Here is a 72,089-nt window from a genome sequence, read left to right as displayed (position 1 = left end):
TACCACTATATAAGAACGTATACTAGCTCAAACCATTCCATGATACATGCCCATTGACATCTACTAGAGATAGATCACATAATACCTTAATGATATTAAATTTTCTTAAATGCCAGTGAGGCAGGTAACACAGCTGCTGGAAAACACTGGATTGTAGAAGGGACTGATGAAATAGATAATCACATGTACTTGAAGGATGTGTTAAACCCAGAATTGATAGAATCCAACCTCACAGAATATCGTGGTTGATAGTTATAAAGAATTGACATGAAGGCAATAAAGTGTACCAAAAATATGCACCAAGGCCTTTGGGTAAGCAAAAGTTTTAGTAGGTGAGGACGAATGAAGTGTTTGCATAAAAGTTTTACAATATGTGAGGGAGATTTATAAAATGGGCCTTAGGAAGGCTAGACACTACTGATTAAAAAGATAATAATGATTTTTGGTGTTATCTAGACTCTGAACGATATAATTGCTTCCCCCGTGAATTCATCTTTGGTTCTTCTGTGCCCCACTGTATTAGAACATGGGCCTGCATCATTAGGCCACATCTCATAGCCTGAATCTCTGTAGCGTTCTTTGGGACAGAGAGTTAAAAGGAGAGAGTTAAAAAGCTGGCTATGCCATGACTTGAAAGTTGTCAATTTCTGGTATGTGGATCCTTCACGTTCCTTGTTACATATACTATGCCTAACCAAATCAGATAGTGTGAAACTTCCTTCCACTTATAGAATGTTTAGGAAAGTCACAGTTTCTTTGTTCTAGAATTCTACTCAGACTCCTCTAGGGGACTGTTTGGGAGAGTGCCCTGAAGGCTGCCTTCTGAGGGGGCCCCTTTGTCCATCTCTAGCTACCCTATAACAGAGGCTCTGCCTCTTCCTCCATTCCTACACATTCTTTTCCTTTTATTTTTAGAGCTTGAAGGAGCTCCTCTCCAAGCTTAAGGGATTGCCTCTTCTTCCCTTTATACTCAATCATGTTCAGATCTCCACATATTTCATTGTTTTTGTCCATTGCTCTCCCTTGCACCTTGAAGTCCAACCATGGCTCTGAGGTCCTTTTTGGTGGTTTGAATGATGGTCCACATAGGCTCATATATTTGAATGTTTAGTTATCTTGATATCTTGTGGCACTATTTGTAAATATTAGAGATGGAGTATGTGGCCTGGTTGGAGGAACTGTGTCACTGTGAGTGAACTGTAAGATATCAAAAGCCTATGCCAAGCCCAGAATCTCCCTCTCTCAGCCTACAGATCAGGATGTAACTCTTACCTATGGCTCTAGCACCATACATGCTTATCATGAAGTAATGGACTCATCCTCTGAAACCATAAACAAGTCCCCAATTATGGTTTCATTTATAAGGGTTTTCTTGTTCATTACATCTCTTCATAGTGATGGAACAGTGACTAAAACACCCTTTCATTTTTATAAACTTCATAACTGAGGGGATTTATAAATTATGTTTTAGCTTCCATTCTAAAATAACCACTGTTGTTATCAATCATCTTTTATCATACTTAACATACTGTTAAAAACAGGACATAGAAATTGGTCAAGTAGGACAGGAACCACCCAAAACAGCCATTTTGAGAATGACCTTACTGGAAAGGAGGAATGCTGGGAGAAAATTCTTGTTCCTGTTTCTTTATCTCCTAAATATGATTCTCTGTTTATGTGCCTATGTGACTAAAACTGAGAGGATTCACTTAGATACCTTGTTAGACCAATTGGACAGATCAACTTATCCCTTTCCATATATTTCACCCTAGTTTCTGCACAAGTCCTTTAAAAAGTTTCCAGAGTATCAGTTCAGTTGTAACCTTTTTATCTGGAACCTCTCACACCCCTGCAATACATGAGTTCTGTTCTCTTTCTCCTCCCATCTTAAGTGCCCACCTATGATTCAACAGCAAACTTCTCTCTAAAATTTACCTTCCATGGCTCTTGTGAATCTCATTTTTTAAACTCATGAGACAAAAACCTGGATATCATTAGGCTGGAAAGTCTTTGATGGGTTTTAAATTTCTGAAACACTAACCCCTCAAGAAATCTTTTTTTTTATTCTTAAAGACTCCCTACTATTCCTTCATTGTCATCTTTGAGTACCTATTTGTTGTATTATTTTTTTAACTAGGCAGATGTGAACAAATGTCACATTACCCAGATAGACAATGATGTTAGACCAAAGTATGATGTCACCAAAGTTCAACTTAGTTGAACCAGAGATTTTTGGGGTACCTGCTTATAGAGCAGGCATGAGAAGTTACTTACAGGAACATGGGTGACTGACACCTAAACAACTGTATCACCACAAACCCCAAATCATTATATATCACAACCTCATGGAAACTAATGGGATCCCAATTTGAAACAACATTCCCCTTCCTGGCATTTTTTTCATTAAGAAACCAGGATGGGAGAACCAGGTATGAGTTTTCTGGCTCATCTTCAAGCTTTATCCATTTCAAAGGAAAAGACAGTAACTCTGTTACTCTTACAATAGATGTGGCTAATGTATTGTCCTCTAAGGATAGCTGGGGCAAATCCACAAATGAGATCATATTACACCTGGAGAATAAAAAATAAGCTGCCAAAGAAACAGCTTTAATTAAAGCTATGTGGAGAGATACTACATTTTTTAAAAGTTTAAGCCCATTGATGATAGGTTTTTGCATTATCGTGTATTGGCCAATCCATACTGAGAATAAGTATCTAAATAAGAAAACACTTTACCTTATACAACAGGAATGGTTTAGAGTAACTATTCTGCGATCAAGTGTCTAGCTAATCACTCTGTGGTTTGTGGTGTGATCTCTGTAGTTTGCAGATGGGAACTTATCAACGGCCATCATCAGATCAGCCTATGTGAATAGAAGTTCTTCTTGGTGATGATGCCATGTATAACCTATATCCTTGTCCATGTCCACTTTACTTATGATGCCCTTTGAATGATGATATGAGAGCTATGGTGGTTTGAATGAGAATGGCCCCCAAAGTCTCACAGATTTGAATACTTAGTCAACTTGGGGGTGGCACTATTTGAAAGGTTTAGAAGGTATGACGTTGTTGGAAGATGTATGTCACTGGAGATAGGCTTTGAGGCTTTGTGCCATTCCCAATGAGCTCCCTACTTTCTGTTTGTGAATCAAGATGTGAACCCTCAGCTGTTGCTCCAGTGCAGTGCCTGCCTGCTTGCAGTCATATTCCTCACTATGGTGGTAGTGATTCTTAACCCTCTAAAACCCTCAAAATAAACGCTTATTTTTATAATTTGGTTTGCTAACATTATATCGTCACAGCAAAAGAAAAGTAAGTAAGGCAGAAATTGGTGCCAGGAAGTGGGCTATTTCTGTGGCAGACCTGACCATGTGATCTTTTAAAGTGGGATGAGAGACTATCAGACTTTGAATTAGGAAAGTAATTGAATGTTGTAAACAGAGATTAATGGACCATTATACTAGGATCTTGGAGTAACGAGAGTAGCAACAAGAGTTCTATGTACTGTGTGGGCTGAGCTCAACATTTTTCAAAGAAGAACACTATTAGCATCAAGTCTATAGACCATTCTTATAATATTTTGACAAAGTATGTGTCTGTTTTCTGTTCTTGTCAGAAGAACAGAAGCTAAATTGTCAGAAGCTTCTCATTAGAAGCTAAGTTGAAAAGTAGTGGACCCATTTCTTTAGTGGAGAAGATTTCAAAATAGCCTAATACTGACACAGGTTCACCTCATGTTGGTAGTCAGACTTGGTAGTGTCATCCATGCAGTACAAGGTTAAGAGTCATGATGTGTATGCTAGTTAAGGGGTCATGGAATCTTCCTTTACATTTTTGGGAGTCCACTGAGGCCAGATATATTGGAGGGAGTTCCACATGGAGGCCCTGAGAGGCCATTGTGAGAAACTGTGAATGGGAAGCTTGGCTTGAATTAGAGACCCTAACATGTTGGAGATTCCAAAGCCATGAGACATGTGTCAAAGAGAGCTGCATACATGGAGTAGAACGAGCCTAAGAAAGAAGAATGTCACAGGCAGTAAAGCCTGAAAGAACAGAACCATGTAAGCCTTCTGGTGTCAGTCATGAAGCTAAAGAATTTGATATTTTGCCCTGCTGGGATTTTGTCTTGCTCTAACCCAGTATTTGCTCACTTGGCCATCATTCCTCCCTTTGGAATTGTAATGTATATTCTGTGCCACTGTATGTTAAAAATATCTAGCTTTCCTTTGATTTTACATGGTGTTAGAGTTAGAGTTATGTATATTTAGCAGTGCTGAGATTGAAAGACTATGAGAACTTTGGAAATTGAACAAAGAGAATGTTGCACTGTGATATGGCCATGAGTCTATGGAGGCCAGGGAGGAGAATGTGGGGTTATGAATGAAAATGTCCCCATCTGCTCATATTTGAATACTTGATCCCCAATTGGTGAAACATTTTGGGAAGGATTAGTAGGTGAAGCCTTGTTGGATGAGATGGATCACTGGAGGAGGGCTTTGAGCCCCTGTCAATTCCTATGTGCACTCTGTTTCCTTTTGGTGAATGGAGGTGTGTGCTCTCAATTGCAACTCGAGTGCCATGCCTACCGGCCAGCTGTCATCCTCCACACTGTGATGATGATGAACTCTTAACCTGCTGAAAATACAAGCCCAAGATAAACTCTTCTATAAGTTGCCTTCATCATGGTGTCATAGCACAACAAAAGAAAAGTAACCAGATGTTACCAAATTTTGTCTTTTCTTTTGTCTTTCTTTCTCTTCCTTTTAAAAACTAATTTTTTGAGGGTGGGGAGGGGAACACCCATAAAGAAGGGGAGGGGGAGGGATTAGGGGAATGTTTGCCCGGAAACCGGGAAAGGGAATAACATTCGAAATGTAAATAAGAAATACTCAAGTTAATAAAAAAAAACCTAATTTTTTAGTCACACTACTTTCAAGTTCTTAACTATCCAGTCAAGTGATTGTGCATGGTTCAGGAATATGGATATATTTATACATCCAGCCATTTCTTATGCGAAGTATAGTTAAAAACCAGGTGTGTTACTCAATGTTTTGCCTTCTGGAAATAATTCCTTTCACAGATGTCCTAGAGTGGGCCTGCCATTCTTCAACTGTCCACTTTTGGATGGTGCCTATACACAGTGCAGAAACATTTATAGATCATACCCAAATCTTTGGGTTTCTTTTTAGTTCATTACAGGAAACTTTACATAAGATCACCTGTGTAAGGAGGGGAAAGTCAGGTTGTCAAGAGTAGGGACAAAGAACATTTTGAATAGTTCTGCATATATCTGACTGATACTGGTAAGGTTCTCTTGGATTATGATAGAGTATTGTCATGTCATTCATACCAAAACTTTTAGCCTATTAAGTCAAATGGCATTCACTTCATGTCGGACAACTGATGTCTCATGGTAAGTTAGTGGCACATGTCTAGATGTTTATTCTCTGTAAAGATCCAATAGTAGGTTAAAAGCTAGTTTTCAAAAGTAGACTAGATCCTTTTGGAGGACATCAGGACCTTACTCCAAAATGGAAAATACCTGTACTGTGAGTCAATTGTAAGTGTCTATCAAAGACTAAACGTGTCTGTATTGGCCACTGTCAGGCAACTTTGGATATTCTGGATCATACAGCCTAAGTGACAGGGCAATTTTGCAGCTTTCTGGATCAGTTATTGAACCATCTCTTGGTCTATGCCTTTAAGGATAGTTCATAAATGTAATTTAGTTGCACACCCAGAGGGCATTGTCCCTTTTTCATGGTTTTAAGAGGGACCAGTTGTAATACCTTTGACTTTTAATTTTAGAAAAGTTAGCTTGAAATGATCCAAACTTTTGAGCTCCTAAAAATGTCTTTAGACTAATAGACCTTTGAAGTTTTATTGTATTTATTTTCTACACTTTAACATCAATGTAATGAACAAGTGCAATCTTGTGTTGATTAGACTATAACATATGACTGGCAAGCATAGTTATTTCTGGGGTCAGACAGCGATGCGATATTGTTAACCTTGACAACTGAGTGTCTCTTGCTTCATTGGAATGTAGGAGAAGGTACAGAGAAAAGATTATCTGTTTTACCAAAAGCTTGCATATGGAGTACCATGAGATGTGTTAATTTTGCTTAATCTATGAAGCCATGTATAGTACAGAGGCTGCAGCTGGAATGTGTTGGTTCGAATGAGATTGGTGCCCAACCTTCTTGTATTTGAATGTTTAGCCTTCAGAGCGTAGCCCTTGTTGAAGTGCATGTGGCCTTGTTGAAAGAAGTATCATTGAAGTTGGACTTTGAGGTTTCAGAAGCCCATGCCAGGCCCAGTATCTCTGACTCCGCCTGAGGATTAGGGCGCAACTCTCCCCTGTTGTTTCAACACTGTGCTCCTCACCATGGTCATAATGCGCTAAACCTCTGAAACGATAAGCAAGTAACTGGTTAAATATTTTCTCTTGTAAGAATTGCCTTCGTCGTGGTGTCCCTTCACAGCAATAGAATAGTGACTAAGATAGAACTTAGTACCAGAGACTGTGATATTCCTGTGTCAAACTTGAACACGCTGTTTGTTGGAGGGATATGGAAGACGCTGGGACTCTGACTAAAAAAGTGGTTGGATGTTTTAAGGAGGGCTTAATGAGGCATCTGAGGAGAAACATGGAAGACAGCAGTGAGGGGCCCAATTTGAACTGAGGGGCACCACCTCAAGAAGTTTCAGAGGGGAAGAATTTGATAAGTAGCCTAGAGATTATTCTTGTGATATTTTGGCAAAATATGTGGTTGCTTTGACCCTTGTCCTAAATATCTGAGTCAGGATAAATAGAAGAATTTTCAGTTAATGACATCGGCAGAGAAGATTTGAAGGTACCCTAATATTGGCTGTGTCCCATGTTATTAGTAATCCTTTCTATACAGATCTACAGTAAGAAAGGATTAAATTGAGCAAGGGAAATTTTAAAGTGTGCAGTTTGAGGAGAAAAGGAGCACTGGAAGGTGTCATGGAGCTAAGTCTGGCGCTCAGGAAGAGAAAGTTGAAGAGAAGCTAAATGGAATAAGGGAAAGATTCAACCCAGTTAACCTTCCAGCATATGATGAGAAATTATAGAAAAGCATAAGCACTGAAGGAAACCATCAACAGTCGAGAGCTGGTGCAAATGTAGTTGAACAAGGGGGCAAGTTCCATCCCCATCGAGCAATTGAAGACTTAGTCATCTGGTTCTGGCTTTAGTGTCAAGGATACAAGAAAGGGTCTGGGAAATCTTTCTTCTGTGGCTAAAGAGAGCCACCAAGGCCATGCTTGTGTCAGTGGTGTCCCTGCATAGAGGCCCAGAGGAGACACTGTATTATGAAGGTGAAGACTGGATTGTGTTGAAGATCCCAAGATGTTGGAGATGCTTGAGTCCTGAGACATCTTAAGAGAAGAGCTACACACAGGATGTGGAGCCTAAGAAAGAGAAGTCCGTTATAATCAATAAAGCTGAAACATGTTAGATCTGAAGAGAACTTTGACACCAGACATAGAAACGCAGAATTTGGAGTTTTCCCTCCTGGTCTTTGTTCTTGCTTTGGTTCAATATTTCTTCACTGTGCTTTTATTCTTCCTGTTTGGAATAGCAATGTATATTATGTGCCATTTCATGTTGGAAATATGTGATCAGTTTTTTTTTAATTTTATTTTACAGTGGGTTACAGTTAAGAAATTACAAAGACACATTTTATTTTTAAACAATGTTGAGACTCTGAAAGACTCCAGGGACTTTTGAAGTTGGCTCCCATAGGCTCACATATTTGAGTGCTTAGTCATCAGGGAGAGGCACGAGTTGAGAAAGATTAGAAAGACTGGAGGACGAAGCCATATGTACTTTGTACTTTGTAAAGAACTTCAGTATAAACATGTCATAAGCTTTGCTGTATGCACAAGGCCGAGTTAATTATTTGTTGGTTTGTTTGTTTTTCAAAAATTGTGCAATGCTTTAATTTGGCAAAAATATATGAGCTGATGTCAGATTCTAGAAGACCTGGAGCACCAGTAGCAAAATTGGGCTGAATTCAGTTTCATTATTGCCTATTTTTACAGATTGTTTCTCTGTTGACTGTAAAGCCACCAGGGACCCAACTCACTACTTGCTCCTCCTAAAAGTTTTTTACAAAGTCAGAATTCTCTTTTGTTTCAAGGACTGGTCTGAATCCTCAAGAAGATCACTGGAAAGATAGTCTAAAGACTGCTTTCTGAAAGAAACTCCTCTGGCCTCATCCCCCTTCCCTGTCCTGGCAGCACCCTATCTCTTCTTTCTTTTTCCCTAGTTGTCCTTTACTATGTCTTTCCTTCACCCTTTCAGCATCTCTCTTATTCTCACTCTTAATGATGCTCCTTACCATGCTTTATAGGGAGCCTCTTCATCCCTTTAGTGCCCCATCATGTTTAGATCACCATATATTTTGCTACTTCTGTCTAACACTCCCCTCTCAGCCTTGAGGTCTTCTAATAATAGTAAACCTCATGTGTCAATGAAGTTTTTATTCTGAACTGACCACTGCTGTTATTTTCCATTATATTTAGCACTTTTATTTGTGCTAAATCAAGGTTTGCCCAGCTTTACCAAGCCATATACAAGGTGACCTTAATTTTTTCAAATAATTATTTTATATTTATAGGCATTCTGCTTGTATGTATATTTGTGCACCACATACATGTCTTGTGCAAGTAGAAGCTAGACAAATGTTTCAGATCCCCTGGAACTCAGGTTATATGAAGTTGTGAAACATTATGTGGGTTTTGGGAATCTAGGTCTTCTAGAAGAGTAGCCACCGGTCTTAACCACAGAGTCATTCCTCCAGTCCCCCAGTCAATCATGGGTTTTAGCTAAGCAAAAGTCATGATGATGATGATGGTAGTGGTGGTGGTGGTGGTGGTGGTGGTGATGGTGACTATTGAAGAGCACTAAAAACCCACAGAAAGCCATTCGAGACTTTAATGAATCCCTCCACTGCCTCATTGTAGTATATTTTCTTAGTGAACCCATGTTAATAGATTCATCCCAACCAAACTTTATCTTTTTTTTTCTATTATTTTCTCCTCTTATTATTCACTCCTACTCATTTCCCAGAGCTTTCTATCTACATAAAAACTACTTAAAGGCATTGAAGGTTGGTATAAAAATTCACATAGTAGAAACCGAAATAGGTTAAATCTATCGCCAAGGATATATCCTTTTATGATTTCATATTTAATGTCCTGGCCCAGATATAACATTTTATAGTAAAATAAGTCAAGGTTATGGAGCTGCCTTGGAAATATTTAGTAAGTGATCACAAGACTCAGAGGGAAGAATAATTGTGTCAGAGAGAAGAAGAAATATATTAGAATAGATATATTTTACTCTCCTAAAACACCCACTATTGACTTATTATTCCTGAAAACTCAATAGTGGAGATTTTAGAGCAATTTGAGAAGCTCCGTGATGGCTGTTTGCTGATGGTCACTGTCAGTTGTAGGAGATACAGCCATAGAACTGGGCTTGGCAAGGATAATAGTGTTTCAGAATGATGATATTCAAACGACAGCACTTAGATATGGAAAGTGTGAAGAACAGGAAAGAATCATAAGAGCAGATTGGCGGCATCAAACCTGTGGTTGTCTAAGGTTTTAGTGTGGTCCTGGAAGTAAGACTCATGGAACCCAAAAGTATGCTAACTACAGCCAAACTCGTTTGATTAAAAAGATTAAAATTAGATTAAAGATTAAAAAGACAAAGTTAAGTAAAGAAAAAGAGAAGTAATTGGGCAGTAATGATACTACAGGCATTTTCAAAATGTAATGCAGTTGATAGATATGTACTTCATGACTCAGCACATAAATATCATTAGACTTGGGGCCCATAGAAGAAGGCTAGTAGAGTGCTCATTCTAGTCTGCTTCATAGTTGAGATTGATTTGCAAACTTGCATTGGTTATCTCTCCTGTTCTTAAGTAAGCAATTGAAGTGGAAATTTCTTCTTTCTTTGGAAACTCAATCAGTATCAATACTAGGTGACATGGAGCTCCACATAATCTATTTGATTTGTATTCTGGACTCTTCCTCAAATTATCCTTATGGCATCATAGATATTCTTTATGACTAAATAGAACTAGGTTCATAAATGGGTCAAGTCAGTGTGTTGACATTAACAGAAAATAAAGAGTTAGTGTAAGAGAGCCATACTTAACAGTAGGCTTGACAAAAATGATGGAGAAAAAGCTTTTCAATGGTAGAGTATTGACAGTGATCATTCATTCCCATGGAGGATTAAATTATTAAAAGTATGAATATTCATGATCCCTGAGCTATAGTCCTGCAAGAGTCTTGAACAAATAAAATGAAAAAACTAAAAAGAAGGGCATCTGGGAATAAGGGATGCATATTTGGGAGTGCCTATTCACATTGAGGATTCCTTTACCTTCTGTTATATTCAGGGACAATCTTCTAAGAAAAGGTATGGAAACTGGGGTGGTGGGACGGCTGATAAAGTGGCTGCCAAGTAAGAATGAGGACATTAGCTGTGAACTCCAGTGCACACATAAAATGTGGGCACAGCAGCATGATTTGATTCCACACTGAACTGGATTTCTTACAAGGCCATTAAGATGAAAAGGTATGTAGATTGGAAAATTGAAAGTAAAATTATTATCACTATTAAAACTAATAAGACTGCTGAGAGATAATAATGACCCAGATCTGTGTGACAGTGAAGAAGCAGAAGATGCGTCTGAGAAGTTGAAGCAAAACCAAGAATGTTGGAGGATAAATTAATGGTCCCATGAAGACCGGGGGCTCTTTTAAAAGACCTTTAATATTTGGGTTGTATAATTTGATGGTTGGTGAGGCCATTTATAGAACCAGAATGAAGCACTGAAAGAATAAATTTGGAAGGGAAATAAGTTAACATTTGGTTTAACAGATCTTAAATGTGTGTGTGTGTGTGTGTGTGTGTGTGTGTGTGTGTGTGTGTGTGTGTGTGTGATATACAGTGTTTGGCTGGAAACCAAAGAAAGGGCCTGGGCTTGAAATTAGAGTTTAAGATTTATTTGCAAATAGATGATAGTAAAAACCATTTCTGTGAAGAAGTTACCTAAGAATTGATTAAAGAACTAAGAGGTCTGGAAAGATAGCCCGTCAGTTAAGAGCACGTGATCCTCTGGCAGAGGATCCAGGTTTGATCCCCAGCATCCATTCAGTGTTTAACAACCACCTGTAACTCTTATTCTAGGAATGCAATGCCCTTTTCTGTGGGACGGTGGAATGTGAGAGGAAGCCCTGTAAGGTCAAGCTGGAGACTGAAGCCCCAGGGATCCTGAAGGGATGTTAAGAGCTTTGCCTGCTCCTGGCACCAGGCCCCTGGCACATAGCCACAGCCCCACTCCCCCCATAGAGATAATCATATCCATCTGTCACATAGGGGCAGCACTCCCAAGCCCCTCCACATGTAAATGAGGCACCCCTAGCATCTCAGACCAAGCCAATAAGAAGCACTTGCTGTCAGGCCCCAACCCACCCTGGAACTGTATCCTATCCAGAAGGAATAAAGGTGTGTAAGAATTACTCTGTTGTCTGAGAACCAATGCTGCACAAGAGCTGGAAGCTGCCTGGGAAGAGAACCCTCTCCAGAAGCTTCCCACTCCACTCGCTTGATAGCCAGCCCGCTGCTGACTCAGCTCTGGCTCTCAGAGCAAAGTAGGTAGTACCACCAGAGCAGCAGCCCGGGCAGTGGAGGCGCTCCCCCTGCTCCTGCCCTTTCCCCTTCACTTGAACCCTCTCACCAGCCTGGCCAGAGATCTCTGAGGATAGCCTCTGGTACACAGACTAGCACTCTTCTGTGTTTTTTGTTTGTGGATTGATTGATTGATTGATTGATTGATTGATTTGGCACTAAGTACACATGCAGTGTACTCACATTTAAGCAAACCACCCATACACGCAAAATAATTTAAATAAATCTTAAAACAAAGGAAAAGAAGAGTGCTGAAGATTTTTTTTTATTAACTTGAGTATTTCTTATTTACATTTCGAATATTATTCCCTTTCCCGGTTTCCGGGCCAACATCCCCCTAACTCTCCCCCTCCCCTTCTGTACCCACATCCTCCCCCCATTGCCGCCCTCCCTCCAACAATCTACTTCACTGGGGGTTCAGTCTTGGCAGGACCAAGGGCTTCCCCTTCCACTGGTGCCCTTACTAGGCTATTCATTGCTACCTATGAGGTCAGAGTCCAGGGTCAGTTCCTGTATAGTCTTTAGGTAGTGGCTTAGTCCCTGGAAGCTCTGGTTGCTTGGCATTGTTGTTCATATGGGGTCTCGAGCTCCTTCAAGCTCTTCCAGTTCTTTCTCTGATTCCTTCAACGGGGTTCCCGTTCTCAGTTCAGTGGTTTGCTGCTGGCATTCGCCTCTGTATTTGCTGTATTCTGGCTGTGTCTCTCAGGAGAGATCTACATCCGGCTCCTGTCGGCCTGCACTTCTTTGCTTCATCCATCTTGTCTAATTGGGTGGCTGTATATGTATGGGCCACATGTGGGGCAGGCTCTGAATGGGTGTTCCTTCTGTGTCTGTTTTAATCTTTGCCTCTCTCTTCCCTGCCAAGGGTATTCTTGTTCACCTTTTAAAGAAGGAGTGAAGCATTCGCATTTTGATCATCCGTCTTGAGTTTCATGTGTTTCTTGAGTTTCTGTGCATCTAGGGTAATTCAAGCATTTGGGCTAATAGCCACTTATCAATGAGTGCATACCATGTGTGTTTTTCTGTGATTGGGTTACCTCACTCAGGATGATACTTTCCAGTTCCATCCATTTGCCTATGAATTTCATAAAGTCATTCTTTTTGATAGCTGAGTAATATTCCATTGTGTAGATGTACCACATTTTCTGTATCCATTCCTCTGTTGAAGGGCATCTGGGTTCTTTCCAGCTTCTGGCTATTATAAATAAGGCTGCTATGAACATAGTGGAGCACGTGTCTTTTTATATGTTGGGGCATCTTTTGGGTATATGCCCAAGAGAGGTATAGCTGGGTCCTCAGGTAGTTTGATGTCCAGTTTTCAGAGAAACCTCCAGACTGATTTGCAGAATGGTTGTACCAGTCTGCAATCCCACCAACAATGGAGGTGTGTTCCTCTTTCTCAACATCCTCGCCAGCATTTGCTGTCACCTGAGTTTTTGATCTTAGCCATTCTCACTGTATGAGGTGAAATCTCAGGGTTGTTTTGATTTGCATTTCCCTTATGACTGAAGATGTTGAACATTTCTTTAGGTGTTTCTCGGCCATTCGGCATTCCTCAGCTGTGAATTCTTTGTTTAGAGAGCTGAAGATTTAACTGAATTCTTTGCGCCCAAGGAGGAATGGTTGAACAGGTTTGAGCTGAGAACAGCCAGGAGGACCAATGCTAATGAGTGTAGACTGCTTGTGAGGCACAAGGAATACTGAACAGAAGCCCATAAAGTAATTTCATCCATTTATTTAGCTTTAATTCATTTGTTCTATTCATTATCTGAGACAATGTGCTGTGAATCCCAGGCCTGGAGCATATTATGTAGTCAAGACTGATTTTGAACCTCTAATGCTTCTGTCTTCATCTCCTGAGTATTGGAATTGTAAGTGTGTACCAGCTTACTAAATTTATGTGGTGCTGGGAATAAACCCCAGGATATGCATGCTAGAAGTGCAAGCTAGTTTATGTCAACTTAACACAATGAAAACCTTAACTGAGAAAATGACTCCATCAGATCTGGCTGTAGAGCATTTTCTTAATTAGTGACTGATAGGCAGTGTCATCCTGGGCTGGTGACCCTGGGTTCTATAAGAAAACAGGCTGAACAAGCCATGAGGAGCAAGCCACTAAGCAGTACCCCTCCATGGCCTTGCATCAGCTCCTGCCTCCAGGTTCCTGTCCTGCTTGAGCTCCTGCACTCAAGATTTTGAAGATGAACTGTTACATGGAACTGTGAATGAAGTAATCCCCCCCCTACGTTGCTTTTGGATGTGGTGTTTCATCACAGCAATAGCAACTCTGACAGAGACGCTACCCAAACACTGTACCAACTGAGCCCTATACCTTCTTACCAGGCCATATCTTTATCAACGTGGAGATCATCAGTGACTTTCCAGAAGGCTGTTTTGACAGAGTGATGGAGCCATGTGCCTCACTAGAATGAATTCAGGGTTAAGCAGAAGGTGTGAAATCTGGGCTGTTAAATCAAGAAAATTCAGAAATCCAATCAATACGTAAGTAATGGGTATAGAATGATAGTTTGCCAGATGTGTGGGAGATGGGTATTTGAGTGAGGAACTCTTTTGATTTAAAATTCCATTCACTACCATTTGTCTTAAAGGTAATGGTGAGGAGTAAATTGAGAGTAGAGGCTTCTTATGCAAGGGGAAGAAAACAAATTGTGGGAGGTGAAAATTTCTTGGCAGGTAACAGGGCAGCATTCAGAGCTGAGGTGAGGTCATCAGTCTATGACAACTCGGGAGACATTAATGAGAAAGGAGGCATAAAGCACAGTGTTTTATTTGAAGAAGATGGAGTTTCTGTATCGGGATTCGTGTTTTCATTTTTTCTTGTTTTTTTTTTGTTGTATAAGACAATTTTTTAAATTTAAATATATTTTGTTCATATTCTTTTTCCTTTCCTAAAAATTAGAAAATGAACCAAAGAATACAATACAATAACAAGAAAAACCCAAAACCTAGAAAACAAAATACAATATTCCCCACAAAAGACTAAATGGTCACCAAACACACACGCATGCATACACACACACACATGCACATATACACACATGCTCACACATACACACACAAAACCACATACATGCACACACATGCAAACAGATTGTGCACACGCATACTCACACAAACACACCCATGGGCATACATACACACAACTGCACATACACACATGTATACACACATATATATATATACATATGCACACACACAGGGGGGGAGAAAACACTGAAGAGTCCATTATATGTTGGTCAACTACCCCTGGACATGAAATCTGCCCTGGAATGGTTGAGCTGCACAATGTCATTGTGTCCGTTGGAGAAAACTGATTTTCCATCTTCTCTCAGTAGGTATGAATAACAATCCAGTTGATAACCTTTACCCTAGTGGATAGGTTTTCATTCATTCATTAATTCATTTTAGTTCAAATATAACAAAATAAAAATATGATAAGATAAAACATGTGCTATCTATTGAACTTGAGCAAGACAAACCAAGAGAAGAAAAGAGCCCAAGAGAAGGCACAGGAGTCATAGACCCACTTGTTTACATACTCAGGAATCCCATAAAACATTACACTGGAAGCTATAAACCTATTGCAGAAGACCTGGTACAAACCATGCAGGTCCTGTGCATGCTGCTTTGGACTCTGTGATTTCATTGGAGCTTTGCTCAGTTAACTCAGGAGGCCTTGTCCTCCATCCCATTTGGCTCTTAAACTCTTTCTGCCTCCTCTTTCTCAGGGTTCCCTAAGTGAGATAAGGGATTTGGTGGAGACATCCCACTTATGGATAAGCATTTCAAGATCTCTCATTTTCTGTATAATGTCTGGCTCTATATTTCTATATTTGTTCCTATGTGGTGCAGAAGGAAGCTTCTCTGATGATGGCTAAAGAAGGCACTGATCTATGAGTACAGCAGAATATCATTAGGAGTCATTTTGTCACTACATGCTTTCATTCATTCATTCATTCATTCATTCATCCATTCATTCAAAGAACAGTTTTGTCCCCACCCCCACCCCCAGGTTCCTGGGCTGTCAAGTTCTTTGTCATCCAAACAGTGTTATGTCAAATCAGTTAGTAGTTGATTACTCTCACAATCATCTTGCAAGCGGTACACTCTTACAGACAAAGAGTTTGTGTCTGGCTGGGTGTTTACATTTCTATTTTGGTAGCCTGCAGATCACAGTCCTGTACCAAAGATGCTAGACCACCAAGGTGAAGGCTCTATGTAAGTATCGGCCTGACGTTGTCATGTCTGGTGAGCTGTGTGGGTGCTGTCCTCAGCAATAGAGCTTTGCTGTCAGTTTGTCAGTGTGTAGAGAACAACCTTAGAGTCTTGGAAGCAGCCTGGATTTTTTGGGGATTCCTCTGGTCAACAATTCTGTCAGATGTAACTGAAACCTGGTACTGGAAACACAGTTTGGTAATAAGAGATGGCCAGTTGGGACTCTGTTCCCACATTTCTTCACACACACACACACACACACACACACACACACACACACACACACACACACACACATACACTTTAAGAGATTAGTGCTGTATTTGGTTTCCATGCTATCCATACACTGCCCTTTCATTTCAGTTGTATCTCCCCGTAATTGCTGCTCTTTTCATAATCTCCAGTGTACAGAAACTTCAGAAAGTCTCTACATGTCTCTCAGCATAAGAATGGAAAAAGAAAAGTGGTAGTTTTACACAATAAAGTATTACTTGGCCAGTAAAAAGAATGACACCATGAAATTTGTAGGCAAAGGCATGGAACTAGGAAAAAGTTCATCATCAGTGAGGTGTCCCAGACCTAGAAAGACAAATATGGTATGTATTTGCTTATATGTGGACATTAGCAGTTAAGTCAGTGATAGCCAGGCTACAATCTATAGAACTATAGAGGAAAGGTACAGAGGACAAAACTAGAGGGAACAGGTAGATCTTGTTAGGAAAGGGAAATAGAATATATAGTTATGAATGGATGGGAGGGGTCTGGAATTGGAGAATAAAATGGGAAGGGGTTAGGGAAAAGGGGTTGTGGAAGGGAATATGGGGAGAGATTTGTGTTTTCTTTGTAAAGGACTTTATATCATTTATCTTGACTGGTGAGTGTGTCAATCACTAAAACTTCTTTCAGCACATTCTATTTCCCAGGCATGTATCTGTCTAGCTTTGAGGATTATGGATTGTCTTTTGGTGTGCTATTGTGTATTATAGAATTATATGGTGATTTAGGTTTTGACTTTTAATAAAAGAACTAACTTCTTTCTGTAAAGAGAAAGTTATAAATTACAACTGAATGGATTTTCTTTCCTATAACAAATTTCAAAGTGACTATGCATGTTTCATAATTAGTTATTTGTTCTTCTACATAATACTATACTAAATGAGTTTATACCTTCATCATTTTCTAGATATTCAATTACTGGGCTAAAGAGTCTACATATCCTTAATCTTGCCATGTCAAAATTACTGTCTTGAGTGTTGTTCAGTTCATGGAATTAAAGCCAAGAGGCAAAGTACAGTCAAATGATGACGTTATTAATTTTAAGTTATATTTATAATTTGCTTCACACAAACACTTTCTAAATAAGGACCCTAGGTGGCACTAGCAGATTAAGGAATGTGAACATTTGGAACTCTGGTTAAAAGGTATCTAAAAAGACTCCTCAGATACTCTTTTAAAGCAGGTAAACTATCAGCCATTCTAGAGAAAGATGTTTTTTTAAGATTGCCATCTAAACTTGGCTACACTGTAACTGTTTTCAGGAAATAGTGAGTCAGAAAAGCAAGCCACACCCATCCTGTCATAAAGCTTAATATTGGAACACTGAACTTGAATTTGTGTGACACATTTAACTTGGTAAGCTGACTTGATTTAGCTTGAAATGGAAATCAGAGAGTATCTCTTATTCTGTAACATTATTCAGCAATTAGAGTAGAACAAAATTAAACTTTAAAAATGTTTTAACTGACAACAAAGTTTATATCTTTATGGGATATAGCATAATAACATTTATGTGTATATAATGATCAAATCCAGAAGTTGGCATATTCATCTTTTAAAACATTTATAGCCCACAGATCACTACTCCCAAACCCCATGGGAGAGAGAGCTCACTGCCTGCACAGGTGGGCACTCCTGAAACTGCAGAGCGGGAGAGACCACCAATACTGCCCACCCCTGCCCACATCCCTGGCCCAAGAGGAAACTGTTTAGGGCCTCTGGGAACCGGAAGATAGGGGCACTCAGCTGCAGGTCCCCTGTGGTCCAGACACCACCCGGACCTGAAGGGAACTGGTTAACAGTTCTCTGCACCCAAATCGCATCGGAGGGAGAGCTAAACCTTCAGAGCAGCAGACACGCGTGGGAAGCCAGAAGAGACTACACTCTGCCCTCATTTCTGACTCCAGAGGAAAACACCTAACACTATCTGAGACCTTAGTGCACGGGGGGCCCTGGGAAAAGGCAGCACAGACCCTCCTGGTTGTCGCCCTCACAGAGAGCTCAAAAGCAACCCCCAATAGCAACTTCAGCTGTGGGATCACAGGTATGACCAACTTTTCTGCTTCAAGGGACCTGCCTGGTGGACTCAGGACACATGCCCACAGGAAAAGCTGAAGACCAGTAGACAGGAAAGACTACATGGCCAAAAGCAGAACACTCTGTTCCCACCACTGGCTGAAAGAAAACAGAAAAACAGGTCTACAGCACTCCTGACACACAGGCCTTCAGGAAGGTCTAGCCGCTGTCAAAAATAGCAGAACAAGGTAACACCAGAGAGAGCCTGATGTCGAGAGGCAAGTACAGGAACCCAAGCAACAGAAACCAAGAATACATGACATCATCAGAGCCCAATTCTCCCACCAAAGCAAACACTGAATATCCAAACACACCAGAAAAGCAAGATCTAGATTTAAAATCACATTTGATCATGATGCTGGAGGACTTCAAGAAAGACATGAAGAAACGCAGGAAACATAAATAAACAAGTAGAAGGCTATGGAGAGGAATCACAAACATCCCTGAAAGAATTACAGGAAAACACAATCAAACAGGTGAAGGAATTAAAAGTGGAAATAGAAGCAATGAAGAAAGCACAAAGGGAAACAACCCTGGATATAGAAAACCAAAGGAAGAGACAAGGAGCCGCCGATACAAGCATCACCAACAGAATACAAGAGATAGAAGAGAGAATCTCAGGAGCAGAAGATTCCATAGAAAGCATCGACACAACGGTCAAAGATAATATAAAACGAAAAAAAAACACTGGTCCAAAACATACAGGAAATCCAGGACTCAATGAGAAGATCAAACCTAAGGATAATAGGTATAGAAGAGAGTGAAGACTCCTAGCTCAAAGGACCAGTAAATATCTTCAACAATATCATTGAAGAAAACTTCCCTAACCTAAAGAAACAGATGCCCATAAACATACAAGAAGCCTACAGAACTCCAAATAGATTAGACCAGAAAAGAAAATCCTCCCATCACATAGTAGTCAAAACAAATATTAAAAGTAGTAAGGGAAAAAGGTCAAGTAACATATAAAGGCAGACCTATCAGAATCACACCAGACTTCTCACTGGAGACTATGAAAGCCAGAAGATCCTGGACAGATGTCATACTAACCCTAAGAGAACACAAATGCCAGCCCAGGTTACTGTATCCTGCAAAACTCTCAATTAAGATAGATGGAGAAACCAAGATATTCCATGACAAAACCAAATTTACACAATATCTTTGAACAAATCCAGCACTAAAAAGGATAATAAATGGTAAAGCCCAACATAAGGAGGCAAGCTACACCCTAGGAAAAGCAAGAAACTAATCATCTTGGCAACAAAACAAAGAGAAGAAAAGCACACAAACATAATCTCACATCCAAATATGAATATAACAGGAAGCAATAATCAGTATTCCTTAATATCTCTCAATATCAATGGTCTCAACTCCCCAATAAAAAGACATAGATTAACAAACTGGATACACGAGGACCCTGCATTCTGCTGCCTACAGGAAACACACCTCAGAGACAAAGACAGACACTACCTCAGAGTGAAAGGCTGGAAAACAACTTTCCAAGCAAATGGTCTGAAGAAGCAAGCTGGAGTAGCCATTCTAATATCGAATAAAATCGATTATCAACTAAAATTCATCAAAAAAGATAAGGAAGGACACTTCATATTCATCAAAGGAAAAATACACCAAGATGAACTCTCAATCCTAAATATCTATGCTCCAAATAAAAGGACACCTACATACATAAAAGAAACCTTACGAAAACTCAAAACACACATTGCACTTCACACAATAATAGTAGGAGACTTCAACACCCCACTCTCATCAATGGACAGATCATGGAAACAGAAATTAAACAGAGACATAGACATACTAAGAGAAGTCATGAACCAAATGACTTGACAGATATTTATAGAACATTCTATCCTAAAACAAAAGGATATACATTCTTTTCACCACCTCATAGTACTTTCTCCATATAATAGGTCATAAAACAGGCCTCAACAGATACAGAAAGATAGAAATAATCCCATGTGTCCTATCAGACCACCACAGGCTAAAACTGGTCTTCAATAACAATAAGGGAAGAACGCCCACATATACGTGGAAGCTGAATAATGCTCTACTCAATGATAACCTGGTCAAGGAAGAAATAAAGAAAGAAATTAAAGACTTCTTAGAATTTAATGAAAATGAAGGTACAACATACCCAAACTTATGGGACACAATGATAGCTGTGCTAAGAGGAAAACTCATAGCTCAGAGTGCCTGCACAAAGAAACAGGAGAGAGCATATGTCAGCAGCTTGACAGCACACCTAAAAGCTCTAGAACAAAAAGAAGCAAATACACCCAGGAGGAGTAGAAGGCAGGAAATAATCAAACTCAGAGCTGAAATCAACCAAGTAGAAACAAAAAGGACCATATAAAGAATCAACGGAACCAAAAGTTGGTTCTTTGAGAAAATCAACAAGATAGATAAACCCTTAGCCAGACTAACGAGAGGACACAGAGAGTGTGTCCAAATTAACAAAATCAGAAATGAAAAGGGAGACATAACTACAGAATCAGAGGAAATTAAAAAAATCATCAGATCCTACTACAAAAACCTATATTCAACAAAACTTGAAAATCTGCAGGAAATGGACAATTTCCTAGACAGATACCAGGTACCGAAGTTAAATCAGGAACAGATAAACCATTTAAACAACCCCATAACTCCTAACGAAATAGAAGCAGTCATTAAAGATCTCCCAACCAAAAAGAGCCCATGTCCAGACAGGTTCGGTGTAGAATTCTATCAGACCTTCATAGAAGATCTCATACCAATACTATCCAAACTATTCCACAAAATTGAAACAGATGGAGCACTAACGAATTCCTTCTATGAAGCCACAATTACTCTTATACCTAAACCACACAAAGACCCAACAAAGAAAGAGAACTTCAGACCAATTTCCCTTATGAATATCGACGCAAAAACACTCAATAAAATTCTGGCAAACCGAATCCAAGAGCACATCAAAACAATCATCCACCATGATCAAGTAGGCTTCATCCCAGGCATGCAGGGATGGTTTAATATACGGAAAACCGTCAACGACATCCACTATATAAACAAACTGAAAGAACAAAAGCACATGATCATTTCATTAGATGCTGAGAAAGCATTTGACAAAATTCAACACCCCTTCATGATAAAAGTCCTGGAAAGAATAGGAATTCAAGGCCCATACTTAAACATAGTAAAAGACATATACAGCAAGCCAGTAGCTAACAATAAACTAAATGGAGAGAAACTTGAAGCAATCCCACTAAAATCAGGGACTAGACAAGGCTGCCCACTCTCTCCCTACTTATTCAATATAGTTCTTGAAGTACTAGCCAGAGCAATCAGACAACAAAAGGAAATCAAAGGGATACAGATTGGAGAAGAGGAAGTCAAAATATCACTATTTGCAGATGATATGATAGTATATTTAAGTGATCCCAAAAGTTTCACCAGAGAACTACTAAAGCTGGTAAACAACTTCAGGAAAGTGGCTGGGTATAAAATTAACTCAAATAAATCAGTAGCCTTCCTCTACACAAAAAAAGAAACAAGCCGAGAAAGAAATTAGGGAACAAACCCTTCATAATAGACCCAAATAATATAAAGTACCTCAATTGTGACTTTAACCAAGCAAGTAAAAAAGATCTGTACAATCTGAACTTCAAGCCTCTGAAGAAAAAGAAATTGAAGAAGATCTCAGAAGATGGAAAGATCTCCCATGCTCATGGATTGGCAGGATTAATATAGTAAAATGGCCATTTTACCAAAAGGCTATCTACAGATTCAATGCAATCCCCATCAAAATACCAATCCAATTCTTCAGAGAGTTACACAGAACAATTTGTAAATTCATCTGGAATAACAAAAAACCCAGGATAGCTAAAACTATCCTCAACAATAAAAGGACTTCAGGGGGAATCACTATCCCTGAACTCAAGCAGTATTACAGAGCAATAGTGATAAAAAAAAAAAACTGCATGGTATTGGTACAGAGACAGACAGATAGACCAGTGGAATAGAATTAAAGACCCAGAAATGACCCACACACCTATGGTCACTTGATTTTTGACAAAGGAGCCAAAACCAACCAATGGAAGAAAGATAGCATTTTCAGCAAATGGTGCTGGTTCAACTGGAGGTCAATATGTAGAAGAATGCAGATGGATCCATTCTTATCACCCTGTACGAAGCTTAAGTCCAAGTGGATCAAGGACCTCCACATCAAACCAGATACACTCAAACTAATAGAAGAAAACCTGGGGAAGCATCTCGAACACGTGGGCACTGGAGAAAATTTCCTGAACAAAACACCAATGGCTTATGCTCTATGATCAAGAATCGACAAATGGTATTTCATAAAACTGCAAAGCTTCTGTAAGGCAAAAGACACTGTTGTTAGGACAAAATGGCAACCAACAGATTGGGAAAAGATCTTTACCAATCCTACAACTGATAGAGGGCTTTTATCCAAAATATACAAAGAACTCAAGAAGTTAGACCACAGGGAGATAAATAACCCTATTAAAAAATGGGTTCACGTTGAAGGAATCCATGAAAGGCCTGAAAGAGCTTGAAGGGGCTTGAGACCCCATATGAACAACAATGCCAACCAACCAGAGCTTCCAGGGACTAAGCCACTATCCAACTACTATACATGGACTGACCCTGGGCTCCAACCTCATAGGTAGCAATGAATAGCCTAGTAAGAGCACCAGTGGAAGGGGAAGCCCTTGGTCCTGCCAAGGCTGAACCCCCAGTGAACATGATTGTTGGGGGGAGGATGGGGAGGGGAAGCCCATACAGAAGGGGATGGGTAGGGGTTAGGGGGATGTTGGCCCGGAAACAGGGAAGGGGAATAACAATCAAAATGTAAATAAGATATACTCAAGTCAATAAAGATAAAAAAATGGGGTTCAGAGCTAAACAAAGAATTCACAACTGAGGAATGCCGAATGGCTGAGAAACACCTAAACAAATGTTCAACATCTTTATTCATAAGGGAAATGCAAATCAAAACAACCCTGAGATTTCACCTCATACTAGTGAGAATGGCTAAGATCAAAAACTCAGGTGACAGCAAATGCTGGCGAGGATGTGGAGAAAGAGGAACACTCCTCCATTGTTGGTGGGATTGCAGACTGGTACAACCATTCTGCAAATCAGTCTGGAGGTTCCTCAAAAAATTGGACATTGAACTACCTGAGGACCCAGCTATACCTTTCTTGGGCATATACCCAAAAGATGCCCCAACATATAAAAAGACACATGCTCCACTATGTTCATAGCAGCTTTATTTATAATAACCAGGAGCTGGAAAGAACCCAGATGCCCTTCAACAGAGGAATGGATACAGAAAATGTGGTACATCTACACAATGGAGTACTACTCAGCTATCAAAAAGAATGACTTTATGAAATTCATAGGCAAATGGATAGAACTGGAAAATATCATCCTTAATGAGGTAAACCAATCACAGAAAAACACACATGGTATGCACTCATTGATATGTGGCTATTAGCCCAAATGCTTGAATTACCCTAGATGCACAGAACACATGAAACTCAAGAAGGATGACCAAAATGCGAATGCTTCACTCCTTCTTTAAAAGGGGAACAAGAATACCCTTGGCAGGGAATAGGGAGGCAACGTTTAGAACAGAGACTGAAGGAACACCCATTCAGAGCCTGCCCCACATGTGGCCCATACATATACAGCCACCCAATTAGATAAGATGGATGAAGCAAAGAAGTGCAGGCCCACAGGAACTGGATGTAGATCTCTCCTGAGAAACACAGTCAGAATACAGCAAATACATAGGTGAATGCCAGCAGCAAACCACTGAACTGAATATCGGACCCTGGTTGAAGGAATCAGAGAAAGGACTGAAAGAGCTGAAGGGGCTCGAGACCCCATATGAACAACAATGCCAACCAACCAGAGCTTCCAGGAACTAAGCCACTACCCAAAGACTATACATGGACTAACCCTGGACTCTGACCTCATAGGTAGCAGAGAATAGCCTAGTAAGAGCACCAGTGGAAGGGGAAGCCCTTGGTCCTGCCAAGACTGAACCCCCAGTGAACGTGATTGTTGGGGGGAGGGCAGTAATGGGGGAGGATGGAGAAAAAAATTTATAATTTCTCTGTATTGGGAATTTTGAACTCTGCCCTTTTGTTTCTTTATAAAATATAAAATAAATTGTTGTAATTTACTAGCAGTAAACTCTTAGTCACACTATAGTGTTGGAGAGATGAGAAATCGCTGTTGATGTTTCTCTGTATCCTGGTGACTTGGTGTCTCTGTTGATTTAGATTTTTTATCTTGGCTGTCATGACTGGAGTTGCATTGAGCACCGGAGAACAAACAACCATGTCATGTAATTATACCTTCACTTTGGATATGTTATCCTGTCATGGGATAGTTGAATCTACCAGTTCTGTTTTTAACTTGACTTAGAAAACTGTTTTAGTTCATCTTTGTTTATAGTCGGAGACAGGAATCAGGGGCACTGTGAACATTCAAGTTGGTGCTTTTTAAAAAATGGGTTCCTAACCCCCAGTTAGTACATTGTCTATGCAACCCCTACACCCTAGGCACAGAGAAGTTGGAGAAGATGGTTAGAGCCAAAGGACCCAGATGCCTATTGCTAGATACAGATGATAGAAAGGTGATAGGCATAAAATTTCGGTTTGCCTGAAATAGACCTGCATAATGATAACACCAGCTGACATACCAGTGTGGATAGGGAAAACCTTGTAAGGCTGTTACCCTTAGATGAAGGCCTATAGATAATCAAGGGCTTCAGAGGTGCAGAGAGAGGGAGAATCCTTTTTCTCTCGGGAAGAGCTAATAGGTTATCCAATCCTAAATGATCAGCCATCAGCACATGCACACACAAACATTATTAAATGGACTCAGTAGTTTTTTTTTCAATGTTAGTAATAACAAGGAAAATAAATGAATTTAAAATGAAGTAGGGCAACCAGGAGAAATTAGAAAGGGTGAAAAGGGGTAAGAATGATGTAAACACAGTATTAAGTCATGAATTTCTCAAAAATTACTGAAAAGTTCATTGTTAATCCTGAAAACCTGCCACCTCCAGGAATTTTTTTGTTGGTGTTGGTGTTGTTTTTAGATGCAGAGGCCAGAAGTGTTGGGTCTGCAAATTAAAACTAGTTTACACTAGCTTACACACAGACACATACCACACCACACCACACCACACCCACACTTCTAGGCCTTCAAACACCAATAAATCTCCTTTGTCAATATTCTTGCAGCAATGAAGTATTAGAGGCAGCTGCAATTCCGCCTGTTCAATTCTAGAACTGTAAAGACCACCACCTCACCTTTGTTTGCAGAAAAACCCATCTGATCTGCTTCACAGCCATGGAAACATCGTGTGAACACAGAAAACAAGTGTGTGTGTGTGTGTGTGTGTGTGTGTGTGTGTGTGTGTGTGTGTGTTATACAAATGACCAAATGCATAGGTGTGTACAAAATTAAATATGATCCTCTTTTTCACAAAAGCATAATTCTGGAAAAAAAACTTCAATTTTTCTCCCTTTTATACCACAGAAATCCTCTGGATCTCAGACAAATTAGCACTTGATAGGAATCTACAGCTGTGACCCTTTGGGGACCATTGTCAGTAAACTTCCTGCTTTAGAGGTTTCAACTATAACCCCATGAAACATCCTTTTCTGGAGTTCAGAGTGGCATATATATTGGTTCACTCGTTGAGGACACCTTATGATTGTCTAAGTCCCCTGGCCCCTACGAACCTCAGTCATTCATTTATAAAACAGAGGTAATTCTACAAACCATTATAAAGGGAAAAGAGAAGGCACTTTCACACCTGCCTGAGTTTGGTCAGTATTTCACACCAAATTACAACAATAAGTCAACTAAAAATATTCATGAAGAGTCCTTTTATTTTGTGTTCCCAATCAACGTAGTTCAAGTCAGTTCAGTGCAATTTTAAGTCATAGGACAGAAGGCTCTTCACAAACCCCTTTGAAAAAACATACAAGTGGCCACAGTCACTCAAAACCTAGCTCTCCAGATGGGAGCTTCTTTATCTCAAGTTTCACTTTTTTCTTTCTACAGCCCAGTGGGACAGATAGCATTAAAACCAACTACATACACATTGGTGAGAAAAGAATATTCATGTTTCCATGTGAGAGTTTTGATATGAACGCTATAATCCGCGCTGAGTCACACAGCTCAGAACCCTTTATTTGAGGATCCCTGTGCCTGGTCCTGAGTCACCAATCAACACAAACGTCACCTGCTTGCTTACACTCTTAGATTTTAACCTCTCAGAGATTCAGCTTAGAGCACAGACAAAGGAAAAGAAAACACATGTAACAGAGAAATGAAACCAGGAAAAAAGGGAATATAAGAAGGAGAGAGATAAGAGAAACGTAGAGACAACAAAAAAGTATGGATGAAGAGGAAGACAGGAAGTATGCCCACTCAGGAGATGAGTGCTTTATAACGCCAAATATTCATTTTATATTTTATTATATGTATTCATGACAATGTGCTTTAAATTTTTACTTGTTCTTTGGAGATTTCACATAGGAATACAATGTATTTAGATAATATTCACTTTCCCCACCCCCAACTCCTCCCAGACTCCCCTTTTATATCCCCCTCCCAATTTCATGACTTCTCCATCCCTCCCATCACTTCTCTCTCCCAATCCCCCCTTAAGAACTACTGTGTACAATTCCTGCTGTCCGTATGTGGATGTATGGCACCATCTACTGGAGCAGGGGTGTAATAGCACCATCCACTGGAGAGTGGGCAACAGGCTATAATCATTTGAGAAAACTGACTTTCCCTTAGCACTCATCAGCTGCCAACAGCATCACAGTTAGGGGTGGGGACTTACGAGTTCCTTTCCTCTCCACTCTGGAGTGTTAACTGTCAGCACAGTTTTCTGTGAAATCAAATTGAAAAAAATTATTCTTTCTCCTGTTGTTCCTTTATTCTTCCTAGAAGTAGTTTATGAAATATTTTCTATGTATAGAAATATGCTTTAATTCGCCCATGGACTCCTAACATAAAACTGATCCACAGCCTTGTATTTAACCTACATTGTTATATTTAAATTTGCCTCTTACCTTTTAATAGCTGGAGTTTCTTAGATTTTATTTAGATGGAGGCTTGATTCCAGTTTGCTCTGATCTCTTATTTCCTTTCTTTAAACATTATAGAATGAGAAAATTTGGGGGAGAACTTTGAATATTGTGTTTACTAGTGGATATCTGGCAGTGCTTATTCATGTGTAATGATTTGATGGTGTTTGCAGTAATTGGCACTGTCCAGGGATGGAGAGGGGCCCCGGTAGGTCCTATGATAGCCCTCCAGTGAGAAAGCAAACCTTTTACATCCAGTTCCTGGTTCAGCTATTGAAGCAGAGGTTATAGTTTGCGTAGTAGATTTGGGCCATGTAGAGAAGATACTGATACTTTTAGAAAACAAATATCGTCACAGACAATGGTACTTTAAGGAGTCACAGAGCATACGTGTTCCTCCCACTCAAATTAGATGTCCAAGGAATAGGCATCAAAAAGTGTTTGATTTTGCAGGGGTAATTTATGGGGATACAACAATTAATAGGTTTGTAACCTCATAACTGATTTATTATTTTAAAATAGCTCTATATTTTGCAAAGTATGGGGAAATAGACATGCGGTTAAGACTCCAAGGAAACCTTGTGGTTGCTGTATTATGATACAGCCTCGGACATTTCTGGAGAAGCAGCTCTGCTAAGGTGACCGTGGGAAGTCTTAAAGAATAAACAAGGGTTTTTCCCAGGTGCGAAAGGAAATAAAAGAGAGCCTTCCATGTATGGTCACGATACAATTTACCGTTTGAATTGGAACACTTCTGGTTGTGAGGCTTTGTAATCCATGTGCTTTAAGTATCTGTGTCAGAACAGTAGAACGAGGATAGGCGACTTCCTTCACAGTGTGGGAAACTAGGTTAAGGCCAGAGGTTGTTTGATAGGGGATCGAGCAAACGTGTTTGTTAGCATCCAGTGTGGTTGTCTGGAAGGTCAGCCTCTGTTACCCATGGGTTGGTGTGAAACCAAGAGTCAATATTTCGAATTGTTTATGTCTCTCACTCTGGATGATGGACAAAACAAAAGTAACTATGTAGTGTATATTGATGGACTAGACTAATAAAATTTCATTAACCAAGAATTATCTGAGAAAATGGCCTTGGGAAGCCAGGACAAACAAGGAACTTTATCGGGGTCTGGCATACACAAGGACACTTTCTTCTTTTAATTACTTTTGGCTACTCAGTGCCAAATTCTGTACCCCTCCCTGATCTCGCTTCAAGTTTCTCTCTCTTTTTAATAAATAAATAAATATATTTATTTATTTATTTTTAAATTGAATATTTATTTATTTACATTTCAAATGTCATCTCCTTTCCCGGTTTCCCCTCTGCAAACCCCCTATCCCATCTTCCCCTTACCCAGCTTCTATGAGGGTGCTCCCCCACCCGCCCACCCACTCCCACCTCACCGCCCTAGCATTCCTCTACACTGGGGCATCAAGCATTCACAGGATCAAGGGCCTCCCACTGATGCCTGATAAGGCCCCTTCAGCTCCTTCAGCCCTTCCCCTAACTCCTCCACCGGGGTCCCTGTAAGCAGTCTGATGGTTGGCTTTGATCATCTGCATCTGTATTGGTCAGGATCTGGCAGAGCCTCTCAGGAAACACCAAACTTCTCTCTTGCTCACATAACTTTAACCTCATTCACTTTGATTTCTGTAGTTTGTCTTTCCGGGATGCATCCGTATTTCCCTGTGACTTGGCTTCCACCTCATCTCGGACATCTGCTTATTCCCTTTCCTTGTTCCCATAGAGCCCTCAGTTTTATCTATTACTCTCCCTCCCCGATGTTGGTTGTATCTTGAATTGTAAGGAAGAAATTCTGAGTATTATTTTAAGCAAATTAGTCCCATACCTTTGCCGCTAGTTGCTGGTTTAGTCAAGAAAACACTGCTGGGATTCCGGCAGAGGCTACTGAGAACAGTTTCCTCACATCCAAGAAAACACTGTAGGGAAAGACTGAGAATGTCAGTGCCACTGTGACAAGTTTTGTAGGAAATTACGGGACGCTAACTCTTCCTTTTATCGGTCCTTACCTTAACTATGCCTTGCTCTACATCACTATGGCATTATTGACAGTTACTCAGATGGACCATGATGCTACTTGCCACCGAGACTTTGCCCAAGTTGTTCTCTCTTCCTCAAATGCTCCCCTCACATGTCCTCCCCAGGCTGATTCTTTGTCCTTGTAGGTGCAGCTCAGCTCCCCTTAGAAAACTGTTTGAATCCCCTGGATTCCATTGGACGCACTCATCAAAGCCTCCGTGGTGTTCTCTGTGCTGTTCCTTCATAGTGAGTTTGTCGTGCTGTGTGCTATGTGCTGCTAACATTACTATCAAACACCCTGTGTCTTGCCCTCTGATTGATTATAAGTCCTTAGGAGATAAAGAGTACATCATATCTGATCCTTCTCTGTCTTTTGGTACATGGAAGAGAGGTGACAGAAGAGTAGCAACGTAAATTTCCTCTCTACGTGTTTCTTGCATTGCCTGTCTGCCTGCCATGCGTTCTCTTCATGCATTACAACAGCGCTCCGTGTCATATGTTCAAAGGCTGATAAACTCTTGAACCGTGACAGCATATGTGCTGTGAGACATCTTCCTGGAGTGCCTTGACATTCTCACATACTTCTACAGCCGTATCTCACGCACAGCGTTGTAACAGCCTCTATATAATTCACCCACAGTATAACCACAGTGGGGTGGCCAGGACTTCATGTGTAATAAGAGTACAAGAAAGACCCTGGTTACCTTGAAGCCATCTGCAAAAAGGGTTCACTGTGAGCAAAACTACTGTCCCTGCTGGTGTGGTGCAGGGTTTTGTGCATACTGTAGGCACCATAGCAATGGATCACAACCCCGGCACAGTGGGATAAATTAAGACAAGGAAGAGACCTTTTTCATTTATCTTCTACATGTTCTGAGAGCAAACCAGAGGCCCAGAGTATTCTGAGTCTCAGTTTTACTATCTGTAAAATGCTTGGTCGCACCATCTGTCACTTACAAAATAGCAAACATTTTGTAAGTAGTGAAAATAGCGTAGAGACGTACAATCACATGTTCACATGTTCAAGACTCTACTTAAAGAACAAACAACTTGAATAGGAGTTTGGTGAACGGTAAGAAGAATTAAAAAAAAAAACCAAACCAAACCAAATAGCTCTCAAGTTATTAAGTGACCCCGGGGAGTCAAAGGAACTTGGTTATTGGAAACAAGGTAGTTTATTTGTCTCCTATAGATGGAATTTGTATTAAACATACAGAGAGATGCCATTCTAATTGATCAAGTTCAAAAGATACTTACGGTGTAAGCTCTAAGATGTATGTGGCACAAAGAGGACACAGGGGACTGTCGGAAGGTCAAGCTTTAGTTCCTGTGCCAGTTGTTTATGTTAGATTTAAGGAGGGCATCTTCCTAAACCCAAGGTACCATTCTGCTGGGGATTTTCTCAGGCGTGGAAATTATGTTACCCTCTGTCGAGTGAAAACCCCTGGGCTGTCATCTTTCCCGGGAACATACTTGAAATGTGAAAGTTCTTAGACATAAACCAGTAAAGAAGTAAAGAAACCGTTTTGAGGAAAGCCAATTGGATTTGAAGCTAATACAGTTCTCAGGGAGAGGCTGACAAGACACATGGCTCTGTGCTCTGCGTCTGAATGCCTCGTTCAGAGAATCATGTAGGGCCCTGACATGGATGGTTGCCCCCAAGCTTGGAGCCAGATAGCAAGTTACAAGATCTCGGCTCAGTCACTCATTGTCATTAGGGGAACAGCTGAGGCCCTGCAGTCTCAGCTTCTCTCCCTGGAAAGCGAGCGCACTTGTTTTAGTCCCAAGTTCCTTGTGTGCTCTCTAGGAAGATCGAGGAAATTATGTATGCAACGCGCTTACGCTTATAGATGTCAAGGTTAAGGGGCGGAGGGTATGGTTGAGTGGCAGAGAACTCCCTTGGCAGGTACGAGGTCCTGGATTTTATTTTCAGCACTGGGCTAAAAGAAGAAGAGAGGGGGCAGAGGGAGAAGAAAAGAATAAATAAAATAAATAAAAATAAAATAATAAAAGAATGGAAATCAGTGCTAGCTTTGTAGTCACCGTACATAGTGTGTCTATGAAATGAGAAGAAAGGCCAGGAGCAGATTTATATCCACATTTAATCTGTGTCAATGGAGAAAGAAGCACTTTGCTTTCCTATTGTCTTGTGAAAGTAAAACACATCTGTGCATGTTTGGATGTGAACTACATAGGTGTGGATAAAAATAACAACACGAATAAATATGATCATATACAACAGTGCGGACGCAAAAAACAACCACTTCCTGAATATAAATGCAAACTTGGTGAGAACCTCAGGAAGATTCGCCACCCACCTGCCCAGTGTTTGCTGGGCTGGCCCTCCAGTTCTCCTGTCATAATAGAGCGTTTGAAGGATACTGTCTCCAGGGAAGAAGCTTCACGCAGACTTGTTTTCTGAGGCAGTGCCATATTTCTTGAAACTGCCTTATTCCTGCGAAATTACAAACAGAAGACCGAGGAAAACGGCATTTTACGCATTTCTAGTTTTTGCCTGCAATCCACCCGCAAGATAAACGCTGTTTGAGAATTATGAGCAACAAGCACAGGGTTCGTTTCCGAACGATCAGTGGTAACAGAGAGCTAAAATCCAGCAAGATTGTGTTTAGTAATAAGGAAAGAACTTTCGGCTGGTTTTTAAAGATTAATTTGTTAATTAGGTGAACATCTGGGTTTTGGTTCATCACTTCCCTTGGAAACCTTGATTAATTTATGAGATTTTCATCCCCATTTATTAAAAAAAAAATCAGCGAGTCGTCCGGGCGTTCCACACCAATGAAGGCAAAAGTTAATTGGATTCGAGATCTTTCTCATTTCCCCCTTCAGCAGCTCCTTTCTGCTGCTTTGAGTGGAACCAGGCGCTAAGGGATTCTGTCTGTGTGTGTGTGGCGGAGAGAGATACAGAAATGAGACAAATTACATGTGATTGGAAAGTCAGTTTGAAAAGGAAATAGATGATTTGGTACGTCCTTTGGTTTGGGTGGGAAGGTCTGGAAGGGTGAACAGAAAAGCTAACCGCGGAGCTAGTAAGCCATGCTGGCTTGTCGCACACTTTGATTTGAGGACCGTGTGTATGTGCTACAAGAAGGGGCCGTTTGAGATTTTTGGGGGAGGGGGGGTTGAAGTGATTAGAGTTTGGGAAGAGTAAGTCAGAAATGCAGCCAGAACTAGCAATCTGCCCTGCTAGTGAGAGATGCATAAGCAGAGAACACGCACCTTCCTCACCCTCCCCACCACCCCACCCCAGGGCAGGGCATGAGCGAGGGAAGGGAAGGCTGAGGCGGCTAGAGCTGAGCTGGTTACCTGACTGCCAATAGGGACAACCTGTTCATGGCTCTTAAGAAACCACAGAGAGTGAAAGACGGCCGTCAGGAGACACACCTGCATTTGTCTCCTGAGCTTGGTGGCATAAACAGCACCCACAGAAGGGGAATTCAGCGTTCCTGTCGTAAACTCACTTCCGCTTTTACTTTGTCTCTCTCATTGTATCTCTCTCATCTGTTATTCTTCACAACTTTATTTATTTTTGAATTACGTTCGACCTTGTAATCTACACATTTATCTGAGCCCGTTGCTGGGGCTTGAAAGAGTATGGTACCCATAGGAATAATGCGGGGAAATGCTGATAGGTTGTTTCTGAAAAGTGCAGGGATTTTAATTGTGTGGGAGGCAGTGTTTGGCATACCCAGATGTGTGCATATGCTTATGGTGACCATAAAGTCGTTTTCTAATCAGACACAGTAGTTCATGTTTTCACTAAGAACAAAAAGTATTTGTGGTAGCAAGGATTGACCTTTTTCGTCAGAAAGATCTGTGAGCCCAGCGGAGTTAGAAGACGGAGCCGTGATCTCAGTATGATTTTACTTGTACCATATACAGTCACGAAAATATGAGACAGGAGAAGCATCATGGTTCACTTCAAATAGCTTTTAAAATAAATTCTATTAAATTTTTTCCTGCATAAAATAAAAAAGGAATAGGTTTTGATATTTAATAACTTTCCATAATGTCCATTTTTATTTGCATCATGGAGGGCTAAGAATAAATCTGACTTAAAAGTGAGACTTTACAATTTAAAGAATCGGGGCTATGCAAAAATCAAACGGAATAGTTTATTTCAATTTTCTCTTTCTTTGAGCAAAAATGAAAATGAGACTTTAACAAGCCATTCCCTTACACGTTTTGCCAGTCTTTCCGAAAACACCATTAATACCAAAGTTCACCGAGAGCCAGAGAGAAAGCACAGACTTACTTTTGTGCTAAGCATCCTTAAACTTTGGGGACACAAATAACAAGAAATCAATCTGGGACGAAAGAGGCGTTTTATTTTCTAACAATAATGAGCACTTAATAAAACAAAGCTTATCGCAAACATCTACCGTAGTGAAGCCTCCAAGTTTGTAGGTGCCACAGGACAGCGCGCCAGTCACAGTGGAGCATAGACAAGCCCCACTTGGGATGCTTGATACTTTCAATACCGAGTAACTGGGGGAGCTTCGCTCTCTTCTTCCTCCCAGTCTGGATGATAAACTGTCCACGGAGGAATATTCCACTGTGTTCCTCTGTTACACAGCCCATTGCGCGTGTGTCAGAAAACCAGCCTTCGGTTGCAGCCGTGCCTACTCGGCATTTAGAAGTAACTGAGGGTTGCTGGGATTTTATTTTTCACAGGTTCCAGATGTTTCCTTTCAAAATGTTTCTTCGAGATTTCACTCCAGTATACCATTTTGCCCATGGAGTCTCACCTGGCAAAGAGATACATGAAACACTAGATTTCTAGGTTTATGGGTAAAAGAACCTTAACTACTTTATTCCTTTACATGGAAGAGTGTTCTGAGCTGATTCGAGAAAACTATTTTTATCAATCAACAAAACAAAGGGTAAACGATCCTCTTCTAGATAATTTCATTTTGGGAGCCAGGGTTTAATGATCTCAGTGTCTCGTGTTCAGGGTTATAATAACCATGTGAGTAACTAACTGTATTTTGGTTGGGTTTAAGGCTCTCTCCATGAGAGAGAACCCTTACCTGATGTTGCTGAAGTGGCCAAGAGTCTGAGATTAGACAGGCCATGGACCTAGAGGAAAACCTACTACTATTATTCTGTTAAAAAAAACACAGCAACGAAATGAATCCTGGTGATATATTGCTATATCCATACTCCAGAACAATGCTCAACCCTCATCAGAGAAGCTTCCTCTTGCAGTAGATGGTAACCGACACAGAGATCCATAACTGTACTCTGAGAACTCAGCCCTACCTGGGGTGTCTTTATTCAAACCCCCCCCCTCCAGGCTCAGGGCACAAAGATTCTAAGATGCCAGGGAAACTGCATCTTCCAGATGTAGAATACGACAGGACTCAGACCCATATGAACTCACAGAGCCTGGGACAACACACACAAGACCTGCACAGGTTCCAACCACATGAAATCCCAGCACCGAGCAGGGGAAGTAAACACAAAGTGCCCCCTCTAAAAAAGCTATTTGCAATTGAAACCACCTGGGAAAGGGGAAATCCTTCTTCTCCAAAGGAGTGTCAGTGGTTATATTAACCCTACCCCAGTGTTAGACAACACCCAGGTCAGACCACAGACTCAGGAGAACTTGACCAACACAAATCATACTACTTTTTTTTCTTTTTCATTTTTTTTTTTAATTTTTGTTTTGTTTTGGTACTTTATTTGGTCTTGTTGATTTTCCCTCTTTTTTTTCTCTGTTTTGTTTTTTTTTTTCTTTCTGAGAGAGAAAGAACATGGATTTGGGTGTGTAGGGAGGTGGAGAGAATGTAGAAGTTGGAAAAAATTCGATCAAAATCTATGGTGCAAAATATTGAACCAAAATCCTAAAAAGATACTAACAGGGCTGGAGAGATGGCTCAGCGGTTGAGAGCACTGACTGCTCTTCCAGAGGTCCTAAGTTCAAATCCCAGCAACCACATGGTGGCTCACAGCCATCTGTCATGAGATCTGATGCCCTCTTGTGTTGTGTCTGAAGACAGCTACAGTGTGCTTATATACATTAAATAAAAAAAGAAAAGAAACAGTTTTTTTTTTGTTGTTTTGTTTTTAAAGATACTAACAACCAACAGTGGGTTCATAAAATACCAGGCCAAGATCAGTATCAATAAAGAGCATTTCAGTAAATGACTCTATATTTAACAAACAAATCTTTGAGCAGAATACTAGCTTATGAACACAGACCAACTTAATAAACAGAAATTCGAGTTTCTAACAGTCACATGTACATGTTAGAAAGCAGTCTAAGGGTCGAAGAATACAATTACTTAGCCAGCTTTCTTAGAAAAGAAACAAAGGCTAGAGAACACAGTAAGTTAGACGTCTTCCCTTGCAGCTAGCTTACTCACTTTGGGAACAGGAGATGGGGCAGAGCCAACAACCTCCCATACTGATCACTATTCACGAAACTGGTCTTCGAGTTTAATAGGACACAGAGAAAATCATAAGCAACCGGGAAACAAAAATCACCTCATCGACAGGCAACACTTATTCTTTGAAAGAAAGTGTATGTTGCGAAAGGTTTTTCTGTTAAGCGGAAAGGAATCTACAAAATTTTGGAAACCTCACAAGACAGCGTTATTGAATCCTTCTCACCGGGAGACAGCAAAGACCCTAGAAACGGTTGTGGATTTATGTAAATAAGTGCAAAACATTTTTGATGAAAAACACAAACTATTCGATTTCAGTGTTAGAATGGGTAGATCTGTGTTAAGAAGTTTTAGAGTGTTGGCTTCCTGGCCGTGTGGGTTAGCAGGGAAACATAAAAGGGACAATTTATTATTTGGTGCAGTAGAGGTGCTGTTTACTTTCACATCTTTTAAAAAGAAAGTGTAGAAACGGGGAGAGAGTGTTAATGTCTGAAAAAGAGGGCACACTCGAAGGTTAAGGGGAGAACCAGCCACGGGTAGACATACAGAGAGCCAAACAGATGAACAAGTCAGGGACACAGGAGGGAATCTGTGAGCAAGGGTGGTGTCTGGATGGGTCAGGGTGGAGGATGAGCAGTAGGATTGGCATGGAGGAGGAGCTGACCTTCTAGGGTGACTGCCTATTCCAGCCTCGTGTCCTTAGTGGCCACTTACAAATTGTTCTTTGTTTGGAAAACCATTTCTGTTTTGTTTTCAACCATCAGAAATTGTTTCTGAAGTAAACTTATCCGGCCAAGGACTTTTAAAAATCTTGCTCATTCCAGACAGACATCTAATTACAGAGAACAATTTTTAAAACTTAAAAAAAAAAAAAAAGAAATTTGAGGTTTTTGAGATGAAAACGAACGCCTTTAGGCTGTACTCTGACGTTGTACCTGCTACATTCACAACTGTATTTGTATTTCTGTCTCAGGAGCCTTTCTTAAAAAAACCAACCTTAAGGCTTCACTGGACTGTTAGCGTTCTAGTGGCAGAAGTAGATATTTAGACCATTTAGAACACAGGGCACGTAGAAAAGCAACTGAATTCAAATAGAGATTTCAAAACTTACTGTAAAAAGTTTTATATGTGTGTAGGTGTGTGCACATGCACATGTGGGGGAGAGAGAGAGAGAGAGAGAGAGAGAGAGAGAGAGAGAGAGAGAGAGAAGATCATCACCAGGTATCTTCCTCAGTTGCTTTTCACCTCATTTGTTTGTTTGTCTGTTTCTTGGAGACAAGTTCCCCCTGAATCTGGACCCTGCTAGTTGGCTAGACTGGCCGCAGCAATGACATTTCCCAGTGCTTGCTGCTTTGGGGGGCTTTTTTTTTTTTTTGTGAGTTCTAGGATTCCAAACTCAGGTCTACACTCTTTCGTGGCAAGAGTTGAACCCTTTGCCCAGCTCCAGAATAATTCTTATTTTTATTTATTTATTATTTTTACTGGGTTCAATCTTTTTTTTTTTTTTTCTGGAGCTGGGGACTGAACCTAGGGCCTTGCGCTTGCTAGGCAAGCGCTCTACCACTGAGCTAAATACCCAACCCCTACTGGGTTCAATCTTACACAGCAAGCATAGCCTCAGAAATAGTGATCGATTATGCAATGAACACCTGTGCAAAAGTATTACTTTGTATCCCATAACTACACACAACCAATGTGTATCAATCAAAGAAGAAAAGGGGGGAAAAATCAGAAACACTCCCGTTTCCCATTCTAGAAAGTAAAGAGGCTGGCTGTTACTTCAGTGTTTTCTTTTTCAAAAATCATGTTATTGTGCCTCCATCTTGAACTGTAGTCCTAGCAATACATTGCTTCGAACCAAAACGTTTTTAAAATGTCAAACCAGAAATTCTTGGTTCAATTAAGAATAGTTTTCTCTAGCCGACTTTGAGAGCGTTTTTTCGCTGCCGGGGTTCTCTCTGGTGTTTCTTGTCACAGACCTAGCCCTAAAGCCACTGCATCATCCCTGGGAGCAGGTTTTCTCTATTAGTCGGTTTTCAGTGGACTCTGAGCAGTTGTTTTCAATGTTTGCCCAGAAGAGAGCAAGAATGACTTGGAGCTGCTCCATTTGCCAGAAGGGAAGTGGTTATTGATGTTCTTTTCAAAGTCAACAAATGACAGTTAAAGGAAGAGTGGAAGGTGATTGCGGCAGTTAAGCCTGCAGGCGCTACATACACAAAAGCAGAAGTCGGTTTCATTATTTTGAAACTGTGGGCTTAGCTTCTCCATGGCAAAGAAGAGACAGATCTTCTAGTAACAGCCTTGAGCTTAACTGGGTAAATGGTTTGCTGCCTTTGGCCTCAACACAGGTTTTGTCCTCACAGGTACCTGTCTTATGCAGCTGGAAATAGTCAGCCTTGAAGGGAAACAAGTTGGGCCTTTGATGCTGACTGGGCTATTCTCCCCTAGTAGCCTTCTTGCCCAGCCTTATAATTAGTGACAGAGCATTGTGACCATAAAGTTGCTAAGGTCACTGGCAGGTCATGAGGATAATTAAGGCTGTTTGAACACTGATTGGGCCTTTTACACCCTGATGCGGATTCCTTAGAGACACACAGATAAGGAGAAACATATGCGGTAGACAGGTCATTCCAGAGTTCTGCCTCCTTATCTACCTGCCCTTGTGCATGGCTCTACGTGGTATTTCTATACCTTCCTGTTTCGTTTTTCAGAACTAGTTTCACATGAGAATGTATATTTGAAGAACTTCAAATGTTTTGAAACTATAGTTTCCTCTTTTAATATTTTTACATTTTGGGGCTTCCGGAAATGCAGCCACTGGCCTCTGAGAGCCTTCATTGCGCCCAGCAAACGCAGACTCATAACTTACTCTGTGTCGTCTTGCTGTTGTGCAGGGATGTGTTGAATGACTTCATAAATTGTCCCCTGAAAATCTTGCCCTGTTACACCATCAGAGGCTGGGGCAGATCTACTTGACATCTAGAAAGCATTAGCACATTAAAAGACAAAACTTAGTCCAAGATTAGCCAGAAACACGAAGCAGCGTGAGAAATGGAGAACAGATGCTGGCCACCTATGGAACGTCACTTTCTCCTTGCTAGCTTCCTGCACTCACGCTAAGTTATTTCAGGAATAGCTTCACAAACCAAGCGCTTATTTCATCATTTAAGAAGAAACATGGAAAATATTGGGCAGGAAAACAATAGGAAGAAAGGGGAAACTAAAATAAAACAAAACAATAACAAACAAACAACAGCTTAGTAGCTTAGAACCAGAAAACACATGTGAAACATTGTATCTTAACTGCTCTTTTGAATACTTTTTGCCACACAGGCCAGGATGGCTTATCAGAAAGGATAATGAAGCCAAAAGGCCTCATCATACAGCAAGTTAGTAGGGGCCAAGGGTGATGCTTTGGTCTTATTTGTGGGGACGACTCTGGAGACTAAAGGCTTAGCTGAACAAGGAAAGGATGGACTGTATCTATCTGTTAAAATAATCATCATATGCTTTGCTGAAACATGTGTTTCCTGTGCTTTCCTCACATTCCTCATATTTTGTAATTTCTTTCTTTTTCTGTAAACCTGTCTTTCAGTTTACTGTCCATCTGGTTTTCCTTCCCACTCACCCCTGTTTTAACCACGCTTCTATCTACCTGCAGCCCTTCCTGTTTAAACAGAGCTCCCCCACCCCCCATCCCCAGTGAAGGGTTTGCCCTGGGTAACACTGAGGTGTGTTTTCTGCATTGGGACATCTTAGTGCTATGTGGTTTTGGAAACTCTTTGCATTCCTCTCACTAAAGTTCTCAAGGGAAGCAGTATGGCCACAGGCCATGACTTCTCCAGTCATTTTGGGTTGAGATTTCTACAGAATTTATAAGTGAGACAGAACCTTCATTTTCTTTGGCATGAAGGTGGTCAGGGGCTATGGTCGATGTATGCTAACATATATGATCTAGTGTTAGAACTGTTGAATGACAGCGAATTTGTTAACATTATGCATTTGTTCTCTGTCCACCTCCCAGAAGAGGTGCTAAATGGATAACGAAATGCACAACAGATAAAGGGAGAGTGATCCACCTTATCTGTACTACAATAACCAAAGAGATTTTGATTTTTAAAGACGTGAATAAACTAGTGATTAAGTTTATTTCCCCTCTTCGCGGCAATTTTGAGAATTTTTCTTTTATTAGTAGTTGTTTTCTTCTGATGGTCACTGCCTTGGGCTGCCCGTCCTCATGTGTAAGTGACGTCCTGGCTTCTTCCCACTCAGCTCCTCCCGTGCCTATCACTGTCTTCATTCTCCTCTTCCCTTTGGCTGTTCATTCTGGTTTCTCATCTCATCCCCAAAGCACCTGGCACGGCCAGTTAAGGTCAGAAGAATTCTCACACATTTCTGACTCGAGAATGAGTGTGGTTCCAAATCAAGTTATGCTATGCATTACAGAACTCAAGGGCACACTTGTCTGTTCCAGATCTGTGCGGACACTAAAGTCCTTGAGGTCAGCAGAGGCTTCCATTAGTGCTCCGGTCTGTGTACAATCAATACCACATTCTTAGTTCTGATGACCATCCATCCCTCTATAATGAACCATTAGGAATATATGCATGTGTACTTCGTAAAATAAATAAATTCAATGTTTCAAAGCTCAGCGTGCCCTTTGACCTCTTTGGGCTCCTGCTCTAAGCTTTGAAGATGCACCTTAGAAGGTATTTGTCACAGCATTGTGAAAGTCCTCTTAGCTAACGGATCAATCACATACTTATTTTGTCTTTTTGGCTGGGGAGGTGTAGAGTGACAGGTCCCATGTCTAAGACGGGAGAGGACACGGGCAATGTCATTGTCAGGTGCGTCTCCTCTTTGTCTATGGCTGCCTGGGAGCTATTCACTCACCCTCAGGAGGGTGAGATCTAATCAGCCCCTGTCCATTACTCACGGGACATTTCTGAGATAAAGTCTGCAGCCAGGAAACCCACTGGATGAAGCACACAGGGTGATAGAGTGCTTAGAACAAAGGAGCTATTTCCGAATAGCAAATAGTTCTCTTCTTAAAAAAAATGGAAGAAAGAAGAAGCCAGAAGCAAGCAATCCATTTCTGGTTCCATCCGTAAGTGGAATTCTACAGAAGAACGAGGAGACAGGAAAAACGGGTCCTTTACAAATCTGTGAGTGTTCATGAGCTGAGAGTTCAGGGGCACATTCTGCTTGAAACTGATTATTTACAATTTTTTTCCAAACAGACTGACTGGAAAACAAATGGTTTCAACTATAAAAGCCCCTGCCTTTTTTTTTTTTTTAAAGGATTGCACCTTTAGGGTAATAATAAAAATGTATACCTGTATATTACTAGGTTTGTATTACGTGATAACTCCCTTATGACAAGCAAGTAGCTTCAAGGATAGGATGGAATGTTTCTGAAAAGCTATTGAGGTTATGAGGCAGAAAGGGAGGGAGCCGAGGGAATCGAGTGAGTTCTGCAAAGTGAAGGGTTGAGGTCACCTAGGCAACATGGATAATTTAAACCAGGGACTCAGGTCTCCATTCTTCTTTTCTCTCTATATTCAACCTAGCTAATTCTCTATTCATAGAATATACTAGGAGAGGAGTGCTTGTCCACTTTTCGGTCAGCTTTACTATCTCTATAAGAGAAGAAAAAATGAGAAAAATGCCTTAGCTCCACAAATCCCATTGTCCAGTGAACCAATGCTGTGGAATGCAGTGAGGGCTAGCTAAAGCCATTGTCCAATTACACCACTGCCCTGGTTCTTAAATGAGTGCTGCTTACACCTCTAGGAGAGCAGAATTCTACTTCTTACTTAATCAGCCACTAGGAAAACCAACCCTGGGAACAGCAGATGCATCTGGGAAAGCCACAAACTCGTATATCCCGAAGTCACCCAGGGCATCTTCATGGCCTGAAAAAAAAAAAGAAAGAAAGAAAGAAAGAAAGAAAGAAAGAAAGAAAGAAAGAAAAAGACACATCTTACAGAAGTAAAGCTTTCCAACGATACTTAAATTTCCATGCATTTATTTTTGTTTCTTAGAAATATCCAAAGAACTTATCTTTATTGTCTGGTTCTTTAAGTGATATTTGCATGAAACCATCTAATATATCCTAGTTCCATATGGTCATATTGGCATCAAATGGTTTGGGGAATAAGTCCTTCTTAAGAGAAAAAAATTAAACTGAACTTGTCCAATTATCCCTAAAGTCTCATGTGAGGATGCTGTATTACATGCTTAAATATACATATGTGGACAAAATTGGGGATTCAAGAACACTAAGGCCTGGAGGTCACCTCAACCCACAATAGCTGAGCTTCAATAGATCTAACAGAGAATGTTGGGAAAAAAATGAGGATTATCAGTAGCTACACTGACAGGAAAAACCCATTGCAGCACAATATCACCCAGCCTCTGTGTCATAAATGAAGAGGAAGGAGTGGTTGGGAGTTGCCAGATGGGCTTGGGCCCCATCCCCTCTGTAATGCCCAGTTACTATAAGCGAGCAATGACTGGATAAGAGGAAGAACATTTTCCTGCTCTTCCTATCACCTTGTTTTACTTTTTACTCATAACACCCTCAGGAGGAAGTTTTTTTTTTTTATCTCTGCTAAATTGATAAGGGATTTAAGGCCAAGAAGAATAATTTTCCAGATTTAGAGAAGCGAAACCTGGCTCTCGGTGACACCAACATCGGAGCATAAGCGCCATTGTTAACTAAGAACAGCTCAGTGTAGAGTCAACAATGAGGGCTGAGGGTCAGCTGGGAGTATAGGAGCAGCCCAGCCTGATAATCCCTCCAATTCTTTCTCTCCTTAGGATGGGGCTGCCAGCATTGTATGTCCTCCAGAAGCTACAAAACCCTCCCTTTGCTCTTACAGACCAAGGATAAGAGGGCTAACGGGTGGGGATGGAGTGGAACTCAATAGCTTCATCTCTCTGATCTTTCATTGCCTTGTCTGTAAATTGAGTGGAGAGTCCTTCTCTGGCTTATCTCGCAGACCTGTGTGGCTTACATAAAACCATCATAGTAGTAGCATTTTGTAAAGGGAAGACACTGAACAATGTAGGGGTTGTGGCTTCTATTAATTCTATTACATTGACAGTGATGTCTGTAAATATCAGCAGAAAACCCTGATGACCAATAGACACCACCATGGACAACAGCCCTCTCCGGTCTGGCTATTACCTGAAAATGTTTGAGCTTTTCTGTATTCCGACTCTGGTCTGAAAAGACAAACAGATGCATTAATCAAAGGTTACGATCAAGGGAAAATTTTTAAAAAGTTATCTTCATAGAAACATATATACATTACCTGCCTTCTAGCTTCTGTCTTATGGCTAGCAAAAGAAAGGGGAAACTCGGTAAGGTATTTTTTTTTTAGAATATTTCTAAAATGTATTAATATTTTTCCTGTTTTTAACCTACCCTTGTAAGGCTGAAACTTTTTCCACAGAAAAAGGAGACACATGGATATAATAAAAAACAGCGATATGCCAGTGATACTTGCTAATGGGGACAGTGATTTCCCCCTTTGCGCAAGCTTCTCCAGCCCTGAAAAATAGCAAACGAGTTACTAAATGATCTCAATTGTTTATAGCTACTTTCTACTTAAATAGACGCCATAGCCCATCCTCCCCTTTTCTCGTCTTCATCCCCCAATGCATGGGATACATTGATTTAAAACATAAACCCCAAACTTCCTGGGGAATATTTGCGATTGGAGATGTGGCTGGTTACCTGGGAAATACTGACGTAGTGAACTAGCCATAGCCATAGAAAATTGATCCTGTTCTTTTCTCCCGTGTTTGCGACTTTCCCATAAACGTTTCAGCTCTTTGTCCCTACACTGTCAGATGCAGGATGCTCTCTGTCCTCTAGTCTTGTTGAAGTCAAGCCTGCCAGATGGTAGAAGTTCCCTTGAAGACTACCCCAAATTTGATACTAGAACCCATTGTGGAAGGTGTGGAAGGAGAAATTTGTCTCCTGAAAATTTTTTCCTGACCGCCACATGTGCACATGTGCATTGTGAGACATGATCATCAACGCACGCACATGCACACGCACATATACACACACACAATGTAAATGTAAAAATCCCACCTTGCAACTAAAAATCACTTTATTTTGTAGAGCATTCCTTTTATTACTAGAACTGTGTTGTGTATGATGCTAATATCTGTACTACATAGGGTGAGTGCTTACAATATACCAAACTCTGTGCTAAGGATGCATGGCCCATAGTAACTGCTGAATTGCTCTGGCAACCTTATTAGAGAGCAATTACATTATCTCTTCTGGATGAGGAAGCTGAGGTTTACCAAATCATTTAGGTTACAATGGTGGTGATAATATTCTCAGGCTTTTAATATTTCACTCTGCCTCCTTCCAATGCTGCTTACATAATGCATTGACTATGGTTATGTTAATACCAGCCCTGGACGATGATATGTTAGGTCATATATTAACCTGTGTAGAAGGAAGTCGTTGTAATCTTTAACATGCAGCTCTGATATCAGTGTGCAAATGAGGCAACTGCCTGCCTACTCAGACTGAAATCATAATTCAAAAACTGTAATGCCACTTCCATTTCAGGCACAGAATCTGTGTGTGATTAGTAGCACAGTGGCTACTCAGTTCTTCAAGAAATGACTAGCCAGCATCCTCTTCCACCTCCTCCATAAAGGTTCTATTAGTGTCTCCAGGAGTTAAAATAAATCTGAACCCTTATCCATTTCCTTTTCTCAATACAGGGCTATCAAGAAACACCTCAGTTTTCCCCTGTAGAATATAATCATTTTAAAATGTCTTGTCTTTTCCTACTGCAGCAGAGCCTGTATTTAGCAAGCTGTACTAGACAGGTTATGGAGCCCGTGCTATGCCCGCTCATTTGACCATACACACATCCTTTTTAGGTCTGTGAGACAAGGATGTTTTTTGTTATGAAAATTTCTGTGCAATTTTGGGGCCACCGTGATTCAGTCAACTGTCCACCAGTGCCTACATAAATACCTGTTTGTTCATGTGATGTGAGAACAACTTCTCTGCTGAACTGGATCTTAATCGAACATGTATTTGAAGTCTGTGTTTGCAACATTACGGTTGAATGTCGCCATGGGCTGTCCACAGATACAAGAACTCACCAAAGCCAAAGGTATTATGTTCTAAGAAACAATCTCTTTCCAGGAGACGCGTTTCCCCTTCTGCTTGCTACCACGGCCCCAACCTGTTCCTTATTTTGACATTAGACTATGGGGAAAATTCCAATTAAAAATTACTATTTTTTATTTGTGTGTGTGTGTGTGTGTGTGTGTGTGTGTGTGTGTGTGTGTGTGTGTGTGTGTGTAAGTATATATTCTACTTCTCCACTTCTGGCCCCATGGAAGCCAATAAAGGCCATCAAATCCCCTGAAGTAAGAACTACAGGCCGCTGTGAGCTATCTGAATGGAATTTTAGGTCCTCTGACAAAACAGCAAGTATTTGAAGAGCCAAGCCATCTCTCCAGCCCCAGAAAATTCCAATTCTTAACACCAAGCTTCAGATCCCTCCAACCTTTCATCTCACAATATTCATATTACTAAAATCAGAACGTCTAAAAATAATCAGGTGCTAATTTATTTTATTAGGCACGAAAACCTTTTAGTATAGTCTTGGCTTTTTTTTAAATTTCCTTAAAATTAAAAATATGCCAACGATGCGTGTGTCAGAATGCTTCTCTTTCCTATAGTGGACTCACTCTGGCTTCCATAGTTCCCAGACATGTCTGTGACTTTTAAACCTGGCAACAGGCTTAATGTACAATAGTTGGTGGTCTTTCTCTAAGGTACACGAAACACGCTTTCTCCGGGCCTTCATTCTTAACTTTTTTTTTTTTGCCACTTAGATAAGTATTTAAGTAATCAAATTTTTAGATTCTCTTCGGCAGAGGGTCACAACCTTGCCGTTCCTTATCCTTGCTTCTATCTCCTTTTTTGTCGTCCTCTCCCTCCCTCCCATGGGCGACTATTTGTCTGCAACCAGACCCAACTTGTAGTGCTCAATCCCTGTCAGTCCAAAAGCTTGGCAGTAGCGAAAATCAGAGTTCTTTCTCTGAAGAGTGAGGATGCATGTGGTCCTTTTCTGAAGACAAATGACTATTCTTGGCCCCCTCACCGAGAGTGCCATGGCTCCCTGATCTTCCTGTTTCTTTGTCTAGAATGCATGTCAAAATGTCCTCTTGCTACAGCCTCAGCCCTTGGCAAGTGTGTTTCTGTATAGATGAGCTTCTAGAACTCTGACTTGAAAATAGGGCAGTAAGGGAATTCTGGTCTTATTGCTCAGAGAATATACTGGGACCTGTAATGCTGGTCTGGGCTTGGTAGGGCACCCCTCTTTCTTCTTTTAGAGTTTATGTTATTCATTTGTACATAGCGTGCCATCCCCCCTCACACTATTTAAACACGATGGGCTCATTTACCAAAGCCAGAGTGCAAATAGTATTCGCCCCCTCCTTAAGCAAACAAATAAAATGGAATAACATGTTAAGTGCAAATACGGGCAAGAGGTGTGGTATCCACGGTGTCGCTACCCTGCTGTTTGAGGCTGTACCCCAAACAGGAGAGCCATATGTTACATAGACAGTGTGTCTATTCATAGATGAGAATGGAGTCCTGAGACCTCTTCCATCCAATCTGTTCACTAATTATGGCAGCTGCCTCGTGTCCCCGTGGGGATGAAGATGCCATCGTCTGTGCTGTGTTACTTGCACACTCCTCACGGCCCCACCTGACAGACACAGTTATTCTGTAGTAGGTTTCTCAAGCAACTCCTAGCAAAGGTCTCAGAGTTCAGACATTGATGTTAAAGTTGTATCTCAATCTGTGTCTTCACTGACCCAGAGTTGAGAAATTTCTACCCAAATGGGGGAACGTAATCAATTTCTCTTCCTGCTTTGTAAGCTTTTCTACATGTTGGTAATGAAAAGTTTTGGATTGTAGTTTTGAAATGATTTGATTGGTCCACATTACAAGTAAATCTAAAACACGTCTATTATAGATACCTTTTAAGCCATGTTCGCATGTCCTCGGGGACTTGTGATTATACATTTGAATATTTTCATATACAAGGCTTTAAATTACAGGCAGATGGCAACATTTCCATAAATATACACACAGCATATATATATATATGTATATAAAGCATCTCATAGTAGTAACTTAGGTTTAGTCAATATTTTAAAATATGGATATCAATATTCAAAAGGCCATAAACTAACATAATAAACTTATTACTTTTTAAATATAACTGCTAATTTATTATTTTTATTATTATTTATTAATTGCTATTATGTCCTTGAAACAAATAGACATTACTTTTAGCTACATATATCTCATTGTTTCTCATTAGTATGAAATAGTCCACTTTGTGGGCAAAGTATCTGCATGTTTGTACTAAATTAGTTGAGAAAGAATTCAAAGAAAACTTCTTTAAATGCATATTTTAAAGTATTAACTGAACCTAAATCACTACTATAAGACACAATGCATATACACTCCTTTATATGCACAATTCTATAAGTATTATTTAAAAGGACAATAGTCACATCAGTAGCTTAGTGACCTAAAGGGAAGTTTTAAGATTGTTAAAAAGAAAGGATTTGAATTCAGATGTTATTTTAAAATGCATTTGCTTTGTGACTGTCAATTGACTCTGTTTTCTAGATAGCTCCACTGAGCTACAGAAAGGTCAATTAATAATAACTCAAATTAGATGTGAATCCCAGCCTAGAGAGGTGGAAATCTCCATCTGTCTCACTTCCTACAGGCTGAAGACAGAGAGCTAATTGTCACATTCTCCAGCCTTCCTCTCCCTAGCTGAAAGTTGCCAATAAAACTTTTGATTATTTCCCGGCCTCGTTATTTTTGTTCCATGTCTGTGACCCTGGAGTCATCTTGGACTCCCTTTCCCTTTGCCCTCTACCTCTTATTGCTGACACTTTAAAGCAGGTATGTAGTTTCGCCTCATTAAAAATAAAGAGATTCATTTATTTCCCGCAACTTGCTTCCGGAGACACGAAACTTCAATTTGATCCTAAAAACATCTTAAAGGCAAATATTCCACCCTCAGAAAGGATTTCAAATTCCCTACAAGTCTTAATCCAGCTTGCTTGTCAGAGTGAACTTTCCGTAAGTGTTCAGCTGACCTCGTAAGCAATGGTCATGTGTCAGTTCGTGTGTGCTTTCTCTGTGCTGCAGAAATTCATTGATTTTGAAACAGAAGCATTGAACACAACACATCCCAGCGGCACTACTGATTTTCTTCCTCCTTTTACTGTTGCTAGAGTCAAGGCTCTGTGAACACCGAGGACTGGAAAACAGCTCTGTAAAACCACAGGGAGGTCACTAATGTTGACAACCCTGGATCACTCTGGAAACTGAGCACCTGTTCTCCTTATTTACCACAATAACAAATGCCACCCTTTGGACAGGTCAAACAGGTTTTGAGACTTGGCTAAAGACAATTATCTGATATGAAGACCGTAGCTGCCTTTGGAATGAGATCTTAGTCAAGTACTGGGGGGCTTCTGATAGTTTAAAAGCATACTGGCTGGGGATTAACATAGAAAGTTTTGGAAGTGGGGAAATCTCAACTATGATATATTGCTACACATTATATCTACACTTCCACTTTAAATGAGCAGAAAAACATAAAGAACAAAATCTAACGTGCTACCAAGATTGCCACCAGATAGTTCCAGATACACTTTGGTAAACACATATGCAGGCAGGAGCATGTGCATGATCACACACACACACACACACACACACACACACACACACACACACACACACACACACACATTCACTCGGAGTAAATTATAAAGCAAAAGATGTTTTACTACTAGGTGTATGCATATTATATTTCGAGGAGGATTTCTTATCAGGGGTTGTTTGATTTTCAGTGCCTGTCCCTTATTTGGCCCATAATAGGAGCCATGTAATGGATTAATGAGTGCTAATTTTAATTTTTTGAACGGATATTCTTTGGAAGAACTATAAGGAAAATATATTACCCCAAGGAGGCAAAATTTAGGTAAGAATTTTGTAGCTTTATTCTCTAATACACTAGACACACACACACACATGAAAAAAGATGTAGTTATGTGTAATTTAAATTCAAATGAGTAAAGGTGAAATAAAAGTAAAACATTAATGCTCAGTTGCATAGCCATGTTTGGACTGCTGGACAGCTAAGCAAGGTTAGCGGCGGCCATGTTGGAGAGTGATGATATTGACAGCTTCTTCCTTGCATAAAGCTCTACTGGATAATACTCCAGGCAATATTATCGCTCTCGTGTTCACCAGGAGAGTGTATGAATCCCGATATACTTGATTTTACAAACAGTCACCTTAAATCTCCAAGAGTTCTAAGAGAACACACATGCCAACCTGTAGGTTTTATCCACTTTGATAACTCTTTGTGACTCTCTAAGACCTGTTTAATGAATTAAAAATTAATTGGAGGGGGAAAAGTGTTGTCACACTTGTACTGTGTCATAGCTGGAGCTCCTGACCTAGTTGGTCTGTGGTGTCTTAACAAGCAATGTGCTTGTTTATCTGTTTATTTTTAGACAAGATAATGCTATGTACTCTATGCTGGTCTTGAAATTCACAGAGGATCCATCCTGCCTCAGCCACTTAAGAGACTACCTTGGGGGCAGGGGGAATTGAGGCAAGGCTTCTCTGTGTAGCTCTGGCTGTCCTAGACCTTGCTGTGTACACCAGGCTGGCCTAGAACTCACAGAGATCTGCTTCCCAACTGCTGGGGTTAAAGGTGTCCACCGGCTTTTTTGTTTTGTTTTGTTTTGTTTTGTTTTTATGTACATTGGTGTTTTGCCTGCATGAGTGTCTGTGTGGGGGTGTCAGGTCCCTTGGAAGAGGATTTTCAAATAGTTGTGAGCTGCTTTGTGGGCACTGAGACTTGAACAGGGGTCCTCTGGAAGAGCAGCCAGTGCTCTTGAGTGATAAGCCATCTCTCCAGGGAGAGACTGCATTTTTAAAAGCAAACCTTCTAGATTTTAATACAAGCTCCTAAATAACTGTACATGGCAAGTTTTAGTCTAAGGATTAATAAAAAACCTGTATAAACAGGTAAATAGGTATTTTACTCTTGCTTCCTTTATTGAACACAATGTACTGGGCTTCCTCATGTTATATGTCCTAGTCTAGGCACAAGGGGTAGTGCCTAGATATGGAACAGAATCCTTTACCAATACAATCATCTAAATCATTTTTCCTATTCAAGCTGTGGGTTTTTTTTCTCAAGTTGGATCCCGTTTGTCTTTTTTCTGTACACAAAAGTTCTCATAGCAATAAAGGGAAATAATGACGGAAGATTTTAAAAAGTAAAGGGTGAAGGAAGATAGGGAGGAAGGGTGATGAAAAGGAAGACAAAGCAGAAGAGAGGAGAGAAGAGAAGATATTTGGGAGCTGACAGTGTAGCTGACAGAACCCAGTGGTTGAGTGTGGCACAGGGTGTAAGTAACAGGGGAGGGTTTGAGGTGGTAGTTTTCTGCCAGGCTGGTAGAGAATGGAGGGGATTCACTTAAAGAGCATGGGAATGCCAACAGAATGGATGTGGGGAACAGAAGAAAATGGTTTAGTTCTGCTCACTTGAACCTATCTTCTACTTTTAGAACTTCCGAGAGGGACATCTAGAAGGTGGCTGTGTGTTCAGCCGTGGAGCTTTGAAGATAAGGGAGTAAGATGGCCAGTGTTCCATGACTGGACAGGAAGGAGGAAAAGTGTACAGGGAATCATACCAGGGAACAGAACCATGCTCCACAGAGAAGCTCAGGGTGTGGGAGACTGCTACATGTCCCAAACACGCTACGATCCTTAAGCTTTTGGGTCATAGCATATCTAAAGATGCAACTTCTAGAGGATAAAGGATTTTATAGACTTATGAAAAGTTGTTCCCAAGCTTATGTGGCTCCTGATAAATACTCCTGTCCATTTCAGATACGCCAGGCGAAAACAGAAGGAGAACCAAGGAAGGCTAAGGGGCGAGTGGGAAAATGGAGAACAAAGATTCATTTCATGCATGTGCAGTCTTCTAACCTAATTTAACAGTGTATGAAAACCCTTAAGTGATTGGTCTAGTTCCTTTGATACTCCTGCTTGGGAAATCAGGAAAGCAACAAAGCACATTTAGAAGTAATTTGCTGACTCTTTCTTCATAGCTCCCCACAGCTGGCACTTGCATTCCTCTCCATTTTGTTTTGACTTTTCATTCTTCGAGCCTCAAAACCCATGGCTTTGTTAAGCATGGAAAAAGACCGTTTGAACAACAGCACAGTTGATTATGCTGTCCTCTTACCCACAGGCATTTGGGCACTCGAGGCTAGTGACCCTTGTCCTTTTGCACACTCACCTACGGAAGTGATGATGACAGTGAAATGAGTTTCATCGCGTCTTCCTGTGATGTTGTTGTAAGCGCAGCACACGTAGTCAGCCGTCTTCTGGGCCACTTTATCAGATGCAACTTCTAAGCGAGGCCCGTGCTTAATGACACGCGTAGTATTGGCAGACCTTCGGATCCAGGAGTAAGTGTTGGGGGGATAAGAGTCAGCAGAACAGTCAAAGAGGACGGCTTCTCCCAGGTCAACAGTGAATACTTCTCCCACTTTTAGGCCTTTATCAGAATTCACCTGAAGTCCATACGGTCCATCTGTAAAAAAAAAAAAAAAAGATGGAGGGTGTGTGCCACTCAGTCACAACAGTTTCAGGGTTTGAAGAGCTTGGTCTCAGCTTACTTTCTACAAAAGTATCCATGCATACTTGAGCAAGCAGGTCCTCATTTAAAACCCCAATCAGTGATGAGATTCCCCAAAGCGGAAATTACTCGATGGAGCATATTTGTCATAGGTGGCGTCTGAAACTTAGTTTGCAGGTTTACAGGCACTGCACTGTCAGTGTGGGGCTAAGCTTGTCAGTGCCCTGATGATAAGTGCACACTGTTGCTAAGCAACCTCAGTCCTTCTGGAATAGGAATTACGCTTAAACATTTGTACAACATATAAATACTATTTCTTCTTAGCAACCATACTTTGAGAAGTGCCTGTTTCTCTTTTCAATTGCCAGGTCAATGTAAATATTTATTGAAGAGAGTTTCAGAAGGAACAGAGATTTGGGCAAATAGGTATAAAGGTGTTTCATATTTTAACAGATTAAAATGTCCTTATAAGCCTCAGATTCCTTTTGGAACACACACACACACACACACACACACACACACACACACACACACACACACACACATGCAAGCACACACGTTTCATTAACAGATATTCACTGAAAAATCAAAAAGCTGTTTGACCGTTTTTCCACATTTCCACACTCAAGACAATCCCTATGGCTTCTTGTAGAGAATAAGGAAAATATTAAAAATATTTCCCAGATACAGTGTTTCTCCTCTTGTTTAAGCCATTTGGTGCATGACCATATTCACTTTTTGTTTATTAGGCACCTGTCATGGGAAGGGGCTCTATGTAATCAGACATGTAGCCTACATTTGATCTTGAAAGCAGCACATGAGGCAGGAGTTATTATTCTCATTATAATATTTTAAAACGTATTTTCCCATAGTTCACATAGTGATTAGACAGTTGTATTGAGACACACAAAGTGACCAGGTTTATGTTACATAATTTTTCTATTTCAGCATAACATTGGCTAACAGTATTGTTTTTGTGATAAATTATTGTCTCATTACATAATCACATCATTAGTCAAACAACCATTTAATCAACAGATGTTTAAGAGCCCATAAGTATAAAATACGTTGCGTCTGTATATTTAGGAATGTATGTGCATATTTGTGACAACAACTTAGAAAAAGAGGCTATGAGTTTGAGAGTGATCAAGAAGGTACAGGGGAGAGGTTGGAGGCGGGTAAAGAAAAAGGAGGAATAATGGAATTATGAATATTATAATATGTCTAGTACATGAAAGACAAACAATTTGCCTGGTCAGGGGATTTGCAAACAGGATAAAGCCCCCAGTGCTTTCATTTTCTTTTTAAAGGTTGCCAATAACTTTCTAAATGCACAACCATGTGAGGGAGGAGCCTCTGACTGGACTATGATGTTATTTTCTCTATACTGCTCAGTGCTTCGGCCCTTCAAACCCAACGTTCTTCTGTTTTAAGGTGGACATAATTCATAATTCAAGTGAATGAACAGCCCTGCAGGAGGCATTCGACGTGGCTCAACTAGAGTAGCCTCTGGTACAGACCGAAGCAGATGGATAATCCCATTTGGCTTTGGAATATGGTTCACTGTCTAGCCTTTGGCAGAACGCTCTCGATGAAAATGAACTCTGCCCTTAGGGATGGCTGTTTACTAAATGACTTGTAAAATCACATATCATCTGTTCTCTTTAACAATTTATGACTGGGTGGGAACTGTACCTGTTTCCATCATGGCGCAGCTTGCCACCCTGCGAGGGAGCAGATGGAAAGTATTTACTGTAAATGACCTGTTTTCCCCGTTCCTTTTTATCTCTTAGAGAACTCCCTGCAGCAATACCATGTCTTTCATACAAGATGTAGTGGTTATTGGATCACTATTTACAGTCGGAGCTAGCAGGCATTTACATTTTGTAAACCATAGTGGCATTTGTTCACTTTTTAACTTGGCACTGTGTTCTCCCAAGTCTAATGCCAAATTATGATATCATAACCCAACGAATATATAATCGATCTTGATAGATTTTTATTATAATGTCTCTAACAATAAAAGATAATTTACATGAAGAAAATGTCACAGAAAGAATGAAAACAGAATAGATAACTGATGATGCAATTTTAAATCATTGATTTGGATATGTATGGTAGAATCTTAGAATGTGATAGCCACTCACTTGTTGATGTTGCCTGACCACAGAGCCGTGGGGCCATATCATCTGAAGCATGATATGACCGAAATAATCTCTTCCATTTTAGTCCTGTTAAAGTGAGTTCCTAACTGTGTCAAGTATTGTCCTATAAAATTAAAGATGCTTAAGAAATGTGGAGCTCCTAGGAAAGTTTCTTGTACTGGTACTTGTGAGTGGAGAAGAGTTTAGGAAGACCTAGCTCAGTGAGGACCAGAGGCAGATGTGTGAAAGATGCTGTCTTTGCAAAGAGGAGGTGGGAACAGGTCAGGACAGACCGGTCTTTCAGTAGGAGATAATGTTGGGGGAAAAAGGAGAGTAATTACATAGAAATGGAGCACCAGGGAATAGCCTCAGACAAGTAAAATATTCCCATTGCACAAGGAAAGAGACTACTGCAAACACCTTGATGCCTCAACCACAGAAGAGCAGCGATAAATCTTTATGCTTGCTATTTAAACCTTGTTACCCAAAACCAAGAAAATAAAGCAAAACAGAAACAACTAATAAGATAGGGTTGAAGTCGTGATTGCAAGAAAAACTTCTAAGGAGTCCAGGCTGTGTTTCCAGGTTATATAATTGATTATTGCCATGCCAAGAAAGTCCTGGTGGCATAGTTCTTTTTCGACTCAGTGTGTTCATATTTTATTGGCACTGTGTTTGTATAACTCATATACTTAGGTTTGTGCTATTTGTATTTGAATTGAAGTTTTAGTTCATGTTATAATAATTTGTTTAGTCACACACACACACACACACTACACACACACACTACACACACACACACTACACACACACACACACGTGTAAATGGGCTACACTGTTTCTGAATCTTCATTACAATTCAACACCAGTTGTGCACTATAGCCACAGCTTATAATTTCTGTTTGTCAGTTACCATTGCTTCAAAGGCAGACAGAGCATTCTCATTCTTACAATAGCATCTCAGAAAATTGCTTAAAAACATAACTAAGAATTCAGCTATAAAAGTAATTTGCTATGATTAAATACAAATCAGGTACTTTGGTCCATGGCTGGAATCTCAGGACACAGGAGACTAACCCAGGAGGTTGCCCTTAAATGCTAGCCTGGATTTCGTATGAAGTACCAGGCCAGCCTTGGACATAGAATGTGATTCTGTCTCTTAAACAAACAAACAAACAAACAAGCAAACAGAGCAAACAAAACCATAATGGAAATGACATTTTATTTCAGTACCTAAAAAAAAAAAAACCTTTTACTTCCTCTTTGTGTCTAGACTCTTGCTTGTGAGAGTTTTCCAGACCTTTCCACTTGCTCAGCCGTACTCACCCACTCAAACATCACTTTATGAAAAGAGTGTTTCCTTTAGTAAGAAGCAATATTCCCAGTCTTTGGATTCACATGGGATGATACCATTACACTGAGACTGGCAAACCACTCCCCAGCACTAACTATGGGCCAATGGAGTGAACAATCACTTTACATAGACAGTTCAGTCCCCTCAGTGACTCCACGAAGTAGGTTTCCAAGATCATCATGAAGACAGTGATGCACAGAGAGCTGAACTTGCTAACCCAGCATTGTGAACCCTGGCCTATGACTCCACGCTTCTTAGTCCTCTCTGCTACGCTTTGTGCTACACATCTCTATGATAGCCACGACATTTTACCCCATACATTTTTGTTATGCATATCCTCTCTCTTCTATGAAAACAGGGTGGTGTCAGTCACTGCTGGTGTGCACTTCTGGAGGACAGGGAAGCTTCTCACTACTCTGAGTAGTCCAGGACAGTCCCCCAGCAAGGACATCCAGTCTCCAACATCACTCTTCTAACATGTCCACGTCTTCATGGACAAACTCCGTGTTACATTAGACTCTGGGTACAATAGTAAGCATATTAGAGGGGAGACGAGATGAGTTAGTGGGCAAGGGGCTTTCGTTCAAGCCTGACAATTTTATTTTGCGCCTCCAGGACCTACATAGTGGAAACAGAGAACTGACTCTTGAAAGTTGTCCTCTGAGTTCCAAAGGTATGCTGTGGCATATGCATACCCTTAGCGTGCACGATGTGTGCTCACACACACACACACATACACACACACACATACACACACACACACACACATACACACACACATACATACACCCCAAATACATGCACACTCTAAATACATGCACACATGCATACATACATACATACATACATACATACATACATACATCATACATACCTACACCGTACATACATCATACATATTTATATCACACATACCCACATCATACATACATACATACATACATACATACATACATACATCATACGTACATGCATACATATTAGAGGTACTGCTATGGCTCTGTAGTGACTAGAAAATGCTAGAATAAGGAAAAGTGTGGGGCTTGCTTGGAGATTGATTCAATCACGATACCATCCGAAGAGTGTGATAAATTTCATTCGTCCATGAGATTCAATGTCAACAATGAAAGCAACCGAAGAGAATGAGAATTCAGAAGTAACTATGATCTTTGGGGAGATACCTAAGATTGCTCTGGCTGGGATACTTCCTGACCCTTCACTCAGAAATGTCAGGAAGAATCACTTCATGGCCTTGTGCTAAGATCTAGTGTAGAAATGGTGGAGAGAAAACAGTGAACATTGCTCTTTGGGGCATATTCTAACACATAACCCATAACACATAACTGTGATGAGCGCTGTGCCCTACTCCAGTGTCCTTATTACTTTCACTTCCTTCTGGGAATGGATGACTTAGCACCTCTATGTGGTACTGGATTCTCGGGATTGAGAATTCCACTACACATGAGATCACTCAATGGTCATAATCACACATTTCACTCCCAATGCCCTCCAATTAATGTTCCTACTTGATTTTGAAAATTAGGGTTGTGTTATGGTTTTCAAGCATCAAGGTTGTGTGAATAGACATGTTTCCTGACCAGACAGTGCCTAGATCAGTGGTTCTCATCCTTCCTAATGCTGTGACCCTTACGCTGTGGTTATGTTGTGGTGAATCCCAACCATAAAATTATTTCTGTTGCTACTTCATAACTGTAAATACCTGTGTTTTCCAATGGTCTTAGGTCCTTTGTGGAAAGATCGGGTCACAACCCACAGGTTGAGAATCACTGTCCTGGGTAAAATGACTATAGCAAGTCCTGTGCCTGTGCCTGTGAGAACGTTCCATAAATACGAACATAAGGGAAAATGAAAACAAGTTACTTACAGTATATGGTGGGAATAATGATATCGCTTTCCATCTCACTGACCGGGTTTGACACGAGGCAGGTATAGTTTCCAATGTCCTCCTTTGTCGCTGGAACAATCTGAAGGGTGTGGTTTTGGGGAGAAAAGGAATGGCTGGAGTTGATGCTAATGGGCTTCCCATTTTTTCGCCACTGGTAAACCAGCCTGGTACCTCCTTCTACCCGACAGGTCAAGGTAATGTTGCCCACATACTCCACAGCCCCAGAAGCAGGATGGAACTGAACCATTGGTTTCATGACAGGATCTGCAACATCAAGAGACATATAAGTGATTTTTTTTTCTATCGATAGAGCTATATTAAAACTCTGAGCAGCTTTTCCAATATTGAGTCCTGAGGAAATGATTCCAACATTTTAATGTTTCGTAAATATAGATGGTTTGGGTAATAGTTAAAGAGGCTATAACAAGGTCACAGAACTTGTAAAATGGTGAAATATGACATATATTTATGCATTAGAGCTAACCAATTTCTAGAATGTATTCTTCAAGTTTTGCCAATTAATCTACTTAACTTTTTATATAATGTAGTTAGCGGTCAAAGTCCCTGAGCCTGGTTTCCTGTTCTTCATACTTTCTCTAACATCAAATCTCTCCCCATCTCTATCTTCCTCTCTCTTTGAACCTAAGAGCTCATGAACGTTAGGCACATGAACACGCTTCTCTGCCAGGAAGCTACACTCACAGGCAAAATGTGTACAGCAATTTCCCTTTCTTTTTTTTTTTTTTATGTATATGAGCAGTACACTGTGGCTGTCTTCAGACACACCAGAAGAGGGCATCAGATCCCATTACAGATGCTTGTGAGTCACCATGTGGTTGCTGGGATTTTAACTCAGGACCTTGGGAAGAGCAGTTGGAGCTCTTAACCACTGAGCCACCTCCCCAGCCCGCAATTTCCCTTTCTTAACTTGTAATATATACCAAAGTCAGCTAGCAAGAAGAGATGTGGCAAATTCAAATTTGCATCCACCATCTGAAAATTAAATTATATAGCTCATGTATGGTATCCTTTTGAATATGTGTAATGACATTTTTGGAGAGTGGCATGTATACAATTTCTTTGACAACCCAAAGTCTACATTTCATTCAACACTGAGTCTATTTGACAGCAAGATGGGATATATTGGGATTTTATTAAATTTGAAATATTAAGAACAAATCCAATACAAATTCCCATTAGCAAGTCAAGAGATGAGAAACTAGCTTTATTTTGTTAATGTGGCATGCAGTAGGCAAATGGATAAATATAAAAGAAACAAATGTTTCTTCACTGACTTTTAGCTTGGAGTACATGGATGAGATTGGTAATTACAGCTGGGCAGTGGTGGCACATGCTCGCACTTTAATCCTAGCTCAGGTGGATCCCTGTAAGTTTGAGATCAGCCTTGTCTACAAAGTTAATTCTAGGACAAGTACACCATACATGAGCTATATAATTTAATTTCCAGGGCTACACTACACATACACACACACACACACACACACACACACACACACACACACACACACCCCCAAAGCAAAACAAAACAACAACAACAAAAAAAAAACAAACAAACTAATACCCTGTCTTGAAAAGCCGAGAGAGAAAGAGACAGAGACAGAGACAGAGAGACAGAAAGACAGAGAGACAGAGAGACAGAGAGAGATTGGTAATTACATATGCCTTCACTATCAATCCTCAGAGTTCTTTACTCTGTTTGATAAAACAGTGTCTTCTGGGCCAGTGAGATGGCTTGGTGGTAAAGACACCTGCTGTCAAGCCAGAGTTTGATCTTCAGATCCCACATGGTGAAAAAGAGTGACATATGTTTAGCGAGAAGTTATCCTCTGACTGCTGCATGTGCTGTGCAGTATGTGCAGGAACACACACACACACACACACACACACACACACACACACACACAAACAACAAATAGGTAAAAGACGTAGGAAAATAGTTACTTGTTCCGATTTATATATCCTTCATGGAGAAAGAGAAGAGGCCTTTCCACCTACCAATGTTCTTTTCCTGTATTCTGTGGATAAAGATATTTAATAGTCTCCATCTAGGTAAGCTCACAGAGCACCAGGAGGCTAAGGTAACACATAGGCAACCTTGATTGGATCCATTACTTTAGGCTTTGATTTCCCATCAACCGTCCAGTCGAGTATGATGCTTCTTCTCAGGCAAATTTATCTTGTGTTATAGTCACATTTTCTTACAATGGAAACTGTGCATCAGGGCACAAACAAACCTAATTCTCCAGCCCAGGGGAGTTAGAAACAAATGAATGTAGTTGGAAGTGCCTTGGAAGGGAGTTAAGTAATTTGAGGACATCTGGCATTTTCAAGGTGGATGTCATCTCTTGGTTTGTTCATTTAATTCAATCCTTTGTCTTCCCTGGTAAGAACAAAGGGTTTGCAATAGCAGCTTGTGTATGTTATTATGTTTTAAAAAGAAAAGTGAGTTGTGTATACTGGTCATATTGGAAACACATCCCAGGCATCTCGGTGTGGGAATGTATATAGTCTGAGAAAACTAGGCAACATGGTAACAGTCTTGTAAGAGGGGAGCCAATCATAACAATGTAACCCAGACCTGAAGTTTCCTTTTTGAGGTTTTGCTTAGATCCTTAAAGCCTGTTAAGATGTTACAAGATTTGTGGGGGCGGGGATTTGTTTTCCTAAACAAATCCAAAATTACAATTCTATTATAAATTGTATGAGAAGTTGTTGTAGAGGAATTTTATGAAAATTCCTGTTAGATATTTCTTCACTTTCCCTCCAATTGCTTTGCAGGCATTGGCTCCCCAGCTGCTGTCTTTGTCCCCTACAGACTCTTCTGTCTCTCACCTGCCTCCTTACTCTGTAGGAGTTACTGAGTCTGCACGGTTCTGACACTGAGAAGAAAGAAGCAAGAACACAGATAATGTCACTGCTCCCGGAGACCTCATGTTTCAGTCGTGGAAGAGAAAACAAATAAAAGTTAACTAGAGATACTGTTAGCAGGTGATGTCAAGTTCAGAGAACAAAGAGAAAAGCAGAATTGAAGACAGTGGATAATGTGTGTGTATGTGTGTGCGAGAGAGAGAGAGAGAGAGAGAGAGAGAGAGAGAGAGAGAGAGAGAGAGAGAGAGAGAGAGACTATAAGGTGATATTTTATATGGACTGTAGAGTGTCCTGGGAAGACTTAATGGATGTGCCAATCGAGGTGATGCCTAAAAGAGATAAAGGAAATGATATTTGGGATATTTGTCTAGAGAGAGTGAAGAATGAGAACAAAGATCCCGCGTTGTGAGTGCATTTGTCCTGTTCAAGGAAAGCAAGGGACCTGTGTGGCCCAGACAGTATATAATGGAGAGAAGCAAAGAATGGGTCAGAAAGGTCCTGAGTATGCTGGGCCCCGGATGTTATTGTTAGCACTTTGACTCCCATTTTGAGTGAGATAAGAAGCTATGACAGGTGTTTGCTGGAGACGGCAAGAGCAAAAGCAGAGAGATGAGAGAACGAGCTGTTATAGCAGTTAAGATACAGGTAGATGTGTAAGCAAGATAGTGGTAAAGGGTGACTGAAAGCAGCTGGGGTCTATTTTTAAGGTCAGCCGATGAGGTTTTCCAGCAGAACGAGAAGACAGAATGGTCAGTGACGTATGCAAAACCTTGGCCTGAGGAAGTAATAGAATCAATTTCATATTTACTAAAATAAATACATTGTCAAAGAATAGACAAAAAATAAGAAGTGCATAGTGTATTCAAAGTATGCCACTTATAAATCTTAACAAGAAAAAAAAAACAAGTGTCTGGAAGTTAGCTAACTCCTCTTGCACTCAGAGAACATTCCACAAATTTCTATTATCTTCACATAAAGTTCTTGGCTCATCTTCCCTTAAACATTGTACCAAATACAAATCTTCATGCGATTCAAAATGAGGTCCTTCCCATAGAGCCTACACAGGAGAAAATAAAAATGTCCTTATCTTACTCTTTTGCAACTTTATATAAGTCCTAAGCAAACAGTGTTTTACTTATTGCATGAAGATATGATGCTGCAGACTGGGCACCTTCCTTATACACATACAATTGTCAGAAAGCATTACAAAGTAGGTAATGACATTATGCAGGCTTTGAGGATTAATTCACTAGTTCCAAGAGCCAGGACCTTAAAGCTCTGGAAGCTTGATATCCTGAGCCTCTCAACTTAGCCTCCTACATACTGTCACAGAGGACTCACCATCAACAGTGACTTGTATCTTCTGACTTGCAGACAGAGTTCCATTCCCCTGGATGTTGACCTTCACGATGTAATTGCCCTCATCAGTGAACTGCAGCGGGTTGATGAGGAGAGATGCATTGGGCGGCATCATGGTGAATTTGTGCTGGTATTCCAAGTCGGGAACCACGGACTTATTTACCGAGCCTAGCAAGTATTTGGGCGTTGTGTGGGATCTTTCAAACAGCCATATGATCTGGATGTCAGATGCTGGAGTGTGGAAGCCATAGTGCACTGGGAGGTAGAGGGCCTGTCCCCTGATGCCGTGGACAGTGTGTGATGGCACCGTCACCTTCAGTCCCAGGCAAGAACCTGCTACAAAGGGAAAGAAAACAGTGAGTGTCCTGAGCCACATGTTATAATACAAAGGTTCAGCTGCAGAGAGAACTCAGTCAGATGGCAATCCCTTTCAGAGAAGAAGGCTTCTAAGTACTGACTTCTTCTAGTACCCGTTACAGGTAGAGGTAAATATTTGTCTCTGAAACCTTCTGCTTTTGAAAGACTCCACCCACTGACTGTGTATGACTTCTCTAAAGGCAAGGCAAAAAAGAGAAGCAGAGATGGTTATCTGCTATCATTACAGAATAACAGAAAAAGAAGAACTGAGAAAGATTATGAGGTCCGAAGTCCAGGAGAACCATTAAACACATTCGAAATTAGACCAGGTTCATGGCATGTCCTGGTGAGACTATTCAGCTCCTAAAATATTAGGGGATTACTTCTCTGTAAGAGAGGTCTGCAAAGCCTTCTGAAATAGCTTAAGATTGCGTTTTTGGAAGTTACCTTGTCTGTAGTCAAAGTCATATTAATTCCAAGTAACCTAGTAAAAGTTACAGGAAACCATACAGTCAGTTGAAACCAGGTGCCCCTTGTCCACAAAGGACTCTAATTGGTGTTTGAGGAACATCAAGGGGCCGGCTGGATCAAATGGAACAGAATAAGGAGAAGCCCAGAGCAATATGAGGCTACTGATAGCCAGGACAAACGGGGCAGGGTTTTAAATCCACAGAAATCTTGGGCAGTTTTACTGTATGTATAATGAAAATGGAATTGGAGTTTGCCATCAGAGGAGGGCCATGACTTTTCTAATTTATTTATCTCACACTAGCTGGGAGGAGAATTGACTGAACAGAGAGAAAAGCAGGAACACCGACGTGTCTCCAGTGACTCTGCAACAAAGCTGGCAAGAGATAGGGGTGTGCTGAGCCATGGTGCAAGAGATGGAGTGTGCTGAGCCATGGTGCAAGAGATGGAGTGTGCTGAGCCATGGTGCAAGAGATGGGGTGTGCTGAGTCATGGTGCAAGACATGGGTGAATGCTGAGTCATGGTGCAAGAGATTGGGGAGGGGTGTGCTGAGCCATGGTGCAAGAGATGGAGTGTGCTGAGTCATGGTGCAAGAGATGGAGTGTGCTGAGTCATGGTGCAAGACATGGGTAAATGCTGAGTCATGGTGCAAGAGATTGGGGAGGGGTGTGCTGAGCCATGGTGCAAGAGATGGAGTGTGCTGAGTCATGGTGCAAGAGATGGGGTGTGCTGAGTCATGGTGCAAGAGATGGAGTGTGCTGAGTCATGGTGCAAGAGATGGGGTGTGCTGAGCCATGGTGCAAGAGATGGGGTGTGCTGAGTCATGGTGCAAGAGATGGGGGTGTGCTGAGCCATGGGGCAAGAGATGGAGTGTGCTGAGTCATGGTGCAAGACATGGGTGAATGCTGAGTCATGTTGCAAGAGATTGGGGAGGGGTGTGCTGAGCCATGGTGCAAGAGATGGAGTGTGCTGAGTCATGGTGCAAGAGATGGGGTGTGCTGAGTCATGGTGCAAGAGATGGAGTGTGCTGAGCCATGGTGCAAGAGATGGGGTGTGCTGAGCCATGGTGCAAGAGATGGGGTGTGCTGAGCCATGGTGCAAGAGATGGGGGTGTGCTGAGCCATGGGGCAAGAGATGGAGTGTGCTGAGCCATGGTGCAAGAGATGGGGTGTGCTGAGTCATGGTGCAAGAGATGGGGTGTGCTGAGCCATGGTGTAAGAGATTGGGGAGGGGAGTGCTGAGCCATGGTGCAAGAAATTGAGGTGTGCTAAGCCATGGTGCAAGAGACAGGGGATGTATTGAGCAATTCGAACAAAGGCTGGTTCTATCTACTCCATCAGCTACTGCACTGCTGGGCAGGATCCACACTTTAATGAGGAATAAAGACTCCCTTCATGTTCTTGACTGAAGTCATCTGGAATACGAGAGCTGCACCAAGGACCTAAATCATGGGGCTGAGATAGAGAATATCTGTTCTAGGTGTGGTGTGAGGAAATCAAAAGTCAGGTTAGGGCATACTCATTTTGGGGTGCCTATTAGACGTGCAAAGAACAATGCTGAATGGATACAGTGATCATGTGCTCATTATTAAACGCACTAAAGTTGGTTTAGGATACAGCTAGAGACCTGGATAGAAGTGGAGCATGGAGCTCCTCCTGATGTACAGTCTTAGGCAGTGCTTGTGTTGTTTGGGCTCATGAACTCACTGCTGGCTATATCTATGTTTGCATCTTGCTTCTTAGCTTTGGATTCTGTAGATGTATATAATATAATATAATATAATATAATATAATACAATATAATACAATACATTGCCATTTGCAATGAAAACAGTCCTTTTAGAACTCTAACTGAAAACTCTTTGTTTTATTTTATAAGTGGGATGAAATCACCATCAGAGGAACATTTGGAATAATAGGGTAATGTGTGAAATTTAAATGTAGATAGACTATTTTGAATAATAAGAGAAAAAACAATGGCACCGGCCAAGTGAGTAGAGGTCAGGCCACTAAGCCTGACAACCTTAGTTCAATCCCCAGGACTCACACGGAACAGAGAACTAACTCCCTGCTTCATGATTTCCCTAACCCTCTCTCACACTGTAGGTAGCGCACACGCACACGCGCGCGCATGCGCGCGCGCGCGCACACACACCCACACACACACACACATTTTAAAATGATTTTTAAAAAGAATGGCCGAGAACATTAAAATGGTAAGCATAGATGCTTTGCGTAACCTTGTAAAGAGATGACAGAAGGAGGATGAAGGCTAGGCAGGAATGTAGACTATGGATTAAGTTTGCAACACTGGGGCTCACGCCATCAGAAACGAAAGTGATGGGGCAGAGAGTGGTAATAGCTGTAGGTGGAATGAAGTGGAGAGAGAAGATGGTAATCGGGACCAACTCAAAGGTGTTTTCATTTCAGATTTCTTATGCACATCTATTCAACTCTTCGTCCTATTCAACTGCTTTCTCTTTTCATTGTTTCCAAGGAAATGTGAGGGTTTTAAGCTTTGTTTAAATCAACTTATGGGAGGCAGTTAGAACAAAGAAGGGAAAGGCACAAAGGTCTGTCTGTCTTTCATGGTGATGTCCAGGGAGAAGTTCAAGCATGTTACCTGTGAGGAATCAAGTTCTACCAACAGTAAGTGCTCTCTTTCTTTTCTTCCAGAGTGGGAAGCTAACAGTGCAGTACAGTTTCTCTCCCTGTCACTGTCCCTGTTCCTGTCCCTGCCCCTGTCCCTGTCCCTGTCCATCTCTGTCTCCCTCCCTCCCTCTCCTTCTCCCTCCCTCTCTCCCCTCCCCTCTCTCTGTCTTCTTGTCTGTGTCTCTCTGTGTCTCTGTGTCTGTCTCTCTATCTCTGTCTGTCTCTGTCTGTCTCTGTTCTCTCTCTCTCTCTCTCTCTCTCTCTCTCTCTCTGTGTGTGTGTGTGTGTGTGTGTGTGTGTGTGTGTGTGTTTGTCTTTATCTCTCTTCCTAGTGGAAAGCTAGACAGGCAGTGCAGTTGTGCTCTTGGGCCTTTACGTGTTCTTGGGATCAACACTTCAGTTTCAGTTCCATGTCAAAGGTATTACAAGGTGCATGGTTTGCTTCTGTATAGACAAGTTCAAGAAGGTTAAACATAGAGTCCTCCTAACTTGAGAAGTTAAAAATAAATGAGGGCAATGGGTGCTCGAATGTCTAAAGAGTACCGTAACTTGAAGCAAGAGAGCAGTAGATTCTGTGAGAGGCCTGTAGGAAGAAATAGGAAGACAGTGAACAAACCAATGTCTTAAGATGTCTAAGCAGAGAGAAGAGAGAAGCTCCAAGAGTCAGAAAAAGGCTGGACTTTGGAAAGGGAGCTGGAACAGGAGCAACATTCCTCCTTCGATGTGTGTTTTCTGAACAAATAAAAATGCACCTGTGTCTTTAATTGAAATCAGAGATACAGCGTTTTTTGATAAGCAATAAATAAAAACCAGGCTTTAGTTTATTGTTTCTATCTTAAGGCATGGAAAACATAACTTTTGCCATGTTGCTATATTTTCTTTTTCCTTTACTGAGTAGGAAAGTATCTGCTCGCCGAGTGCCAGGATTCATGTCTGATCTTAGATTCCTTTTGAAACTATGTTCACCAGTAACACTTAGATTCATCACTTGCGAATCGCCCCGAAATGAACAAGGTCGGGATTGAGTGCATTTTCTAAACTTACAAAGAGAATATTTTATTTGATAGTTTGCTAAAGCTGGAAATGTGAAGTCTTAGCAAAGGACGCATGCTTGTCTTAAAACACTGTTTGGTCCGTAAGCGTGGTTTTGGGTAAGCGATGCATTTTAGGTCTCTGCTCATTGTCTCATGTGTGAAAAGAATGCAATACGAGATTGAAGCCTAGAATGCCTCTCGGACCGCTAATTGTTCAGGTGCTTGATGCCCTGAGGTACTTTTATCAGAGTAACCACCACTTATATTTCAAGAGGGAGGGCTCAAAGGACTTTGAAATAGTGAGTCCTCAGTATTTAGTCCACATATTAAGTTGTCTGTCCCTGGCAACAAATTGGCATTTCTGCGCTTGTTACCAAGCAATCGAGGGGGTATGGTGGGAATTACATCATCACCTTGAGAAAGAATGCATTGGAAAGAGCTGCTTATGTAAGGTAAAGTGCTTGCCTCTGGCATGGAGCGGTGTCCTCAGTGACTTACTGGTGCATTTAAGTCATTCTGCAGCTTATCCTAGGAGTCCCTGCCTGACTGAGGTGGAGTCGAATATCATTTTAGTCAGTCAGGTCTTTTTTTTTTTTTTATTCCATTTGGAGGACTCGCTGAAGAGGTTCTTGCTCTTCTGTTTTTCTATAATTTAGCCTATGTAATTGTAGTTGGAAAAAATTGGTTGAAATTTCATTAATATGCTGGAAATGGTTGCTAGGCACTGCATTACTATGGGGTAACACTATCACTAGAATGGAAACATTACTGATTTTTGAATCTTGATTCGAATGTGGGCTCTCAACTATGAGCAGGGTGATTTAGAGACTCTAAATAGGTTATGAGAAGACGCCAAATATAACACAAATACTGCAGTCTGGAAAGAAATAATGTTACTTTAGTAGATCCAGTATGGTTACACACTACTTTAATCCCAGCCCTTGGGAAGAAGAGACCTCTGCCCACCCCCTCTCCCCAGAAAATAATCTATGTTAGTAGGAAAAAAATTATCTTGAGACACAGGTTGCTACACAGACCTCACTAAAGTGCCTTTTCCTGCCTGGAAGCTAGGTTTCTCCTTCATTCTGAATGCAGGAGTCAGAGGTATGCATCATCACACCGAGTGAAAGTAACAGCATTTATATGACATTTACACTCACTATATAAATGAGAAAGCTAGCTCATTGGGCTGTTTAAGAGGATGAACCATAGATTAATGCTTTAAATAATATACTGCCAAAGATACTTCTGAGTGTATTCAGTGCTTTAATATAAAATGAAAAATTCTTCACCAAATAGGTTATGTCTTTTTTAAATGTACACCACAGTGAGAGATCTAGCACATATCTCTGTTATACAGTAGTTTTCCTGGAGATTGCCTGTGTCATTGTTATTAATTATTTATGTCATATAATTGTATTATAATTATTAATAAATATTAATATTATTTTGTCATTAGAGACAGGCTGTTGCTATGAGGTTCTGACTGGTATGTAGACCAGATTGGTCCAGACATCACAGAGCTCTCTTTTTCTCTGCTTTCCAACTTGCTGGGGTAAATGGTGTGGGTTATCACCCACCAGTGTTGGTATTACTTTTATGGGACAATTTATAGGTAACAAGTGTCAGCAAGGAATGAGTTTCTTTATATCAGCACCTAAAATGTTTCCTATTGGGAAAGGCGTGGACCCACTGATATGACGAAATGTTGTGAGACTCAGAGAGTAAATAGGTAACATGCTCCCTGTGCATTTTAGAATCATGCGTTCTTATATATTCGTGTTTCTTGTTATAGATGTAACCCACCCATGTTTTCAAGCACACTGATTTACTAATTTAGAAAAACAGGCTGTGCTATTTGAAAATTTTTGAGTGTTTTTCAAGTCGCATGAGAAAACAAAAAAGACTAAAGCTCTCTACAGCCTCTCTCTGTGTGAGCAGATAAGGGGTTGCAGATAAAATTCAAGAAGGTGAATGGCAGGAATAATAATAGAATTTAACTTTCTTTTGATATTCCAAACACTCGCACATAGATGAGGATTTTGGTTTTACTAGATTGACCAGTATTTCCTGGGTGTAGGAGAGCTGTTAAGATTGTGTGTAAGGCACTAGCAGTAACTGGGAGAAACATGGAAAATACCATTCATAAACTGGCAAACAAAATTACAGCAATAACTTCACTTTAGAGATTTCTTAAGACATATAACCACAGGACCCATGAAAAGGATGTAAAAATTAGAAAATACTTGAAAGTATGCTGTAAAAATTATCCATGTTCCAGCAACAAAGAGCTCCTTGCAAGCAGTTTGATTGTATTGACTATAAACATTAGGTTTTACAAAGTGACCTCTATGGCAGCTCAGAATAGTTGGCATTTATTTCCCCATTAGCACACACAGTATTAGCAAACATAACATGGCTATTGTTGACTGAAAATAAACTCTTGCATCATTAGAAAAAATAGAATTTACGAGTATGTATTTTGAATAGAATATTTAATCAAACACGGGAGCTTATTTTTAAAATCTTTTAAAGGTACAAAGAGAATTCAGTATTTGAAAAGCAAAAGGGCTTTCATATTACTTGTGACCCCTGTTGCTCTCCACCTCCAGGGAAAGTAAATTTCGGTAAGGAGGGAGGTCTTGCTCTGTAATAACTTGATTCGTGAAGTTGGGAGAAATCACAAGTATATTTTAATTAATTTTATTTTAGTCAAGTTTCTCAACTGAATTCATTCCTGAATTCTTCTTAAGGTCAATTACAGAAACATTTTCTGTGAAAAAAAACTAGCAGTCCCACTGTTTAAAAATGTGTGCGCATGAGAGAGAGAGAGAGAGAGAGAGAGAGAGAGAGAGAGAGAGAGAGAGAGAGAGAGAATCACTTAATAGCTAAGAACGATGTGTTAAATTATGGCAACGTACAACATATTACAGGCTTAAATTGACAGTATGACAATATAGCTCCTGAGATGACCACAGTTACCGGCAACAGACACCTTAAAAATTTACACATGGCAGTTTTATGTCAGTGAGATTTATATGCATCATATGCGAATGGGAACAATAATTGTGCTTATAATGAGAACAAAATATACTTGTCAAAGTAAAACTTTAAATACCCCCTAAAGTACAAACCATATATCTGTTATTCTTTAAAGAATAAAGCTCCTATTGAACTTCTATCAGATAAATGTAAACAAAACAAGAAACTAACTTGACTCTTAAGATCTACAACAGGAAGGATGGAAACTCTTGATAAACAGAATATTGATGGATAACAGCGTGTCATGACATAGGGAGGCAAACGCTACGCCAAAAGAGAAAGGGATGAAAATATTAAGATAGAGTAAAAAAGAAGACAGGACTCATCATCGACAAAGAGAAAAGCTAAAGGCATTTTGGAGCACTCATCCTTTTAAACACATTTCTCTCATTTGTCAGCTTAGCTAGAACTTCGCATTTTCCATATTTATATTAAAGAAGAACCAACAGTTTGCACTCTATTTTTAATCCAAACAATACCTTTAATTAAAAGAAAACCACTACCATGAATTGTTTTGAATTTCATTCCGTGTTTTAATTTAATGCACTATTAGAACACTCGCCAATTAAAACATTAACTATTAAAAGATTATTGAGCCCCTCGGTAAGCCCCGGGAGCTTGTCATGCTGCGTTAACTTTCTTAGTGAGTCCTATGGACAAAAGCTGTTGCTCTGGGGAAACAAAAGCAATCATTTCTTGAAGCTCATTTCTCCTACATGTTCCTGTTTCTTTGCTGGAACAGTGTGTTATTGTTAAAAGGTTTTGACCTGTCCTTCAATTATCTGGGAAAATCTACAGCCTTAAACAAATATTTACCTTATGCCTACAAAAAAAAAATCCACAAAAAGTCAGCAAAACCCCACAACCCAAACCCCAAACACCCAGAAGCCAGCTCACGCAGGACCTTACCTATAAGAAGAAGGTGTATTTTGCAGAGAGAGACCCCAGCCATGCTGCTGAAGAGCTCCATGAAAGCATCCTGCCCCATGCATCCGGCGCCCTGTTCTCAGTGGCAAGTTGGTTCATGGACCAGCAGCTGCTGGTTTATTTGCTAGGGAAATTAGCAGTGAGGTAACAGACCCTAGCCTGCCTCTTGCTTCTGTGATTTGAATACAGAATGAATGCGTATACAAAGGACACAGGCAGTAGGAACACCTGTTATGTGCTTTGCAAGCACACAGGGCTGTGGCTTTCAAAGAGTTTCTTATTGATTCTCAGTAATTTTTCAGTGTAGTTTTATGAATTATACTGAGTTATTCATAATCGAAAGGAGGAAGGTGCTCTCTTTAGGTGACCTCATGATAAACAAAACCTAGATCTGCTTTCCTAGCAAGAAAAATTATGCCATTATTTTGAAATTTGAAAAAAAAAAACCCTATGAAAATTGAAGAACTTGATGAATTTGCTAAGTAGCCATTCTTCTCCAAGAAGTTACTAATTATCATGTAAAGACTGTACCAAAGAACCAAAATGTATCATTATTATTTTTTGTGTTATATTTTTTATTACAAATGGCTGTGATAGTTTGATGGAATCTATGTATTCATCTCACTTTAAAAAAAAAAACAGCAAACCACAGGTACGTTGGCAAGTGGAGCTGAGGTGTGTATTTTACATAGTTGTAATGTATAGCTTACACTAACAGATAATACCCGAGGCCGTATTGTCTCAGCTGAAGCCTAGAGGAAGTGAATCAATAACCCATAAAAGTCTTGCCTGTGTGTTCTGGTTAAATCTTCTAGCTCCTTTCATGACCGTGGAAGCAGGTGGTCTGAGAACTTTGCTTAAGTTGGTAAGTTCCAAGTGAACTATTTGTAAGAAGGCTCTGGACCAAGCTTTCTCCATGAAATGGAACATATACAGAAAAATTTGACTCGAAGACAGTAGAATTCTCAACACGAGCAATTATTTTTGGTTCTTTTTTTTTTTTTTTTCGGAGCTGGGGACCGAACCCAGGGCCTTGCGCTTCCTAGGCAAGCGCTCTACCACTGAGCTAAATCCCCAACCAACGAGCAATTATTTTTAACAGGGAAGTCCCACTGAAGAAATTCAGTGATTGGGGGCTTGGGGGTCGGGAAGGCATAGCTTTTCATTTTAACTGATTAAATGAAGACTGTTATTCAAATATTTTTAAAAATAAAAAAAGGAACAATTGTTATTCTGGAAACCAACTTTGGACATACTCTTTACAGCAATGTTCCCAACTTGTCGAGGACGCGTCTAAAGGCCGCATGTCTAAATACTACTGTTGGGAAACCCCACAGGTCAGTTGCTTTACAATGTTCCATACCTTAGATATTTCTTAATCAATGCACACAAATTTTCATATCGGACTGAACAACATCCGATTGGGAAAAAAACACAGGGCTTAAACAGGTATCACCAAGCTCCCTCACCCCATTTAGATCAATCTTAATACAAGCTGCTCCTATTAAATAAGATCATCCTTCATATCGTTCTTAAACCAAAAAATGGCTCATTAGGAGGGTTTCAGGATCCTTGACAAGATGTGAGAGGCAAAGACAATACAGAGGGGTGTCTCCAGTGTCAAATATACAGCATTTAAAAGACTTATAAATATCCCAGTATTTTCCTCATTTTATATTAAAATTCGCATTTTCATGACAGAAAGAAATAGTAAGTGTTTTAATAAGGACTTAAGTACAAGAGTGGTCCATTCTTGTGCCATTATATACATTACAAATTTTGCATTACATGTGCGGTTTGTACAAGAACTGTACACCTTGACCACGCGCCCTCTAGTGGTATGTAGGCAAATAACTGTTTGACAGAGTATCTGTGAATTCGGGAGTTTCACATTGTAATCATACAGGCAAATTTAACCTCAAGAGTTCCCAAACTGTCAGAATTCCTAAAAATAGTTCCAAAGGGTTTTCTCAGAAAAGGAAAAATTCTCTGCGACATATGGCATCACTCAGAGGCAGTGGCAGATAGAGCTCTGAGTTTGAAGGCAGTCTGGGCTATATGATGAGATCCTCTCTGGGACTGGGAGGTGGGGTTGCATTGTCTTAATACAGTATCTCATAGCACAGTTGATAATCTACCATCTGTTTCTGTAAGAAAACAAAACCTTCCATATCCTCATTGTTTACTCACTTTAGTTCTATTTGCCTTAAAAATGAATGCACTAAAGCCATTTCTGTCCATGATGATTACATTAATAGGAGTATAAGTAGTCACTGGAAGTGTGTGTGT

General features: G+C 40.5%; 1 protein-coding gene across 2 annotated transcripts; it reads right to left on the bottom strand.

Moving 5' to 3' along the window:
• Positions 1–38,775: 38,775 nt before the first annotated feature.
• On the bottom strand, positions 38,776–69,994 carry Hepacam2 (HEPACAM family member 2). 2 transcript variants are annotated; one of them, XM_032906983.1, is made up of 9 exons: positions 69,783–69,994; positions 61,303–61,653; positions 57,052–57,336; positions 51,327–51,623; positions 43,343–43,468; positions 43,230–43,254; positions 43,103–43,140; positions 41,752–41,825; positions 38,776–38,889 (listed from the first exon to the last, which is right to left on the bottom strand). In XM_032906983.1, the coding sequence occupies exons 1-9, from the start codon at positions 69,859–69,861 to the stop codon at positions 38,776–38,778; spliced, it is 1,389 nt and encodes a 462-aa protein (XP_032762874.1). In that variant the 5' UTR covers positions 69,862–69,994. The 2 variants fall into 2 exon arrangements, with proteins under 2 accessions (XP_032762874.1, XP_032762873.1); XM_032906982.1 differs by having other exon boundaries at positions 61,303–61,656; positions 69,783–69,993.
• Positions 69,995–72,089: the final 2,095 nt, after the last annotated feature.

This window comes from Rattus rattus, chromosome 6 (genome assembly GCF_011064425.1).
Source record: "Rattus rattus isolate New Zealand chromosome 6, Rrattus_CSIRO_v1, whole genome shotgun sequence".
NCBI classification, from domain to species: domain Eukaryota; kingdom Metazoa; phylum Chordata; class Mammalia; order Rodentia; family Muridae; genus Rattus; species Rattus rattus.
This window is presented reverse-complemented; position numbering and strand designations above follow the sequence as displayed.

Bases quoted from the DNA above. Each gene is read 5' to 3' on its own strand.
- Hepacam2 (XM_032906982.1), bottom strand. From the start codon at position 69,861: ATGGGGCAGGATGCTTTCATGGAGCTCTTCAGCAGCATGGCTGGGGTC. The intron at 43,255-43,342 runs GTAGGTTAAAAA...TTCTTTTGCTAG, and splicing joins AAAGTTTCAGCCTTACAAGG to CCATAAGACAGAAGCTAGAA. The intron at 43,141-43,229 runs GTAATGTATATA...TTGTCTTTTCAG, and splicing joins AGACAGAAGCTAGAAGGCAG to ACCAGAGTCGGAATACAGAA.